This window comes from Amblyomma mixtum, chromosome 5 (genome assembly GCF_055824585.1).
Source record: "Amblyomma mixtum isolate Tamu chromosome 5, ASM5582458v1, whole genome shotgun sequence".
Classification (NCBI taxonomy): domain Eukaryota; kingdom Metazoa; phylum Arthropoda; class Arachnida; order Ixodida; family Ixodidae; genus Amblyomma; species Amblyomma mixtum.
The window spans coordinates 57521660-57578567 of record NC_143016.1 but is presented as its reverse complement, the minus strand read 5'-3'; the positions used below and the strand labels follow the sequence as shown (position 1 = coordinate 57578567).

The 56908-nt window shown below is 46.6% G+C and overlaps 3 protein-coding genes across 3 annotated transcripts; 2 read left to right on the top strand and 1 right to left on the bottom strand.

Moving 5' to 3' along the window:
• Positions 1–2243: 2243 nt before the first annotated feature.
• Positions 2244–15354, bottom strand: LOC149342287 (phospholipid scramblase 2-like). The gene is made up of 8 exons (XM_089546778.1): positions 15144–15354; positions 14685–14987; positions 11768–11875; positions 11068–11145; positions 8354–8493; positions 6253–6423; positions 5340–5498; positions 2244–2309 (listed from the first exon to the last, which is right to left on the bottom strand). Exons 1-8 carry the CDS (start codon positions 15352–15354, stop codon positions 2244–2246), a joined length of 1236 nt encoding a protein of 411 aa, XP_089402904.1.
• Positions 15355–29167: 13813 nt separating this feature from the next.
• On the top strand, positions 29168–41049 carry LOC149342286 (phospholipid scramblase 1-like). Its single transcript, XM_089542137.1, has 5 exons — positions 29168–29245; positions 32679–32818; positions 34020–34190; positions 36485–36643; positions 40986–41049. Exons 1-5 carry the CDS (start codon positions 29215–29217, stop codon positions 41028–41030), a joined length of 546 nt encoding a protein of 181 aa, XP_089398263.1. The 5' UTR covers positions 29168–29214; the 3' UTR covers positions 41031–41049.
• Positions 41050–43223: 2174 nt separating this feature from the next.
• On the top strand, positions 43224–56654 carry LOC149342285 (phospholipid scramblase 2-like). The gene is made up of 8 exons (XM_089546777.1): positions 43224–43314; positions 46252–46326; positions 48291–48398; positions 49751–49828; positions 52756–52895; positions 53478–53648; positions 55729–55887; positions 56589–56654. Exons 1-8 carry the CDS (start codon positions 43284–43286, stop codon positions 56652–56654), a joined length of 828 nt encoding a protein of 275 aa, XP_089402903.1. The 5' UTR covers positions 43224–43283.
• Positions 56655–56908: the final 254 nt, after the last annotated feature.

Sequence of the window (56908 nt, the reverse complement as noted above, 5' to 3'; positions counted from 1 at the left end):
AATGGAAATCTTAGTTTTTGAATTAGATGAATTGTAAATTGTTGGTATGATATTTTGCTCGCAGTCTGCACATGTCTACGGCGAGTAAACCACGTAAAATGATTACTAAAAAAACTTTTGGGAGGAGGAGGGTGATGAGGATGATGACGACCAGCACTTTATTCAATAACGGGCTTTGCTCCCCCTGAACTGGGAAGGGCCCTTAGAACTTTTTACAGTGAGAGCGTAGTGTCCTCAGTTCAGGACCTCATTGGTTCGTGCCGACCGTGGGGCCCTTTCCCCCGCGTCACCCTCGTTTTCCTCATGTCCGACACAATATCTTTGGCCGTCTGCTCAATGGTCGGGAAACCAAAGCGGCAAAGACATCAAGTAACAGAGCGATAACGACGGTTGATGCTATCAGGTTAACATAAAAAAAATGGCAGCCGCTTTTGTTCTTCAGATATTTTGTCAGCTCACATGCTCCTTGGAGCAATGTCTTAGTACAGCAGTGCACTTAGCCATCTGATGTCTCGGTTCTTTCTTTCATATTAGGGTATTCGGTTGGACCGGTTGGTTAAACATAATCGGTGGATAGCGTGGAACAATAGTGAGGCAAGACAGGAACGTAGGACAAAAGCTTTTTCTATGTCGCCTCTTGTGGTGCGTCGTTTCTTCCGCTATGTGGATTCCTCCTTACTGTTTTTCAGGCGTGATATGGAGTTCTCGAACTTCAGGTCTTACAGGGCTACGCGCACTTATTTTTGAATTTTCATAAAGCAATGCAACACCCTCGAGCGTAATCGTTCCAATTCCTTCAGCGTTTCCAATGTCCATAATCAGACATGTATTTTTTTTAATAATGAAATGATAATGCGAGACTATAGCTGGAAACGTTGGAGCTTTGGCCGAACAGTGCCTTCGTGAAGCACACCGACAACCTTCTGTACGCTACTCTGTTTTCGAGCGCTGCGTTCCTCCATTTATTCTAAGATGCATCTTCCGCACGTTCGAATTGCTTGGTGCACCGAAAGGAACGCGTTTAACCTACAGCATCCTGCATTTGCGGCCCGTGGTGTAGGCGAGTATCAATGCCATTGTATCAATGCCTTGGATCGATTCATCGATTTGAATAATTAGTCTGCAATTTGATTCAGGGGCACATTCGCGCAACTGTGCATTTTAAAATACCGATTATGCTGGTGAAACGCGTGGCGTATATTGAAGGCTGCAAAAAATTCTAGGTCTTCGGCCACTGAGAAAAGTGACTACGATGACGAAGAAAGCGTATATTACGATTTTCTAGCCATTCCACGCTTGGCTTGCGGCCATCGGGTAGGCTGAAATTATTTTGATTAATCGTTTTTTTTAAGAGCAGAAACTCGGTGTTCGTAATCGACGCAGGTGCTTCACCTATCAGCAGTTGAATGAAGTGCTGCATTTGCCATGAAGAGGAAGATAGCAGATAAATAAAAAGAGTGACGCTGAAATAATGACCCTCATGCCTATTAAATGAATCATGACTACTCCAACCGAACACTTCCGGCTGGTGTGGTTACCTAGCCATACATAGTAAAACTTTAACGTCGGCATCCGAAGAGAAAAAATCATGGGAAAAATTTGACGCATGGAATCATGGAATGCACCACTTGAGCAGGATAACTTTTACGGCCAGGTTATACGCGGGAAGGTCACGCTGTGTAGTTAAAAAAGAAAAGAAAAACTTATGGAACAAAGACGAACTGCGCTGTGGCGTTGACAAGTCGAGAGTGGTCGTCAAATCGCGTTTTATGCAAAACGAATACCCGGTAAAATTATATACGAAGTTTAAATGCTCTTCGTCAGTTCTCAAGAGTTACAAATACATTTGGTAGGTTGTTTGACACGGGGTTGTACATGAAAAAATCGACTTCATTACATTGTGATATATTATTAACTGGGAAAAAAAGAGGACGAATTTGTGTACAAGTCACAAGTAGATCGCAGCAGAACTGATGATTGGGCAAGTTTGAAAACGCTTGTTGCGAAGAATTTACCCCAAAGAAATGGATAACAAATACAGGAACAGAAACGAAGATTAATGTGCGCTGATTGTTCCCTCCTCAGTGTCCTGATTTTATTTTTGTACTTAATTGTCAACAATGCGCTATTTCAGTACCGTCTATAAAGACATACACGACGACCCTTACAAACGAAATTAGACGCGCACACGTTAATCTGTACGTCTTAAAATTGATGGCCAATTTTTAGCAATGTCATTCAGATCATCCGGCCATGCCTGGTCCTCTGTCTTCCTTCTGTTTGTATGCTGTTTCGAAAAACATGTAGTCCTGGAACAGAATGAGATGACAGTCAAGTGAAACGCGCTCAGTAATCGGCGTTTGCCGCACAAGAACAATTCCTCGCCTACTGCAAATGACTTTCCGTGATAGTTCGTAACACATACTGTTTCGAAAAATGATTTTACGCTTGGGTAAGACTTCGTCCTGACTAGAAGTGATATGATGCTCAGGCACAGGCATCAAATAGTATTATGCTAAAATATGTTACTTAAGCACACTATAACTGCACATGGAAATTGCTACGCGAGGAACAAGTGTTTTTTTTACTGTTATGCGGAAATTCGCCTACACGGCTTGTGCACAGCAGTTATCCCTTGTAAAAAAATCTTTACGATGTGGATGAAACTCCTCCCGTGAGATCAACTCATCACACTAAAACACAGCAAGGTTACAATGGTGTAGAAAAGTAACCTACTTTTGATGCGGCAATTAAACCCATATTCAGGCACCGCTTGTGCTAACGACTACATTATGCCGGCAGAACGACAGCAAAAGCTACGAAAATTGGCCAAAATCAAAAAAGAGAGGATGTACATATAACTGCTGTGATAGGACAAGATGACAGAAAAAAATTTCTACAGCAAACGTTTTGACTTTGTCACCACAAAAAAAAAAAAAACAATGAAATAAAAATCTTCTTTATCAGACACTTTACTGTCTCTGTCTCTTTGCTCGCATAAGTTAATTCTTATGCACTAAACAACGTCAAGTCTCTGAAGTCTAGCTGGCACCCGTATTATAAAAAGGACACCTTGAAATTCGAACTCGAGTGCAGAGAAAAGCTTTGAGATTTATACACGAAAAATATGCCAGGAAAATGTCCCCGTCCTCAGTAATGTTACAAAACAGACTACAGACTTTAGAAACAGACAAGAAAATTAGCTGTTAGGAGAAGGTAAGTGACGCCAACCAAGTAAAATACAGAAAAAACACGACGTTTCGGGACCGGCTCGGCCCCTTCTTCACGGTGTGACTACGGGCGAGCGCAGCTTGGCTTTTTAAGCCCCTGTGTGGAGGACCTGCGGGTCAATGGCCGCAGCCCATGGACGTAGGATGAGGGGAGAGTCCCCAGGGAACGATTAACATTCTCTCGTGTTTGCTGTATGTGCCACGACTCGAGTAGAAGCCTCCTGCGTGGGTTAGCTTCCGTTTCCAATACAATGGTGCTGTCGAAGTCAATTGGGTGGTCACACCCTTCACAGTGTTCGGCCACGGCGCTGCGTTGACGATTCATGTGACGGACGTCCGCTTTGTGTTGGTTCATCCTTTCCGCGAAGTTCTTCGTTTCCCCTATGTACGACGCCGGGCAGACGGAACACGGAATTTTGTACACGACGCCCTGGGCCTTTTCTCTGGGCTGCCGGTTTTTGGGCGGGGGAGAAGGCGACCGATAGTGCTGGTCGGTTTGTGCGTTGTCAGCACCCCTTCTTTTCCGAGAATGCGACCGAGCGTCTCGCTCACGCCTCTCACGTAGGGGACGCAAACACGTTTCCGCTTCTGGCATGCGTCTGAGGAAATAATAGACCGGATTTTGTTTTGCCTTTCTTGTTTCCTGATAATGCGCCGGATGAATGAGCTTGGGTAGCCGTGTTCCGTCTGCCCGGCGTCGTACATAGGGGAAACGAAGAACTTCGCGGAAAGGATGAACCAACACAAAGCGGACGTCCGTCACATGAATCGTCAACGCAGCGCCGTGGCCGAACACTGTGAAGGGTGTGACCACCCAATTGACTTCGACAGCACCATTGTATTGGAAACGGAAGCTAACCCACGCAGGAGGCTTCTACTCGAGTCGTGGCACATACAGCAAACACGAGAGAATGTTAATCGTTCCCTGGGGACTCTCCCCTCATCCTACGTCCATGGGCTGCGGCCATTGACCCGCAGGTCCTCCACACAGGGGCTTAAAAAGCCAAGCTGCGCTCGCCCGTAGTCACACCGTGAAGAAGGGGCCGAGCCGGTCCCGAAACGTCGTGTTTTTTCTGTATTTTACTTGGTTGGCGTCACTTACCTTCTCCTAACATTAAATTTCCCAACCAGACAGACTTCTGTCGAATGTTTTCTTTTAAGAAAATTAGCTGCCTTGTACTCCTACACAACACCTTTTCTGAAAAAAATAATATGGCGTTGCTTGCATATGTCGGCCGAATACGAAAAGAATGCGACGCAGTCATGGATATTTGCAACGTTTGCCTCAAATTTTCGCCAGAACAAACTCCTACAAGAAAGTTTTTTTTCCCTCGAACGGTGAGCGAGTGGTATTCGCTTACCAATGATGTATTTCAATCAAAGCATTTCATGATAGCGTTGTAAACATGAGCGGTGTGGAAGTAAGTGTGATCCGTGCTTTTTTGTGCCTCATGTTCGTTTCATGCATCATTATTTACGCTGGTCTGTAGTTCACGTCGAAATGTGATTCGTGATTCTTTTGTGCATTATGTTAATTTCATGTAACATTATTTACACAGGTCTGTAAGTTCATTTTTGTTTACTAAAAAGCCGCTCCTGCTTGGACCAATATAATGGCCTGCAGTATTAGTGAATAAAACGCACTCTTACGAAAAGAAGAAAAACATAAAATCAAAGATCAGCTTGATTAACACCCTGCATGTGTTTTGTGCGTCAGTCTGCTGCCTTCACTTTCGCGCTAAGTTCACAAAGCAGCGTAGAACTGGTCAAAAGACTCTATACAAACCTCACCCGAAGCAGCCCCAGTTGAAGTTTTTGCTGGATTTTATCAATGAAAATTGCCGAGCACTTGAAGTCTCTTTGAACACGGAATAAGATAACGGAGCTGAGCGAGCAAATATCTCTCCCTGGAGCAGCGCCTAGCAAGAGAATGTTATCTTTTTGCACCGCTAAACGCTTCTGCACGCTATCAGGGAGGAGCGCGACTTGTACCTCTCTCGTCTCAGCGGTTTTTTGCTTCCTCAAATCAGGACAGGTTCATCGCGTCACAAAGAAGTCTGCATAGAAGTTTACTGAACGAGCAGAATTGAGTGGAGAGAAGTAGCTTACGATGAGCATGGCGGAGGCGACGAGTGCGGCCTTCATGCGAACATCCAGGTCCAACGGGAAGCTTAGGTTGAAGGTGTCGGTGTCCGTGAAGTACTCCTTGACGAGTCCACCCCACTCCTTTGTGATTGCGCCTATGGTGACGCCATTCATTGTGTTCACCTGTAGATAAATGTAGATAAAGAACGGATAAAGGAAATTAATCGTAGATAGAGGACGCACGTAAGACGTTGTATTTGTTGCTCGCTTGCTATCGCGCATTGTTTTTTTTTTCGCTGACAGAGCAGAGAATATGTCAAAAATAGTGTTATAATGACAATCTATCTATTCTACGACGCGTGAAGTGACATATGGCTCTCAAGTCAGATTGAGGTACTGTACATTTAATTCAAAAAGTGCATCCTTGAATTGCTTTTAGTCAGGAAATCGCGAAGAATAAGGCGTTAAAGGAGAAGGTACGACAAAAAAGGGGTGGGAATAGACACAACCAGACATCTTGAACAGAAATGTGTTTTTCACATTCAACCTCAGGCGAGCAACATTTAACTATTTATTTTTGCCAGAAAAAAAATGCTATAAATTTTATTTCAAGCTCTCGCAAGTGGGTGGAACGTACAGGCAAAGAAGGTGGCAGAAATTGGACTGCATCTCTGTGCAGTTGAAACACCTCTGAACAGCCTAAAATAATAACATTCTAGAGCTCAGTTAGTGTTTGGCACGACCAATTCAAGTTCCAAGTGAGAGACGAACGCGGTGGCACTTGCTTTTAAGCGCTCAGAACTGCTTTTAAGCACTCAGAAATATAATGACCACTGAATAACTGAGTAATAGGCAAACGAATGCAAGTTGCTCCTACATGTGTTGCACTGCGTCATATTTTGCAAATGCCTATACAATGAGCGAAAGTTCCCCTCACCTCGAATTTCACGTCGCATTTACACGGGACACTCTCGGTGCAGATAGGTCCGACTATATGTAAAGCCGGCTCGTCCTCAGGGGTGTAAATTGTGAAGTACGGGTGGCATATGGACCATCGTTGGCGGATGAAAGCGATGGTAGTGCCGGGGGGAGCTTGAACTTCCATATTCTAGGTGAGACGAGCAAAAAGGTTTAGAATGAGACTATGCTTACTATCCCCGGTAAGAGTGCCGTATGCAGTTCGATAAGGAACTGAACACACGTTATTAATTTTTGTTGTTTTTCTCAAGTCGCGGTTCATAATTCACTAATTTTAATAGCTCATATTCAAGAAGCTGGATTAACCAGCTTACTGAGGCTTCAATTCGAACAAAGCAGCTACTTTTTGTCATTTTAACATTTCACTTTCCTTTCTTAAGTGCGTAGCAAAACATGTGACGCCTGTGACGTTTTAGAAGCTGGAGCAGTGACCTCCACTATCTTCGAGATCGCTTCAGGCTGCATGCAGTATGACGAATTCGGTGTTGTGGAGGGGTTTTATTTGAGAGAAACTAAAAAAAAAGCTCACTGTGCGAACAGAGAAGAGCTAGGTAATATGGAGAAGAAACACATCTTGACTGCGCTTCAGAAGAGGAAATCAAATCGCTACGCGAGCTGGACTTGCACCGTTATTCTGTGTACGCTTTACTTTGGAATCTTGCACATCCAAGTGCGCCTTAGTGGTGCCTGAAGTACTGAGCTCGCATGGTTTCAACTTAACTCTGCATTTCCTCGCTACATGAGTGGCAAGCAGCAAACAGGAATAATTTTGGTTTGAAATATATAGCTTGCCAGATCCATATCAAACTGCAGGGTTGAGAATAGGTAGTGTACAGAGCCCTTTTATTAAGAATGATTTGGGTCTGCCTCCTGAGACTGAAGAAATACGCACTGTTTTGTTGACACTCATGAAAACGTCTTTACTCGAAAAAAAAAAACAGTCAACCACAGGCCGCGATGCTACAGGCAACTCGATCAACATTACCAGTCAGCAGAAACAGGAACCCTTATGGCTATATACAGTGCGAAAGCTAAGGTGTGATCGGCTTCGACTATTTGCGAGGGACACTTAACTCATTCAATGTCACCCCTAGTCATATGGGCGAGAAATATAACTGCAGCCTTTTCACGGGTTTAATTTAAGTAGGTACGTTATATTACCTGGTATGAAAGAGAGCTTACTCCTTGTTTTTCCCACATGAAATACTGATAGTACGGCATAGTACTTTGGGATCGTCCTACTGAAGACGTAGGCTTGTGGTCCAATGCGGAGCTCTGTTTCTACCCGTCGTTTACACGGAGCGAACAAGCTGTATTCTTCTTTCGTCATTCTCATCTTTCCTCATCTTTCATCATCCATGCCCTTTTGTTCTCCGCGTGGCGAAAGCGTCCAGGTGTCCGGGCCTCTGATTGGGCGGCGCAAGCGCACTAGTGCGACTAGTGCCATCTGTTGGGAATCCCCAGGATGTGCAAGGCCCGTGGAGGGAAACGTAGTACCTACGGCATAATGAACAGGCCCCCGCCGAGATCCTATGAAAACCTCTGTTCCGATGACGACTCCACCCTCCCATTTGAGCTGCAGGCCTGTCGATTGCTAGCTACCTGCCAGCTGTCATGATCAGCCAGCACCTGTGAGCCAGCCTACCTCAGGTAGCTGTCACGCCAAGGGAAGTTTCGTGAGCCCGTCTCTATATTCACAGTCTGCTTGTAGAATCATCTGTGTGCTTGCGAGTACTTTGCGATCATAGGCCTCTGATAACCAATGACACAGTGATAATAAAGCTCGGTTCAACGACGGAGCTGCTTCACGCACAAAGGAAAACACAAAAAAAGCTGTGCGCCTCTGGCTCCAGTTTGCGAAGCTGTTCGCATGTCTTCGTTGATGAAACTGGTATGTGATTGACGGACGCCATGCGTTAGCCAGTGACGATGACCAAAGGATGGCAGTTACAGTTGGCTTTGTGCGTTATGTGTCGAAAGACCACATAGCCGACAAGGCAACGTCTAACCTATAGGCTAAGCTTGAATATTACGGAATAAAATTGAATATTAGACTCTACCTGCAAGCAGCAGAACCAGCAGCAATGAACGCATCGTAAGGGCCGCACTATATGCATGACGACGGTTTTATTGTAGTCAAAGACATCAATCTCCAGACACCGTCGCGGGCCACAACAGCACCTGGCGCAGCAGCTTGAATCTGTGCACGGGAAAAAAAGAAAGGAAATGTAAAATAATGCAAGTATTAAAACAAGGTGTGAAAGGAACGACTCTAACTACGCACAATGACGGCTTTCCTGCCATAATAAGTCATATTATTTTCCCCCAGGGTGTTTGCAGCGCACACGACGCTCCTGTTGCGGTCATTCTTCTCTTCCGACGACTCATCATTTACCGGCATGCCAAAGTTGTGGACCTCGACGGCCGAGGTCAAAGTTCGAGTCTGGATACGTATTCTCAGGGTTGCTTTAACGATTGGTGTCTGAAGGCGTACAGCCCACTACGAATCAACTTCTGCACCGGTGACCCGCTCCCGTATCTAAGTGGCTATGTGGCTATGGCATCCGGCTACTGAGCTATAGGTCACGAGATCGAATTGGGGCTCCGGTTACGACATTTAGATGGAAGCGAGATGGAAAAATTTCCATGTGCAATGCGACAGCAGCATGCGCTAAGCAACTCCAGGCTGCCGAAATTAAACCACAGCTCCCCACTACACTTTCTCTTATTGCAGATGTCCAGTTTCGGTATGACAATCTCTTTGTGCATGCTACGCTTCTACTTTACGTTAGTGGATCGTCAGAATTGGAACGTAATGCTAAGTGTTGTGACAACTCCCACAAATGCAGAACACATCCAGTTTCGCTTGCGTCCTGACCCATGCACAGATTCTCTTTATCGGTCATCTGACGTTGTGAAAAGTGCTATACCATATCGGACCCACGCGAAATACGAACAATTGAAATGAAGCGCCTGCACAACTTACGTGACTTTAATCTAGTTCATGGGGCGACCTCGACGCACAGCAACCATCACAACGACCACAATTGTCAACTCTGTTTACGCCGGACAGGACTCAAGCAAGTTGGCCGTATGAACGAGCGTAAAAATAAAAATGGGGTCGAATTGATCGATTGTGAGCGCTTAATTTCGGCTCGGCAGTACGTTGTTCATGCCCTAAAGTACTTCTGCAAAGCCAGGCGAGATAGCGCTGAACGCATTTGTTAACGGCGGATACAGTGTTGCGTCGTGGAGATTGTCATGAAACTGGTATGCCTGTCGCAGAACTTCAAGCTGGGCTTGTTGGTTCATAATCTCGGAAGCGTATTTCGTAGCTCAACGGGACGACGCAGAACAGACAAGAGGGCAGCGCTACACTCTTAACAATGCTTTATTTCGCGAAAACGCTCAGAATATATGCTTTTTGAGTAAGAAGTGTTACCTTGGCATGGGATACATTATTCCGTATCTTTAGAAAAAGGCGATTTCAATTTTTAAAAGCGGCTCGAAAGAGAAAAGATCGTAAAATTTTCACTTACTACCTTTTTACCATACGCACCTCTGGTTGCGTATTACAAATTTATTAGTAACCGTTAGCTTAACCCTTAAAAAAGTTACCGAAGGCAGATAACACAGACAGCTTTGGTAATAAAATGGTTTTGTAATTACACATATCTGTACCGTCATGCGTTTAGTTATATTTACTGTTTGTGAAATCGCAGGTTCGGCCGGTTTAAATGAGTAGTAGATGTTTCTAACCTGCACTTTACTACTTTAAGTGGCTGACAAGGTAGTAACATTGATCAGACAAGGGAAGTGAAATGAGAGGTTTGTTATTACATGCATAAAGTAGTAACCTATGTGACCAACTGCTACTACCTGTTTCGTTAGCAAGTGATACTACTTTATTTCTTTAGGAGTGTACACGTTGACGATGAACGGTGGGTGCCTGCTGGGACCATTTCGAAGGCGACAATTTTCGTGCGTGATTTGCATAATAGCATCTATATTGGCGTTCTCGTGAAGACGGCGATAGACACTGTTGCAGATCAAAGCTAGTTACGCCTGCGAGGCGCGAACATTGAGCGGCCGTTTAGATCACCAGTTCAATAGGAAACGCCAATATATCCCATTTTGCAGCGGAAACCGAAGAAGCCAGCGTATAAGCAATATAGCTTAATTTCGTCGCTTGTCTGAGTGGAAGCTCTCTTGGTAGTGGGAGCACTCCCTTTCCATTTCTTGATCCATTCCCTCACGACACTGTGAGTGTGTTGCAAACTGCAACAGCGTGCCGCCAAGTTTTTTTTTTCGTACTACGCTAAGAGAACCAAAGTCAGCTCGAGCTCTCATAGCGTCCTAGTTATATGCAGAAAATATTTTATTTTTTCTTGGTTACGACCTGTTAAAATGGAATTATGGCGCCTTTTAAACGGCTAAATGCACTGATAATAAGATTAGCACCCATTATAAGCTTTGTATGCCCACCTACAATTTTCAAACAACAATGGATTCCGTGGCTTTGTTCTCTTTATCGACAATTAACAGCATACTGATTTCTTCACTGAGTTAAGTTCAACTTTGAATATTAAAGTCACTGTTTATCTGCAGTTGCTTAAAGCTGTGGATGGAATTTACAGCTGCGATTGCATAAAACAACACTTTGATAAATTAATGTCACTGAGCAGATAATAAAAGGTTTTTTAAACATCTCAGAGTGCACACTACTGTATTTGGGATACACAGGCCTGTACAGACTGTTAGGAATCTCACTCACTTTCTTTGATGGTATATATAAGCTGACCCAAAGAATTCTTGGCTTCGTAGACGTTGCACGTTTCACAACCGAGGAAAGCTGAAAAGAAAAAGAAATGTGCACATCAGCAAGGCGTACATATTGCAACCATCCCTTCTCACGCGCAGAACACTGATGAGCAGTGTGCGCTCCAGCAGTTGCTGAGGTGCATCCACATGAGGTGCACAATGCCCGTCTTGCTGGACAGTCCAGCTCAAGAGACCGCACGGACGTACCTCTGAATGTTTTTATAAATAAATATGGCTAAATGATACCAAAACACCCTGCATATGCCTTAATGAAAGCTCTTCACTATGCGTTGCTTTGAAACAGTGGGATGTTGTAACGGAAGTACATACAGGAAAGCAGCGGTAAGTTCCATGGCTACTAGGAGCAGCCTTTGCGAACAGGCTTCCGGAGACAGGGAGTGCTTTTACGCTGTGTATTGGGACATTTTAAGGCACTCCTGAGGCCCAAACCCCCCATCCTGCATTTTGGAATTGACGTACCATGAGTGCGCAACTAGACGGTTCAAAAGCGAACCCTGCGGCGCGAGGACTTTCGATTAATGCTCTACATTACTATCGAAACCATTCCAGACATCCATCAATGACGTGATAAGGGTCGACACTACATAAAGCATAATCAATAAATAAAAAAAAATTTCGTGGGATTTGCGTACCTTCGGTGAGTTCCACTTGCTGTTGCACCACTACTTGTTCGATGAGCGTCAAGTACTCGAGGCCCGGAGGGCAGTTAGTTGTCCCCGGGGCTACCTGGTTCGCAGCTCCTGCGCATTAAGACGCCGGTATGCGTGAGACAGCAACAACTCTTAGCGCACCCTGAGCCATGCTCATTTCTCCAACATGTTTGCAGAAGAACTTGCTTTGGGGCTAGTTGGTTCATGATTGAAGTTCAGAATGGCGCAAAAGACACAACACAGGAAAAATAGGGGATGACACAAAGAGCGCCTACTACCAACTGAGTTTATTGCGGAAACACCCTCTTTTATAAGGCAAGACATATCAACCACGAACCGGAAGCAGAAAAAACACATATTCATGCTTTGAATTTACATTTCAAAACACCATCGGCAGAAAAGAAAAAGCTACAAGAAAAAAACAACAACAAAAAAAACAGAATCTAGAACTATACGTGGCCGTCTAAGAAACCCAGCTCCTGGCGGCACAGTTTAATCGATGAAGTGCTAATGCACGTGGACCCAGCTTTCTGTATATGATATGCCTCTATAATCTCTCTTTCAAATCGCTCCCTGCCTCTGCCGATAAACGTTGCCTGTTCCAGCATCGGTCCGCAATCTCTGCATTCCCTACAGTGATCCGGCAGGTTGCCCCTGTCATTGTTTTTAATTGTTATTCTGTGCTCGCTAGCTCTCTCGTTGAAACACCGGCCAGTCTGGCCAATGTAGGCGGATCCACAGCTGAGCGGTATGCGATATACGACTTCGGACTTGCATTCAGTGAACCGTATCTGATGTTTGATAGCGCATCTTCGGGGTCGTCTGTTCATCATGGAGCAAATTTTTGCAAGCTTGCATGGTGCTGAAAACAACACATTTACACCATATCGACCCCCTACCTTCTTGATATTGTGCGCTATCTTATGCATGTACGGTATTACCACCATAGGCCTCTTGTCTTCCTGCTTGCTTTGCGTATCACCGCTAGAAGTGGCCTTGATTCTTTGTAGCAGAGATTCACATATCGCTTTTATCATCAGATACGGGTAGCCAGCGCTACCCAGTCTCACTAGCTGCTTGTCAAAGCCGGCCTGAACACAATGATCGCAGGATTTCGAGAGAACTGCGTGTAGGCACATGATGGCAATGCTGCCTTTAACCAGTTTGGAGTGGTTTGGTTTGGTTTATGGGGTTTAACGTCCCAAAGCGACTGAGGATATGAGAGACGCCGTAGTGAAGGGCTCCGGAAATTTCGACCACCTGGGGTTCTTTAACGTGCACTGACATCGCACAGTACACGGCACTGCTGAACGGCATGAGCCTTTTCTTAGAACGGGGGTTGTACGCCGAACACACATGGTGGTAATACCGTACATGCATATGATAGCGCACAATATCAAGAAGGTAGGGGGTCGATATGGTGTAAATGTGTTGTTTTCAGCACCATGCAAGCTTGCAAAAATTTGCTCCATGATGAACAGACGACCCCGAAGATGCGCTATCAAACATCAGATACGGTTCACTGAATGCAAGTCCGAAGTCGTATATCGCATACCGCTCAGCTGTGGATCCGCCTACATTGGCCAGACTGGCCGGTGTTTCAACGAGAGAGCTAGCGAGCACAGAAGAACAATTAAAAACAATGACAGGGGCAACCTGCCGGATCACTGTAGGGAATGCAGAGATTGCGGACCGATGCTGGAACAGGCAACGTTTATCGGCAGAGGCAGGGAGCGATTTGAAAGAGAGATTATAGAAGCATATCATATACAGAAAGCTGGGTCCACGTGCATTAGCACTTCATCGATTAAACTGTGCCGCCAGGAGCTGGGTTTCTTAGACGGCCACGTATAGTTCTAGATTCTGTTTTTTTGTTGTTGTTTTTTTTTCTTGTAGCTTTTTCTTTTCTGCCGATGGTGTTTTGAAATGTAAATTCAAAGCATGAATATGTGTTTTTTCTGCTTCCGGTTCGTGGTTGATATGTCTTGCCTTATAAAAGAGGGTATTTCCGCAATAAACTCAGTTGGTAGTAGGCGCTCTTTGTGTCATCCCCTATTTTTCCTGTGTTGTGTCTTTTGCGCCATTCTGAACTTCTCCAACATTTTCAGAATTTGTTGCGGTCAGTACGATTTCGACCGTTTCTTGCACCTTAGTGACGCAGCGTCAACTGTTGTGTATTCTCTTACGTAAGTGGAGAAATCGTATGACGCAAAACATCCGACGAAACGTGGGGGACTATTATACGCAATAGGTGCAACACTGCAGTTCGCTTGGGATGCCTTATCAGGGATATTTTTCATTTTTTTTTAAAGACGAAAACGTTTCATCTGGCATGCAGCTAGGCCAGTTGGTTAGAGTGCTTTGTTGTTGGCAGAAACATGGTAGAAGCTATAGACGGGCGCAATGCACTGCTCGAGTAAAACGTTCCGTAAGAAAATTCTCATAATCCGTATGTTTTCTCTACGACAAGTACATAGCATACAGCATTTATACTGGCTATGCAGAGAACGCATACTGACTCTCTACGCCGTTATGGAAATGGAGCAGATGTCAGAAAGAAACTGCATGAAAATTATAGCGAAACAATATACAAAATATTCGCAGAGTGTGCGAATTTGGGAGGTAACATTGAAGACGGATGCAGTTGGTCATTACATGAGTGAAAACGCCAGTAAATGGCTAGCGAGCGCACAAAACTACGGCTGCCTGTTCGTTCCGTTCATAGTGACTCCCCAGCGATCTTTAAGGGCAAACTTTTAACTGCTCTTTTTCATGCGAATTGGCTTACAACTTGGTGTATTTTCTTAAACAAAAAGAATGACAACGAAGAGCAGCGCAAATTTACCGCGTGGACAAAATAGCCTAAAGCAGGAAACGAACTGGAAGCAAAAAAGGACACCTTTAAAGAGAATAACCAAAGAAACTGATAGCAGGAAGGCAGTGACCTGGATCACGAAATGGCACAGCGACACCAGGAGCCACGGGAACAGAAGCGGCGGAGCCAGGCGCGGCTGAATCAGGCGCAGGGTTGCTGCTTCCCGCAGGAGAATGAACGTTAGAACCATGTACAGATCCGCCAGGCAGTTGGCCACCAGACGAGGCAGAAGCAGGTGGGTAAGCACCAGGCGCGTAAGCACTTGGCGCGTAAGCACCAGGCGCATAAGCACCAGGCGAATAAGCACCAGGCGCGTAACCACCAGAGCTGTCAGCACCAGGAGCATAAGCACCAGCTGCGGAAGATATGGGCACACCGCGTTCTGTTGGAACAGGCGCAAAGAAATTAAAAAAGGAGGCGCTATTCGGGGATTCACCAAGCGCGTAGGATCATAAGGATCATAAGTACCAGCCGCTTACGTACCAGGCGCATACATGCCAGGACCATAAGCACCAGGAGCCGAAGATGTGGGCGCACCGTACCCCGTGGGAGCTGGACCGTAGGGATTATACGCAGGTGCGTTGGGGTTGCTGAATTCGGGAGCGGGTGCGCTGGGTGCACTTGCACCTGGCGATGCGTACCGGAGCGGAGGGGCACCGTACGCGGCACCTCCAGGCACAGCGGGATCAGCCATGGAGGAGTCAGACGGGGCAGATGAAAACGTGGAGGTCAGCAGTGAAGCAGCGCTTGTTGTGGGCGCTCAGCCAAAGGCTTGCGCTGGGTACCGACATGAAAGTAGAACAATGAACTCGGCTTCCTGTGAAGTGAACTAAACAAGGTACTATCAGCAACAAATGAAACGCGAACAAGACAATTGAACCACGAACAGCAAAATAACAATCTCTTAACCGGGGGAATCTAAGTGCTAACGGAGCGTAGTTTCATTTCGAAGGCACGAAAAGTGTCCTTGAGAAGTGTTGACCAACCTCGCATGTATTTGCTCTCCAGGAGTTAATATGTTGGCGTTGTTGTGTTCTGTTCTCTTGCTCAAGTTTCATTCGTTGCTGATAGTAGATCGTGAGCGCGCAGAACTTTCATGTTCCCAAAATGGTGTAATGGTATTATTGAAACAAGTTATAAGAATCTTTGAATTCTTCTGCCCTGTCACTGACAATGCGAAACCGCCGTTTGTTTTACTGAAAAGACGTCAATAGGGATCAGAAGCGGCCTATGCAAGGACGCTATTCAAGCCGGACGTCAGCTCCTGGTTATGAAGTCACCCAGTCACCTAGCTCGGACCTCTTTTCGGCCCCTACCACATTCCAATGTCCGTCCTGAGCGAGATAGTGGTGTGCAGCCCCCGGTACTGCACTCGAACACTTCTCTCTACAATAAGTTGAACTGTGTTGCTTATTCCTCTACTCCGAATGAGACTCTACAACGTACAATATGGGCGCAACACGTTATTTGAATCTATTAAAAGAATCTCAGTTGCCTAACTGCAACACTGGCCACATTTCTTAGCAATGCCTTCTGTGGATTGCACACCGTAACGTTAAGAAAAAGGTTTCTTATGGTAATCTCCACCCATCCGCTTTAATGCCATTCAGGTGAAGTGTAGGCGCCTAAATAACCAGAAGACAGTAAATAAATATTGACAGGCTACCTCCTGCTTCAGAAAGCGAATAACAGAAGGGTACATTTTATACCGCAATAAAATACAACGTTATTACTGTGCAGTCTTCTTTTTTGTGTAAAGTGATAGCAATGCAATTTTCTAGGGAAGTAATGAGATAAGATGCAATATATTTTAAAATGATGTCTCAGATCTGAGACATTGCGGGGATGATTATCAGTTGAACAGAAGGAAAGAATGATAACTATAGACATCTGCTTTGCGAACTGCGCATGCACTATCAGTCCCTGAACCCTAAGAACCTGAGAACCTGAATAAAGCTGGACTGCTAGCGCAGGTACAGTGAATCTGTTCAGTCGTATGAAGGCCGATAAAAGAGGCACTTGTGCCGCAAGATTGCGGGAGCGTGTTGAAATAATTACGGTGCTTTGGCCGTGTCAGCTCACTTGGCGAAGACCACGGTGTTATATTGTTGTTGATCCCAGATGGAGGGGCACAAAACTCATGGTGGGCACTGTGGCATACAGACACCACTTCTTTTCCCTCTTCCTTCCGTTATTTGTATGCGCATATATCTACTGATACAGGCTAGTAAATATCATAAGGTAAGAAACTTGCCACAAACTCTGAGATTATTTACCACGGTTGCTTTCTTTGTGAGAAAGCCGAGCACATTATGTGGGATAGAAAAAAAACAAACATCAGAAACGAGACTGGCACTATTCAGACGTGGCCGTTATCTCTACAGCTGCAGAGTCGTCGCCGTGGCTTATGGCATCAGCTGCTTCGGGGAAGATGCATAGGTGCGCATTGTTTGTGTGATGTAAGGGCATGTTTAGGAATCCCGGGTGTTCGCAACAGTTCCAGAGCACTCCACTACAGCATCTATTTCTCTCCACGGTGGCTCAGTGGTTACGGCGCTCGGTTGCTGACCCGAAAGACGCGGGTTCTATCCCTGCCGCGGCGGTAGAATTTCGATTAGGCGAAATTCTAGAGGCTCGTGTACTCTGCGATGTCAGTGCACGCTAAAGAACCCGAGGGGGTCGAAATTTCTGGAGTCCTTCACTACGGCGTCCCTCATAGCCTGAGTCGCTTCGGGACGTTAAATCCCAATAAACCAAAACCAAACCAATCTTTCTTCTTTTGCTCCTTATTTCATCCCTTCCTTCCCGACGAGGTTCAGATCCCCGCCGAGAGTGCGACAATCACTTACACGCCACGGTGGCATAGTGGTTAGAGCGCTTGGCTACTGAGCCGGAATAGCCGGGTTCGAACCCGACCACTGCAGCCACGTTTGGATGGAGGCGAAAGGCGGCCGTGTGCTGTGCGATGTCAGTGCACGTTTAAGATACTCAGGCGGTCTACGGCGTCCCTCATAGCCTGAGTCGCTTTGGGACGTTAAACCCCACAAAACCAAACCAACCAAAATTATTCCGGAGCATTCTTCTTCTTCTTCTTCACCTCTTTATAATGGCACATACCCACGTGGGGGGATTGGCCAAGGTATAGTGGTATACATAAGGAAATTTTCATAGGATTGCGAGAAAATATCGGAGCCAAACGTGTATTTTGAAAAATGTATTCATGGAAAACTACAGAAGAATATTTGAAGTGAAATAACAAAGAACATTTTGGTGGGAATAATAATTAAAAAAAAGAAAAAAAACTCGGAGACTTTTAAAGGAGTTAGAAAATCAACCTACCAGTTGCAATTATGTAATCATGGAGATTCCCACAAATTGAACTCAATGCAAAACCTTTGGCGCTCGCTCCGAACGATAACAACACTGGCAGAGATAACGGGAGCCCTAACCTGGAGAGAGGGACCTCCACGTAATTCTTTCTCTGAAGTGCGAACTTTGGACAGTATGCTTTTTTATGCTTATATGCCTTTGTATGACCGTTTCACATCACTGTCTTCCCCCCCTTATGTAATGTCCCAGACGGGATCTTTAAGGGTTCAATAAATGATGATGATGATGATGAAATGGTCCACAGATTCAACGTCCCCGCATGAGTCACATAGGTTCGTCGGAGACCACCCACATCTGCATAGGTATAAATTTAAACTGGGAAGCCTGCACCGCAGTCGCGTCATTGCTACCTCACACTGCCTGGTTTTACACGAACGGACGTTCCATTTATACGCTAAGTGCTGGTAATCAGTAGTATTTAGTAAGGGATCGCGTAACCTGGCTGATATGTGTTGGAACCGCTGAAATCTGGAGATCGCCAGCAGACTGAAATCCGGAGCATTCCACTGCGGCACTTCTTTTTCTTTTTCACTCCCATCTCCCTTTTACGGTGCGGTGCGGGTTTCCATCTAGATGTGAGACAATTACTACGCAATTTTTTGTTGTTGTTAGCCTTGCAAAAGATGGCGCATACCCACACTGGAGGATCGGCCAAGATTCGGTAGGCAGAGGTTGCTATTCATCTGTACATAATGAAGGCAAAAGAAAAGAACATGGAAGAGCAACGGTGGATTTTACCTCAAGTAGATTTGGTTTATTGGTTTATATCGGGTTTAACGTCCCAAAGCGACTCAGGCTATGAGAGACGCCGTATGAAGGGCTCCGGAAATTTCGACCACCCGGGGTTCTTTAACGTGCACTCACATTGCACGGTACACGGGTCTCTAGAAATTCGCCTCTACCGAAATTCGACGGCCGCGGCCTTGATCGAACCCGCGTCTTTTGGGTCAGCAGCCGAGCGACATGACCACTGAGCCAACGCGACGGCTACCTCAAGGATATGGACTGCAAAGAAATGAAAGTTTGGATGAAAAAGAGAGAGAGACATGAAAACAAAATAATTAAGTCAAAATTTAATATCGCATAGAAAAGAAAATAAAACGTTTAGCAAGACAGTAGAGATTCCAGTAAGAAATTTTATATAGCGGCATAAACAGACCTGTGGCTGTGGTGGCGCCAAATGATAGAAAGAGCGGTCTGCGCTATTTTTTTTTCCCTCAAAAACCAATTTATTTTTTAATAGGCCGTCGGCGTTCATAGGGTGGTGGCGGTGGTGAAAAACTTTTTAGTACTCAAAGAGAGTTTGGAGGTCAGAAGACCCCGCTACATGGTCGGTATCCGTAGTCCGGGACACCGAACGACGAGGCCCCGTCTCACGCCCGCTTTACTAGAGCCCTTTGGGACTCCAGTGTGGAGCAGTTGAGGAGGGCAGTCTCCCATGCCTCTCGGGGGGGGGGGGGGGGGGGGGAGGAGAGAAGGGAAGTGAGGATTCTGAGTACATGCCCACACCATGTGAAAGATATCGCAGATCTCTCCACAGTGCGGGCAGCGCCCAGTTGTGTTCGGATCGAAGTGTTTTGCTATGGCAGGACAGAGAAGAGTTCGTCTGCAGGCGCCGCAGAGTTCGCTCCTCCGCCTTAAGGCCCGTTCACATTTGCCCGAAAATCCGGCGAGCGAAGCGGATTCGCTCGCCGCAAAAACAAGGACCTGTTCTAACTTGTTCACGTGCGAGCGAGGCGGATCCGCCGCGCCGCTGCTGTTTCTCGTTTTTCCACACCACGTCGCTGCTAGCGGCATACAGAGATGTAGTGAGAAAAGAGCATAAATTTAGCGTGCTTACGTACGTTAAACGCAGGCACATTCTCACTTTTAGTTCAGCGTATGCTAGCACAGACGCAAAAATAAACTCAGCGTGTAGTAGCGCCATCTGGTTGTCAGGGCGGGAACTATTGCTGATAAACAAACCGACTCTGCTGTTAAGCCTAGAAGCGGCAAAATCCTCACTCTGAATAAAACAAGAAAGCAAATTTATCACTTATACGTTTTCTTGAAGGCGAGGTGGGAGGAAGCGAAAGACCTGAGCCACATTTCTGGCCAGTGAACGCACTGAAAAAGGTAGCAACAACGAGAATTCAATCCGTAGCGGGAGGTCCGAAGCGGGAGGTCCGCCATGTTTGTCGCCGCGCGGCGGAAATGGGTCCAGCCCGATCACCCTCGCCGCGCCGCTTTCCGCGTCGCTCGCCGTCAAAAGCGGCCGAATCCGCTCCGCTCGCCGGATTTTTGGGCAAGTGTGAACGCGCCTTTACTCAGCCCCTTGGCAGATGCCGGGTAGTGGCGGTGGCTGTAACAGTAACGAATTAAGATTTCGCGGAATCGCAGAAGTGGTTTATGAGCTTCTGAGTCAGGAGAGCTAGGATGAGGAGCCCGCTGTGTGAGCGCTCGGGCAGCCGGATCAGCGGCCTCATTGCCTCGTAGACCCTGGTGACCAGAATCACAGATTACGTTTGTACGAGCTCTTATCCAACACGCGTTTATTGGGAGCTCACTGGCGTTTGCGTTGACAGTGTTGAAGACCGTTCATTTTGAGGAAAGGAGAGGCGCATGACTGGCTCCCTGGGTCAGTGGACACCCCAATCATGCTTTCAGGCATGTGGCGCTGGTGTCCCCCTGCAAAAAAAAAAACTGCTTTCGCATAATATTTAATGCCTAGCAATACTAAACCGCCAGTAATATTTTTTTACTGTATTTCCTTCTGAGCAGCAAATATTTCATTTCATCTGACGCTGTTGCTAGATGGGTTTCCCTATCTGTTGCATTTGTCTGTATGAATGAATGAGGTCTATTGGATGCGTAGACCATGAAAGGATGAAGAAGGAGAAGCTTCTGTTAATATAGAACCAGAAAGGAGCAAGAACGACAACGACAAAAGGGACGACCAGCCAGCCATGGCGCGACCCGTAGCTCTGCGGGCTCAGGGTGAGTGTTGCACGGGGAAATGCGAATAGAGAGAGGGAGGGAGAAAAACTTTATTGCCATAGAATGTCGAGATTTATGGCAGGTAAGCCTGGTGTGGGCCCCAGGTGGGGCGACTTCCTGAGCCCACGAAACGAGTGCCAGTTGGGTCGTCTTGTCTGGACCTCTGAGGAGTTAACTGGCTCCATCCCTCCTCGGAGAGAGCTGGCAGTAAGGTTCGTGGGGGCGGATTTCCCGCGCCATCCCAGACGATGTGCGCCTAGGTGGCTGTTTCTGCCTGCCTACAATTTTGGCAGGCGGGGACGTATTCCCCATCCTTGATGAGGTATAGTCTAGAATGGCCAAGGATCGAGTGTGCCTGCAATCGGTGGTGGTGGTGAAAAACTTTAATGAAAGAGAGCTTGAGGGTAAAAAACCCTGCTGCATGGTCGGTATCCTTAGTCCGGGACACCGCATGTCGAGGCCCCGTCTCGCGCCCGCTTGACCAGAGCCCTTTGGGACTCCAGTGTGGAGCAGTTGAGGAGGGCAGTCTCCCATGCCTCTCGGGTGGGGGTGGGGCAGGGGGGAAGGTGAGGATTCTGAGTACATGCCCACACCATGTGAAAGATATCGCAGATCTCTCCACAGTGCGGACAGCGCCCATCTGTGTTCGGATCGAAGTGTTTTGCTATTGCAGGACAGAGAAGGGTTCCTGTCTGCAGGCGCCGCAGAGTTCGCTCCTCCGCCTTACTCAGCCCCTTGGCAGGTGCCGGGTAGAGACGGTGGCTGTCGCAATAATAAATTAGGATTTCGCGGAACCGCAGAAGCGGTTTATGAGCTTGTGAGCCATGAGAGCTGGGATGAGGAGCCCGGTGTGTGAGCGCTCGGGCGGCCGCATCAGCGGCCTCATTGCCTCGTAGACCCTGGTGGCCAGGAGCCCAGATCACTTTTGTGCGAGTTGGATCGGCGAGAGCGCGTCTTAGAATTTGCGAGGCAAGAGGTGATATTTCGCCTGCAAGATAATGTTCACAGGCCCGGCGAGAGTCTGTGATAACCGTTTTCGATTTTGGATCGGCGGCAGCGAGAGCTATTGCGACTTCCTCCGCTCGTGTTGAATTTGGGGCCCGAAAAGATAGTCCATCGACATTCATTCTCCGGTGGACTACGGCAGCCGTGAAGAATCCCGCGGGCGACGGCCCTGTGATGTCCACGTAATAGACGCCCTCTTTATAGCCATATTGCCTCTCAAGCGTGCGAACCCGGGCTTGTCGTCTGCCTTCATGTGAAGCCATGTCTATGTTACGCGGGAGCGGAGCGACCAAGAGCATGTGGCGCCACAGCACCGGGATGTTCTCCGTCCCCTCTGGTATGCATGTGTGTTGGATGTGTAAGCGGTTTAGCAGGCGGCGCCCAGGCACCGTCTGCGATAGCCGCGTATATTGGTTCACGAGGTGGGCCTCCCGCAACTCCTGATAGGAGTTTACCACTCCCAACGCCTTCAGTTTGGCGTTGGATGTAGCCACCGGGAGGTCCAGTGCTCGCTTTGTTGCCTTCCTGATGATGGCGTCAATGCGCTCGTCTTGTTGTTTGGTGGTGCGTAGGTACGGCACGGCGTAGAGGATCCGGCTGGTCACGAAGGCATAGGCGAGCCGTAGCGCGTCCCTGCCCCGCAGACCACCCCGCTTGTTGGAAAAACGGCGGATCATGCGCCCTACCTGTTCACCTATGCTCTTGAGTTTCGCTATAGTAGAGTCCGTCCTAAGTTTGTTATTGATGAACAGACCCAGGATCCGGAGCTCCGCCACTTCTCTGATGGGACCGCCCGACAGAGATATGTGTAGAGACGTGTTGTCCTTGTGGTTTGTCCTGACGTGTAGAAGCTCTGATTTGGCGGGAGCACATTGGAGACCACAGTCGGCAGCATATGCTTCGACTATGGAGGCGGTCTTCCATGTCCCCAAGGCTCCCCTCGGTGGTCCAGATTGTAATGTCATCTGCGTAGAGTGCGTGTTTTACGCCATCCACCTGAGCCAGTCGGCCGGGCAGGTGCATCATGGCGATGTTGAAAAGGAGCGGTGATAATACCGCCCCCTGTGGTGTACCTCGTGTACCCATAGAGTACGGGCCGTATTCCTCGTCCTCGATCCGGAGGAGTGCCTGACGCGCAGAGAGGAAGTCTCTGACATAGGCGAAGACCTTCGCCCCGCAGTTAATGGTGTTCAAGTCAGAGAGTATGGTGCCATGTTTAACATTGTCAAACGCCCCTTAAGATCGAGGGCGAGAATGGCCTTGTGGTTTTGTTGCATGGCTGTGGGTCGTATTATGTCCCTGTGTAGTTGGAGTAGGATATCCTGTGCAGACATGTGCGGGCGGAACCCGAACATAGTGTCTGCAAAGAGGCCCTTACCCTCCATGTATGGAGAGAGGCGATCCCGAACCATCGTCTCCATGAGCTTTCCCACACACGAGGTTAATGAGATGGGTCTCAAGTTGTCCGTAGTCACGGCTTTACCTGCTTTGGGGATGAACGTTGCAATCGGAGGAGCATGATGACTTCCGCTCGATTTAAGTTGGGGTGGAGAGGCGGGAATTTGCGTCTCGTCTCTCTGTGGAGATTAGTGATTTCGGCAAAGCTCTGGGAAGCCTTGACAAGGGTGTCTAGATCCGTGGGGCCGGCCGCCCCGCTAGTTAGTTTGACCGGCCGCCCGTTTGGTTAGGCTAGCCTGAGAAATGAGAATACATTGCATTTGCTTGAAATTTCACAGTCTAACGTACCTATAGAGCCTTTTTTGTACCCATAATTCTCCCACTCGCTCTCGCAATATTTCTGCTTGCCACGTAATTGTTCGTAAAGGCTGCTGAGTGCCATTCGCGAAACGAGCAATTTCCTCTGGAGTTAAAAAAAAAGTTACACTGTAGGTTTTCGCATTGCGTGTTTGAAGTGAGATAAATTGAAAGAGTGAATTTCTCTTCACAAAACTTTCGTGACAGGTCGTGTTTAGGTCGCATACTTACATGGAATCAGGACGCGAATCGTAGACTGAGGTCGAAACAAACAACATAATTTATTAGACGCGGAACCAGCATCTCGGATCTTTGAGCTGTCGGTGGTAAATAATTGCTGTCGAGAGCGAAAAGAGGCACCGAGAGATTTGTAGTTTTGTGTGACCTTGTAGACGGAGACCGACCAAAGGTCGTGAATGGCAGTTGGCTTTTCGAGGCGCTGTAGTTCAGTGGCTAACCTCCAAGTAGTCGTATCACCTACTCAATTTTGCCTTCTGTAGACTACGCGCCCAACTCTGTCGGGCCTGGCCACACACTTCTGATAAGAAGTTTCAGCGGTACAGTAAACATAGAGGGACATTAGCCTGCCTGTAGATGTTTGTATCGAGAACTCCATGGTGAACTACTATCCCCCACTCCCTTTCGCAAAATGTTCCCGTGAATGTCGAACGCTGTTTTGCTGCAGACGTCGACACGGTCCCCGTTTACCCGAAATCTCTCACTGGTGGCTTACAGCTCTAGGCCCTTCCATATGGCATGAAGCAGCGCATCAGGACAACAGCGTCGATTTAGATCCTCTTAGGTTCTTTAACGTGCTTGACTCAGCGCACGTTAAAGAACCCAGAAAGGATCCAAATTAATCCGTCCGGAGCCCTTCAATACGGCATGCCTCATAGCCGATGCGTCGCTTCGGGACGTTAGGCCCCGCATACCGTACCATACCATACCATACCATACCATACCATACCATACCATACCATACCATACCATACCATACCATACCATACCATACCATACCATACCATACCATACCATACCATACCATAAAATATTGTACCGCACCATGCCGAACAGTACTGCACCTGGCCCTACTATAAGTACGCTACCAGACCCTACCGTACCATACCATCCCGCAAGAACAGTTCTACGTTTCTGAGCTATACATAGTAGGTATTTGAAAACATGGCCCCTATTTTAACCGGACTTTTTGTTTCCTTGTGTCACATCCAGCGCCATCCAGTGGCGGACATCCTGGTTCGGGGCCGAGAGCCGCGGCTGCTGCCGGCGCACATGGTCCACGACCAGGCAAGTTGCTTTAACTTCGCTTCATAACATTTGTTTAATGGCCTTTTCAACCTCTTGCAGGAAGTGTCAGAATGGAAGCTGTCGCTGAGTGTCGAATAAAAGAAGGGGGTGTTCAGTTACCTTTTAAACAAAGGTCGGCATAAAATGAAAGAGATCTGTCACTCTCGCAGTCATCTCAAAGCTTCGGCCTCTTGTTTCCATGAATTATGCATAGTGAACAAAGGATCGCCACAGCAGTGAATTGATGATGGAAAGATAGGTCGCGAAATAGAGACATTCACAAATGAGGACTAGACGGTACTTGCACTCCTCCCGTCACGTTTTGTGCTCACTTGTGATCGTCTCTTTTTTTTTTTTGCGCCACATGTTTTTCAATCATCAGGAACAAACTTACCCGACAACGTATCCTGATGAATCGATGGTCCTGCGCACCGTGTTTTTGTTGACAGCACAAATCGCTTCAAACCATTTGTTGATTTCTTCGGCTTTCGACCTCAGGGTTTAGGGAAAGCCCTTTTGGTGACTTGAGGTTTTCTATTTATGAACGATAAGTTTGCAGCGGATAGGTTGTGAGCTACAGAGGATGATATGCACGTGATTTGAGTGATTTGTCGGCAGTACTGTGGAAACTAAAGTTCAGCAGCACTAGCGGTTTCCCGAGGAAACCTGGAGCTCATTTTGTTTGATTCTAATCGAATCCGTTAGTCGCGGTAAGTTCATTTATGTTCTAACTAGTTTCAAAGTTGGACGAATATCAAAGATAGAGCACAAAATGAAGAGACTGAAGTGAAATCTACGCATTTATTCTGAAGGCATTTTCCACTCTTTGAGGAGAATTCTAAGCCTTATTGAAGAACGTCATGATAACGTAACCATTCACTTTTAATCATATTCCATTCTTATTTCAATTGTCTTAGCAAGTTATACCAGGGACCGATAAGATAAGGCATTTATTAACAAGTGAACTGTAAACTGATTATTTACGTATTTTTTATTATTACTGTCAATCCCCATTTGAGGGTCATAATAAACATCACGCACTTTCAGTGCGTTGTACAGGATAACAAAAAAGAAAGACCTCTCCAGTGTTCAGCTACCCGATATATAAAAGAAATTTCCGACATTCAATTGCAGGCACACCCACAGGGCTCTTATTTCTAAATATAGTCATCAATGGCATTAACAAATGCTGTACTATAGCCGCAGCGGTGGCTCAGTGGTTACGGCACTCAGCTGCTGAACCCAAAGACACGGGTTAATCCCGGCCGCGGTGGTCGAATTTCGATGCAGGCTAAATTCTAGATGCTCCTATATTCTGCCATGTCAGCGCACGTTAAAGAACCCCAGGTGGTCGAAATTTCCGGTGCCCTCCACTACGGCATCCCTCATAGCCTCAGTTGCTTTGGGGTGTTAAGCCCCGATAACTCTTAAACTGTGTCGTATTCATGAGAGACAACGGTATTATGTACTGCAGCGTTAGACGCATCTGGCAAAAGTAAGTCTTCGGGCTGCTACCACTGTCTCTGAGGTGTGGTACAGTAAGGGATCTCCGCGGAAAGCCACTGTTTGCGCAATCTTTGACAAAAGCTGCGGCTTGATTTTCCGTTCTGAAAACAAAGCGGGCAACGAAGGTCCTTCAGGCATAACTCTTTCGTGGACTATAGAACACTGCATCACTAGAGAGCGCGAGGGCTGCAGAAGGGCAGGTTGCGCTTGCAGAACTGTGTGCTGCCGACAGCTTGGGGTATCTCGGCAAGGGCCAGGACTTAAGCTCTGTGGCTAAGTAACATGTGACCTCAGGGCGTCGCATTCCCTGCCGCAGCGTTCACTGTGTAACCGCTACAGAGTTCTACATTTCGGATATGCGAAGTTTTCAGTATAGCCTTACAATGTGATTTGTTGTGGATATACTTTCTCACAATTTTTCTGCCTCATTGCCGTCGTTGCGCAGCTGAGCTCTTCTCATGGCATGAGTTGTTGAAATGGATACCTCTCAGTGAATCTGTGTGTGAACTAGAAAGTTTAGCTTCATGCTTAAGGCAGCGATATGTAACCACCCTGGTCTCGCCCAATGAGCGAGGTGGGATTGTTGCCAGCCAGTTTGTTTTCTGCGCGCAAAGTCGCTTAAGAAGGAGTTTGCGGTCGAGGTGACCTTTGTTGCTGCTTGCCGCGTGCCACCGCCACGAAACTAGCAGGTTTTTGGTAGCCTGAAAACAAGGTGCGCTTTCTTATGCCACGAAAGTTCTTTGACAGCGTTCATTATTTGTTAACTGAAATCTGACTGAGGAAAAAAGGCATATTGCAAGAGCGCCTTTAACTGTACCACTTAGCAGGGTCGCAATCAGTATATAGCCAATTCTCCTTACGATTAAGGTAACCTGTTCGTATTGTGAAAATCAAATATTTCATTAAGTGCGAGTTCACAAAAATCGCATGATGTTAGCTATGTTTTTCATCAAGCAGGTGTACTTGAAGAGGTATGGCTACTTCTCTTCATAGCAACCGAGCAGATGTTTGCGTGTAGGGATTATTAAAACACACTGATTCACTCGCCATTTCTGCCTGCAGTGAGACCAGCGGTCCCAGGTGTCCACACCGTTTGTCCTCCTGGTCTTGAGTACCTGGCAGTCATAGACCAAATAATTATTGCACAAAATGTGGAACTACTCGAAGGTGAGGGGAAAGCAACATCGCATAACAGTCAATTGTCTCGTTGTTATAAAGAAATGGGAATCTCTTTCTGCGTGCTGTATACACAGCAGAAAGACCTGAGAGTTACACCGAATCGTCGCTGCTTTAGTTGATGTGCGTATTTATATTTTGATGGGTAGTGCAGTTGTGGGCGAAGTCGAGATTCTTAACAGTAGTCGTGCGTCCTGAGTTTAAAAATTCACGGCGACAACTAATTTCATTGTGCTGGCAGTGTGATAGCGTTAGCAGGTGTCGATGCCTTTACAGGAAGTAGCGTCACTTCTGGTCTGGTGACGTCACCACCTTTCAGCCAATGTGAATGCTTCATTCTGGCGACGTCACTTCCTTCTAGCCTTCCAACTTCCGGCTGGCGATGCCGTGTATGTTATGGCGGCGACTGCTGAAGTTGCATGAAAGCAGATTGAAATGAATGAAACCTGTTCATTTTTCTTGGTCTGCGTACGTGACCATGAACCCTATAGTAAAGTGCACGCACGAGTTCGAACCCATCCAGAAAAACTAACAATTCGGCACGCTGGTTGGAATCCTGCGCAAAGGAGCTGATGCGAGAGCACCATGAATGTACGTCTCGGATAATGTGCTCGGCATCCTGATTGCCTATTTTCGCTATCCCGAGAAATTGTTCGTAACCTTTGCTAAAATCAGTGTGAGGAATAGTCTGATAATGCATTGGCGGAATGCTACCAAGTGAAATGGAGCGTATACGTAGTTTTCGGAGAGAGTATCGCAGGCCGTGCCCAAGGGCAACGCGTTGGTACATGTATTTATTTATGACATACTGCAGGCCGTGAGGCCCAAGCAGGAGTGGTTACAGAAACAGATCACAAATTGAGCAATAATAGCAAAGTGCAAACAGAACACGATTAGCGCGAAATAACATGGAAGAAAAAAAGAAACTAACAAAACAAACTAACAATTGTCACTTATCAGGTCAAGAGACCGTACACACGAAGCTGGTAAGCTGTTCCAGTCATTGATGGTTTGCGGAAAGAAAGAGTGCTGAAATAAGTTAGTCTTTGCAAAGTACGGGCTCAGAGAAAGGGGGTGGGAGTATCGGGTTTGTCTGGTGTTCTGTAGAATAAGATACGGCGAAGATTTCACCGCGATTACTTGAGAATTATTCAACTTTCTGGTCGAAATATATTTTGTTATGTTTGACCGTTTCTATTAGTCACACCGAACTAAAGCACGCGCGTGATCATGTGAATCGCAAATAGGTATTTTGTTTATGTTGCGCGTTTATGGCGCACGTTTATGCATCCAAATAAATTCTGAGACTAGCGCGTGCATCGCTAACGCCAACACATGGGCCTTGCTTTTTGGTATCATGTGATAAAATAGGCTCCCTATTTACTACTGTGCAGCATTGTGCAGCTGCGAAACCGCCAACAGCTACGTAGCGAAGAACTCAATGGGGCAATTCATATACAACATACAAGAAGGTGAGTGCAAAGTTTTCATATTCGAATTGCGAGCTTTAGCAATCATATGAGCATTATTTTCCTGTGCATGAGACCTCCTTCTGGATAAAATCAAAACCAGTGGGGAGATGAAATATGAACAGTACAGCTTGCTTTGATTAGTTTGTTTTTTTCTGGGTAAAGATTTGTGGGTTGAGGTAAAATAGTTCTTTTTTTAACTGTGTTGCATGCTAAAATAAAAGAGAGAATGCGGAACGAGAAGCAGGACTCTTCAAGCACCGCGGTGTTTGTTTCTCGGGCAGGTGGCAGCTAAGAAAATAGTAACTTTGTCGCCGTTCTTGAGGGAAATTAGTGAACGCCTGTGCATCACATCAGCCGGAGGTGGCATCCTGACAGCAGACTGCGGATTCCACATCATTCTTTCGCCGAAGCAGTCAAGAGATGACTCCGAGGGCTCGGAAAAAACCGAGACTTCTGCGAAAAGAAACTTCCCCCGAGGGTTGAAAACAGGAATAAAACCGGAGAGGTTTCAGAACGATTATTCCAATGTATATTCAAACTGCAAAGGACGGACGCGGAAAACAATAAATAATGAACCCATAAAAGTGCGCTTCAGTTAATGTTTTTCTTCAGTTATAAAATACATCGGGGTATAGCCATTACATAATGCTTACCTTTCTGCTGGTAAGGGACAGCGACAGATAAGCGACAGATATTGCACGTTTCTGGTATACCTGAGAATGCGGGTACGGATGGTGAAATTAAGAAGACGATATTTTTGCAATGAGCTGCTGTTTACTTGGTACCGCATGCCAATTCCAAAAAGTTGTTTCCTCCAGAAAGAAAACAAAAGCCAGTAGCCCTTTTTGGTCTTGGCACATCACTTAATATTTCTTATATCTGGTAAATATTTAGAGCCGCTAAGGGATGATAGAGAAACGAAGTGCGATTAGAATGGAATGCTCTCCTGAATTGCAACATGGGCAGACGCCACGTGAGAGGCCTTTATAGTCTGCTGCCATTTCTTCCACTCCGTGCCGTGTCTCCCTCTCGTATTCTACCACCGAGATTCGCCCGCTTAGCGAGTGCAATTGACGGCAGCTCGAATTGAGCCTTCGAAGTTCGAAGCCCTCAAGTCAGTATTGGCTCTTTGTCAGCAAATGTTTTCAAAGGTGCACATCGTTTCAGTCAGCACTTCATCAACTATCTTCTGGCACTCTAACGCTATTCACTCAACAGGCATTTCTAAAAGGTACGCTGTCGGCTTGGCTCTCAGCTTCCTTTTTTTTTTCTTGGCGCAGTCAGCTTTGGACATCATACTCGCAGATCTCATGACATCACTAGATTGACTTCTGAAGAAAATGCAACCATTTATCTTTGAAACACCGTCGTGTAGAGACTGAACAGATAACTCTTCGGTAGCCACTTCTTGCCCCTTTGAGTGGTGCTTTCAGTGGTGCTTCTTATAGTGCTGCTCCTTTCAGTGCTGCAGCTTTGCCTCAGCATGGCTGTGAGTAGAGACAGAAGTATCCTCCTTTGATATCACACGCCAGAAAGTGGCAGACTTAGACAAGACAAGGCACCACGCAACCATGCACATATGTGAACAGCTATCCATTCAAAAGTGTTTTTAGCGTCAAAATTGGGGCGTATGTAGCAATATTTTATTTGGATATCCTTGTTTTTAGTGCCTTCCCAATGTTTTTGACTTCCGAAAAAAAAAAACCTAATTTTTTTCTAGTACTCAAATTTTTCTGACATTTTACATCTCTACTCCGGTGTATTCGTTCTGTCCGCGACGTGTTGTAAATAAAGACCACCTTCCCTCTGTGCAACACTGGTCAGGTAGAATCGACCACTATCTGAAGTTATTCGCCCATACTCTCGAGGGTCAATTTTTGGGGAAAGTTCTTTGAAGCGATACCTTCATTGCGCCAGGTTTCAAGCCGTCAGCGTGGCTGCACCTCAGCCGTGTCGGTGCCGGAGAGCATAGCTGTTGTCATGGCAACCGCCGCAGCTGGGATGGGGCCTCGCCTTGCCTGGTACTTCGTGCGGTTAGCGTGGCTGCGGCGGCCGCGTCGGGTGCCGGCGCTCGGCCAGCTGCGCATGCGAAATAGAGCGGAGAGCAGGCGAGGCGGTTGTAGTATAAAAGAGGCGTTTGACGGTGCAGCCCCTGCTAGAGATGGACGAGTCGGCTCGGCTGAAGGAAGCCAAAGACCGCCGTTGGAATGAAACCATGCGGCGGCGACGTGAAGAGACCGAAGATGAAGCTATCGCTTTTTACCAGGTTTAGCCATGCTAAACCATAAGGCAATTTTTTTTTGCTCTCAAAAACTGAAAAGGAAACTGGCCTTCCAGCGCCGTTTGTTAAATGCGTTAATGTGAATTCCTAACAGAATTTATTGTTGCCGCGCCTGGTATATTTATAACCCCGTACTGTCTGGGCAGCACTACTGCCTGCGGTATTTGTAAATAGCAAAATTTCCTAGGCGCGTTCTAACCGAATGCCTTTAGGGGTCGTAAATGAAAGCTCTTTTTTTGGAATATCGCTTGCGCTGGGAGGAGCACATAGTAATAGGAAAGAGAAAAGTGACCTTGATGCACGAAATACTGTTCGCAATGTCTCCGGTGGAAATGATCGCGCATAGTGCGGAAATCGCTACTTGGGTACAACAGTGTTCATGTAGTACGCACCCATCCCACGATCTTCCGCTGGCCATAGCCTTGGCGATGGTCGCCACCTCTGCAGAAACCATCTTCAGCGACTCTAAATCTGCGATTCGTAATTTCGCCAAAGGTCGGGTCTCCCCTGTCACCCTCTCTCTCCTCCACTCCACCAAACTCCATCTCCGCCCGATCCAATTGATCTGGGTCCCTGCGCACTCATCCCATCCAGGGAACGAGGAGGCCCACAATTATGCCCAAGGATTCGTCGACTGTGATGTGGTGTCGCCTGTTCTACGGACGGCGAGAGATCGTGTAGTTACATTTCATGAAATAACCATGCACTACCTATGAGTTATGAGTTAGTGCTATGAGTTAGTGCTATGAGTTAGTGCTATGAGTTAGTGCTATGAGTTAGTTGTCGCTCATTTGCCTAGTGTTTCTGATGAATTGCTATACTTGCAGGGTAGCGGTGATGTTGTGGAACAAACGTTTTGAAGCGCCCAGTGTTACACACCTTTACAGGCCCATAACGTGATGGTCGTTTACAGTTATTATGACCACTGATTGAGAACAGCAACGAAGAAAAACCATTAGTGTATTTGTCATAATAGAGATTTCAACGAGAGAGCTGCTATTGCTCGAATTTGCGCTGGTCTTCGAAATGAGTCTCCAACTTTTTCCTCAGGAATAAAAAAAGAAATGTCATCACAAGAGCACGCTTAGACACTTGAGAAAAACAAAATGAACTTTTTTTGACGCACTTTATTTTTCATCGGTTCCCGCCTAGAATCCAGCTGTCCTGCCCGGTTCTGCTGTGGCTCGGTGCGCTGCTTTGAGATGGACGTCCAGGACTACAGGGGTGTTGCCGTCATGCACTTTGTGCGGCCCCTGAGGTGCAACTGTTTTTGCTGGTGCTGCTGTTTGCAGGTGAGGCATGCGTTTTTATTTTACCTGAGGGGCTGAAAACACGAAATATTCGAAATGGGAAGGAGTTCGCGTTTTGTTCGCTGGTTTTTTGTAGGAACAAAAAAAGATCCTTGATTTACCTGGTGAAGCTAATTTCGACTTCGGTGCTTTAGCAAGTTTACCCTTGTTTAGCTTTGTTTATCTTTTGTTATAAATTTGCGAATTCCAGTTGCTCCCAAATGTTCTTGCAGTCGTTCCTCGGCTTTATTCTTCCGATAAGCCACTAGCCCTGCTTTTTGCGATTTGAGTCGCCGTTTCATTGTTTTCGGCTTTCTCTTAAGACACTTGTACACGCCTCTCAACAGCATGTTTCTCCGGTGATTTGATCATTATCCTCCTGCTTCGCTCTTCATCTGTTTCCGCATCTCATTTTGCAACCGCCCCGCCGCGGTGGCTCAGTGGTTATGGTGCTCGGCTGCTGACCCGAAAGACGCGGGTTCGATCCCGGCTGCGGCGGTTGAATTTTTTCTGGAGGAGAAAGTGTAGATGCCCGTGTACTGTGCGATGTCAGTGCACGTTAAAGAACCCCAGGTGGTCGAGATTTCCGGAGCCCTCCACTACGGCGTCTCTCATAGCCTGAGTCGCTTTGGGAAGTTAAACCCCATAAACCAAACCAAACTATTTAGCAACCTTACGCTGCCTTCACCGCTTAGCTTCGGCTTGCCGCTTCGCTATATTCACTTAATCGGTTGATTCACGTTGGCGCTTTCTTCTTCTGCGTCGCATTTAAACTGGCCACGCATGTCATTCGGCTTAGGTACCTGTCGAAGAGCCGGCTTCGTCCATGATTTACCGTTTGCTGCACTCCATGTTCCACCGGTGACTTCATCCTTCGCCTCTCCTTTCTGGCGTCTGCATGTGGACGCAACCTGGAGAGCGCCGCCGAACCACGCAGTGCGCAGGCGGCGCATCCGCGCTTGTGCCCCCCCCCCCCCCCCCCCCCCCCCCGTGCGTTGCTTGCACTCAGATACATCCGTTCGCACCCCAAAGACGCTGGATAACGTGTGCTCGGCATGCGCAGCCCGTTGAGCCGAACTACTGTATGAGATCGTGATATTGGATCTTGGTATATGGGACCACAAGGTACTGTGTAATAATATTTACGGATCATCTCACCCTCACTCAGGAAAATTTTTTGTCGTTTTCTCTTCCGCCTTTCCAGGAGATGGAAGTCCAAGCTCCTCCAGGAACGCCCATCGCCTACGTGTATCAAAACTGCTCCATCTGCATACCCTACTTCAGCATCTACGACAGGAGAAAGCAACAAGTGCTGAACATCGTTGGCCCCTTTTGCACCACCAGCCTGCCCTGCAAATGCGACGTCGAGTTCGAAGTAAGCGAACAACAAATGGTTTTAAAGAAGCAACATAAATGGCCAATGGTCCTGTTAGGCTATGGCTCTCAAGTATGTTGGGAGCGGGAGGTTGCCTGAAAACATCCCCCAGGAGGAAGATTTGTGAGCGTGCAATAACGCCTGAGTTGCCGTCGTTGTAAGTTCAACCCAGCTACCTATGTGCTTACCTTCGTTCCATCCACGCGCCGCGTGTGTCGGTGCATTTCACGACGCTTTGCTGCTGTATGTGTACTGTTACTGTGAACTGCTACAGCACATTCGTTTTCTCATGAAAATCACTCAACCAGAACATAGATCACTAGACAGACATATACAGAAGAAAACCTTACACTCACCAGCCAGCCACCACAAAGTGTATTGTTCTCTGCAGAGACAACTCTCAACAAGTAAATATTGCACTAAGTTATCCTCGTCCTTGATGTATGTCGTGGAAGTACCCAGACTCTAAACACTAATTGCTAAAATCGGGAATATCAAATATTTTACCGGTCTTCAGATGTATGGCTACAAACTATAACCTCGGCTTTATCAGACTAGCTAATCTTAGTTGAACCCTTAAAATTAGCATTACAACTCCAACAAGACTGAAAACCACGATCGTGAGATGAGACCTTGGAAGCAGGATCTCTGGTAGGACCAGCTATTAAGTAAAGTTTTCTTCGTTTTCTGTGCTGAATCTGTCCTTTCAAAATTAGCAAGAAGTATTGAATAAAACCAGTGTTTAAACTATTCGCGAATGTTTGGAAGGAATGAAAAAATATATATCCAGTCGACGAATGATTTTTCGGACTCTCTAGGAAACGCGAAACCATCCGAAATATCAGAGATTCCTAAAAATCAAATTCCACCTAAGAAATTTCTTTAGCTAAATTCCTTTAACTTTTTGCCATTACGCCGGAAGAAGGGGTCAGTAGTTTTGTGCACATTGTGAAGCTCCTCATTACTAAATCTTTACGCGCGTCGTGTACATAGAAGACGAGCGCTTTCAGAAGCTCGACGTGCGATGGGTGTACAGCCTTCAGCGTGTCGCCGGCGAACGTAGGGTTGTGCAAAATTTAGACGCGAAAGCGAACCCGCCGCTGCGGGAACTGCGCTACGCCCGCAATACGAAAGCCCGGAATGAGATGAAGATGATGGCGAAACGATAAGAACACAAACACAAACGGCCGAAGCAAGCGCTTCGTCGGTGTTGGTCTTCGTAATTAGGCCTAGCGACTAAAGCCAAGATCGATGTCGTAACCGGCGGTATGCATTTAGTGGTGCTTTACATCGTTTTGTCTGTAATCAAAACTCCAGTTGGCGGTCTCACGATATAAAAGTCAGGGTTACGGTGAGCTTTGCTGCGGATACGCCCGTCTCGCTTTGAAATGTATGCTTTTCTTACGCGCTCGCCGTCTCCGTGAAGCCGCACGCCACCTACGCGCGTCGCTACTACCTCCTCCCGTATTCGGGACGAAAATATGTATAGAAGAGCTTCACGAACTTTTATTAGTATTCATGTTTGCGCGATGGACGTCGTCCCAGAACGGTTCTAATTCGAAACCACGGGGGTGAAATGTACCGACTCGCGGACACTATCAGTCTCGCCATTTCAGAGCCTCCTTTTTAACTTGTATTTTGTATTGTTTAATCAAGGTTTCTATGTCCGCTGCAGTTGAGATGGACAATCTTACACTGTACACATTATATGGCGGCTTGGGTATTGGCCGAGAGTGTGAACGAGGTCTGAAAAATCTAGCAGTCAGTTGAGATGCGTCCGACACTTCAGGCGCTGTTATACATTGGCTCTATGGGCCTTGTTGCGATGCCGCGAAAAAGTCCGAATAAGCACACACGTACGAAAAATCAGGGGTCTGAATTTTCGGTCGTGGACTTCCAGAGGTGCTTCTGGAGTCCGCTATTGGACGCGAGGGGTTGACTAGCAGTTAATGTTTTCGTATGTATATCATTTACTTTACAAACTTCCTACCTGTGTTGAACTTTGTATTCCTGATGTTTTCTCAATAATTGTGCATTTAATAGCCCACCCTAACGATGGTCTGCTGCCCCAGCGCGTTCTGCCATTGGCGGTGCGGGCAGGGCGCACTTTCTCTTATTGGTTTTTATTGTCCGCCATAACGAAAGTCTGTCCAATTGCATTTACTTCTACGTATCACCCACTCTAGACAATGTCTGTTCAGCTAAACTCGTTGTGCCCTAAGCGATGCGGGCTGGGCGACATATTTTTAGTTCTATTAAACCTCCCAAACTAACGAATGCCTGTTGAATTCAAGGTGAAGTCCTTAAATGGCGTCGTCGTAGGGAAAATCACCAAGCAGTTCAGCGGGATCGTGAAGGAGTTGTTCACGGACGCTGACGTTTTCGGCGTTTCTTTCCCCCTGGACATGGACGTGCATATGAAGGCGGCACTCATCGCAGCAGCCATGCTCATTGTAAGTACTCGGCTTGCTTGCTTTGTTCTAAAAAAAAAATTAAGTCACGCGATTCCAGCAACCCCCGCTACACTTTTCGAGCCAGCCGTTCCAAGCAGGGCACTCGAAAGGAAGGGAAGATAAGAAAACAAAGCAGGGTCAAAGCAGCTATTATGTTGGAGATGATAATGTTGTTAATGTTAAGGATAAGCGATAGTGATAATGATAATGTTAAGGTAAGCGAGATGAATTAACACAGGAGGTAAGCTAATGTAAGTATGTGGAATATAGGCGGACAATATTTCATTTGAAAAACAAAACTATAGGATAACGCACCTGGAGGCGGTTAGCGGAAGTCAATGTGTACCAAGATAGAAAAAAAAAATGCTGAGGTTGCCGATGCCGGCGCCTGCAAAGGGGATCTTAAAGGTCTGTAATATGCGCTAAAAAGCAGATTAGCATTTGACGCAACTCTCGCCGTCAAATGCTAACTCCTCGCTTGGCAAGGAAGCCCTGGAATTCAACGAAAAAATGACGCTCTTCTACGGAAATGTGTTACAAAGTAGCAGCAGTGCTCCAGAGATTACCGCTAAGGAGACAACGGAACAAGGTTAAACTACTGTGAGCTAATCTGGGAGTATACAACAAAGGAATATATACAAAAGCTCTGCATACTGCAAAAAAGGTTTCCTCGCGCAGTAGGAAATGTACATAGTCGTTTTCACTCACGTGAAGTATTTTTAAAATGTGGCGTGATGCCTATTATGACTATATATGACTACCGATTAAGTAAGTTTTACAGAGGAAATAAAGGGTGGTGGTTCATTCTTAAGACAGACAGCTAACCTACGAAACAACGCTCACCCATGCCACGCGCTGCGACGAACCGTGGAATTTAAGAACATACCGCGCAACTAATGGTCCACAAACACTGCAAAATCAGTGGCCGAGGATATTAAATAAACTGAACAGAAAATACATATAGCAAGAATTATGCACATTTAAAGTATCAAACTATACTACAGGTTCGAATGATTGTCTTCGATTTTCTTACTGCCAATCCGCAATTGTACTAGTTTTTCTGCTTGTTACTGCTTGATTTTGCTCTCAACGTATTTTCTTTCCGTTATGTCCTTTCGCCTTGAGTCTGTTGAGGAATTTTGCGGGGTCGCAGCGGAGCACCACAGAGAGACGACCAGCGTGGCAGGCTTCTAGTTCCGGACTGCCCGTGCCGGGCGTGCGCACCCAGCACGCGCTGTTCATCTTTATTTTCCTCTAGCGCGGGAACGCCGATCTCAGCGCCGGCGCTTTATAGCGTCGCCGGGCGCCACAGGGCCCCCCGCCTAGACGGAACGTCGAAATGTGGACTCGGTGGAAGAGAGGAGGGAATGAGTGTCCAGTAAGTTCATGTCAGGGTCCGGGAAGAGCCGTCGGGTGGAGGACGCGGGCTCAGGTGGACGAGCCTGGCTGCTGCGCAACGGGCGAATGATGCAGGGTAGCGAGCTGACAATGGACATGGGGGCAGGGGAGGCCATGGTCAGGCCGTCACCGGCTGTAGTGCTGCCCGCTGACACAAGTGTCAGCGATGTTGGAGTGTTGCGGCTGATGTCCATGGGGATCTGACGCACCGTGTACGCGATCACAAGCACAGGAGCGGCCGAAACGGCTCCATGGACTGACAGCAGATGTGGTGGGACCGTCGACACAACGGTGACAGCTGGGACGATGCCGGAGCAAGTTGCTGGGCTCAATCCAAGGTGCTTGGATGAAACGGGAGTGACAGTCCGGAGCACCTCGCCACTGTCGATGCGCGTGTGGGCATGAGAAGCTGTGGATGTCTGCACGAAGGTTGTGGCAGTGACAGGCCGTGTAGTTGAGACTGCTACATCAGATGGCTGGCGGACAGCAAGAGACACAGCTGGTGGATGGACAGTTGCCGCACTACTCGGTGTGGGTAACTTGATCATTCGGTGCTGAAGATTGCTCAAGTCAGGCACCAAAACAGGCGCTTGCTGCGACAGTGTCGAGTTGCCAGGGTCAGACGCCGAGAAGTGGGTGACAGTACCGAGGGTTTGGAGCGTGGCCCCTTGGGCAGGCGGTGTGTCTGCCTGGGTAGTGGAATTGGTATCTGACAGATGCTGTGGTGGCGGCCTCAACCTCACAGCAGAGGCCTGCAGAGCTGTTGACGGTAGTGACGAGGTAGGTGGGGATGCCGGAAGCCTCGGCACGGCTGCTGCCGCAGAGTTGTCCTTGGCTGCAGGAGGCTCTGGCGACAATGCCACTGAAGCGCAAGGAGGCAGAGCTAGAGACGCGGGTCGGATAGTAGTGGGAGCAGGGCGCGAGGCGGAGCTCGTGCGGATCCCACCTGGTGTGGCGTCGAGAGAGACAACCGGGCTGGAGACGCTGGACGGGAGTGGCGGCGATGCGGCGAGGGGCTGCTGAGGCGGGCCGGGTTCTGATGAAGGCTGCGTGGGCGCGAGCGAGGCCGGTGCAGGGCCAGAGGCTGGCGGCGGCGAAAACGGGTCCGCTGCGTCGTAGAGCGGCGGCGAAACGTAGTAGGCGCCGAAGTACGCCAAGACGGCCGCACGAAGCTCATCGTATGGCCGGCCGCCGAAAGCAGAGTAGGTGAGCCGACGCAGGAGGTCGGCCGGGAGGATGTCGCAAAGGACTTCGTGTTTGAACGGCTGGATGGTGATGCCGTTCAGGTACATCGCAGCCTCCAGTTGGGCGAACCACCCGCCGACGCCTGCAGGCCGGAACGCCGGGAGCGGCGGGTCGAAACTTGGGTGCTGCCAGTACGCCATGCTGGAACGCCGCTGGGATAGAAGGCACGGTTCGCCGGGTCACCACTGTTGAGGAATTTTGCGGGGTCGCAGCGGAGCACCACAGAGAGACGACCAGCGTGGCAGGCTTCTAGTTCCGGACTGCCCGTGCCGGGCGTGCGCGCCCAGCACGCGCTGTTCATCTTTATTTTCCTCTAGCGCGGGAACGCCGATCTCAGCGCCGGCGCTTTATAGCGTCGCCGGGCGCTACAAGTCCATGCATTACGCCTTGGGTTTGCTTTACCCGCTTTTAATGTATATGTGCTGATGTTATTTCCATCGGACGAGTGAATAGTATTTGATTGTTCTCTCTCGCCTGCCTCGACAGCAACTGTGTATGCATATTTGTACCATTTATTGTTTCCGTGAAATTGTATTGTCATTTTTTTTCTGCCTTATAACATGCCAAATCTACGTACTAACCACTCTGGAAGATCATCAGGGTGTATCTTGTACTGTTTTCTATGCCGCATAAACCAAGGGAACACAGCGGATTTTTTTATCTACTTTGTGGTGTTAATCAATGAAGATTATTACTGAATATGTTATAGTTTTAAATATAATTGATTAGAAAAGCAGAAGAAGAAAAACCACATGCCGCCGTTGGGTTCGGTAATCAATTATATTAATTATATTGAAAACGATAACATATTCAGTAATATTCTCCATTGATTAACACCACAAAGTAGCTAAAAAAATTTTTTGTGTTCCCTTGATTTCTGTCGCTGTTGACTTCTCTCATAAGTATAACGAGCCCCTCATTCCCATTCCCTCGTCTGCTTAATGGCTTAACGAGGGCTTCGGTTCTGGCAGCCGTGATACCTTAGGAAGCATAAGAGGGTTGTCACACAGCTACCACCTTCGCCGTTCGCTGACGTTCCACGTCACACAGCGGTAACTCAGGACGTACTACGTCTGCCGCTTATGAGCGTGGGTGGCGCTGATGAACACTCGCAAGGTTAGGTTACTTGTAAACATAAATACCCCCGAAAGCAGAAGATCATACATCCGTCGCCGTAGCTCAGTTGTTAGAGCACCGGATGCGTAATTCGGAGGTCGTGGGTTCGCTTCCCATCGGCGGCATGTAGTTGTTTTTTCTTCTGCTTTTCTAATAAATTATATTTAAAACGATAACATATTCAGTAATATTCTCCATTGATTAACACCACAAAGTAGACAAAAAAGATCCCCAGGGTTCCCTTGGTTTCTGTGGCTGTTGGCTTCTCTCATGAGTATAACGAGCCCCTCAATCCCTTTCCCTCTTATATGTATATATATATAAGTAAGTAATATAAGTAATGTAACTGTACAGCTGTCATCTGCATGGGGGTGTGCGGCTCTTTCAAGCTGTCATTTATGACAGCTTTTACTTCCGGTCTCCAGCGTCATGTACGGCATATACATGACTAAAAGCATAATTATTATTATTATTATTGAAGACGTTTTTGTTTCTTTTAAAGTAGTCTCACAGGCTTCCTAAAAGTTAATATTTTTTATAGGAATTAATAGGCTCTTTTGTTCATCTTGATCTTATACTGCAGGACTTCCTGTTCTTCGAGGAAGCGAAAAACCCGACCACCGAGTAGCTGCAATGCGGCGATGAAGAGGCCCGCAGCGCTAAGACTATCGCTGTCTGCAGGCTGGGCTTAGACATCGCATTTCGCAATTTTCGCCAAAAAATATTGCAACGAAATGTTGTTCGACAATCATGATGTCCTATAATAAAATCGGCTTAATGTAAACTACTATAAATAGGTAGAAAAGCAGATAGGTGTACCTTCGGAACCATTTTTTTTTTGTGTTTAGCAGACACAGTTTGCAGACCAAATACTCTCTTAAAAAAAATAACGGCTGAAGTAGCACCCTTTAGAAGCTTCCGTTTTTGCATTGTGAAAAATAGAAACGTTTCCTTGGTGTCGTCTGCTATTGTGGGTTCACGCCCTGTGTTCGCGCCATCAGAAACTTACCCCGAACATTTTTATGAGAAAGTCGTTGGCGCGTGCAAACGGCTGGATCTCACCGTGTCCTGGCGTAGCGCTCACGTATTTTGCGCGAAGAAATACAAACTATGAAGCGGAAAGCTGTTCTACCACAAGTAAGTGACTGCAGTGTTCATGCTTACGTGCGGCAAACGGACAAGACGACGAGAGAAAGCGTGGTCCATGATGTGTTTTCTACCGTCGTCTCACCCCTGTAAACACTTTTTTGGACCTTTACTGACCCAAGCTGAAATGAACCACGCCAATAGCAGTTCACAAATCAATCACACACTTGCGTTTATCATCCAGAGGAGCTCAAAAATTCACTCTTCCCTGAAACGGCGTGTCGGTACAAACACAGGGTGTTTCACCTAAGACTTTACACAGTTTTTAAGACTAGGCTTTTTGAGTTGCAACACTTTCTCCGGCATAGCACTGTCAGCGGTGTAATACATAAGAATACATAAAAAGTGATGACCTGCAGGCGGTTAACAAACATTGAATAGTTAACTTTATAACTATCACTATTCGGTTCCTTAATTATTGAGAGGTCTGTAGCCCAGCGTAATATTCATATCAGTTTTTAGAATTTCAAAAACGTGGTTACCCCCGGCGCTGTAGCCCAACAAATTTTGGTTTCTTCGCGCCAAAATACACGCGCTTTCGAGAAGATTGCAGGCAAAGCTCTTCGATATAGCCAAAATTTGTTGAGCCACAGCTTCGAAGGTAACCGCCTTTTCGAAATTCTAAAAATTAATATGGATATTACTTACGGTGAGCTGCTCGCCTGTCAGTATTTAATGAGCCTAAAGGTGACAGTTAAAAAAGTTATCTATTCAATATTGTTTACCAGCAAGGCTGCTTCCACTGTTTTGAGCTCAGTACTGGCGGCAGCTTGCATGGTACTATACTCCGTTTCATACATAGCAGTCAACGCGGCCAAGGCTGCGGCGCCTGTTCGCGCTCCTCGTCCGCATCGCAATGTAGTGCGTCAAAAGTAAAAGCAGTAATGATCTTAAAATTAAAGCAACTGTTAGTCTATATTGTAGTACGATGATAAAAGTGTTTGATTTTGCAAAAAAGATTGCTTTTTCTTTTATGTTCTTCAAAAGAGAGTGCCTTAGTTTTTTGGGTTTTTTTTCCGGCCCCTCCTGCATCAGGTTATCGCAGCTAGGCCGGCCGGTCATATCGTCTGCTTTCGTCAACCTCTTCGTGCGCCCTCTTAATGCACCATAGAACCTCGTCGTCGGCTTCTCACAATAACAATGCCAACTGCAGCGGCAAGGGCGCTAACATACGGCATCACTTCTTGCGTTCGAAGCCACTACACCTTGGCCGATCCCCCCCAAGTGGGCATGTGCCATCGTTTAAGAGGAGGAAGAAGAAGAAGAAGAAGAAGAAGAAGAAGAAGAAGAAGAAGAAGAGGAAGAAGAAGAAGAAGAAGAAGAAGAAGAAGAAGAAGAAGGAGAAGAAGGAGAAGAAGAAGAAGAAGAAGAAGTAAGGTGCCGTCTTAAGCAACGTTAATGGAACTAAAAACTCTGCTCTTTCTCATGATCAATATTTCTCTGGAACGAAAGCTTTCCGAAACATGGAATATTTAGCCCCGTTCTCTATTTCAGTCACCGATCTCACAGTATTTGTTTAGCTTATTTCAATTGCACATCTAAGTTTCTTTTTTTTTCCTAATTGATATTATTATCATTATTATTTTATTTTTCCCCATCATTATTTTCTTGTTTAACATTTTGTGCACTTATCAGTTGCCGCCTGTGTCTTGGCCGATCCCCCGCAGTGGGTACGCGCCATTATCTAGAGGAAAACAACAACAACAACGACGACAACAGGGACGACCACTGAACCATGACGCGCGCCGTAACTCCGCGGGCTCAGTGTGAGTATTGAATATGAAAATACAAAGATTCATTGCATTTCTTGGACTTTACAGCGTCTAACGTGCCTCTAAAACCTTTCTTTGTGCCTCTAATCTGATTCACCTGGTGACTATCGCAGTATTTCTGCTTGCCATGTAGTTGTTCTCGGGGGGATGGTCAATGCCATTGGCAAGCACGAGTAGCTTTCTGTGGATTTAAAAAAAAAAGGTCATACACTGTGTGTTTCCGCATTACGCTTTCGAAGACAATTAAATAACGAATTTTTCTTCACAAAGTTTTCGCGACTGGGGGTTTTTAGGTCACCGGCTGGCTTATGTGGCATCAGGGCAGGAATGCTCACTGAAGTCGAAACACTCAAATTGGAGGGAACCGCCAGTACCCGCCGCGTTGGCTCAGTGGTTAGGGCGGGGGCTACTAAGCCGGAGTACCCGGGTTTCGAACCCGGCCGCGGCGGCAGCGTTTCGATGGAGGCGTAACACACAAGGCGCCCGTGTGCTTTGCGGTGCCAGTGCAGGTTAAAGATCCTGAAGTGGTCGAAATTATTCAGGAGCCCTCCACTACGGCATATCTTTCTCTCTTTCTTCGTTCACCCCCTCCTTCCTCCCTTCCCTTACGGCGCGGTTCGGGTGTCCACCGAGATATGTGAGACAGTTACTGCGCCATTTCCTTTCCTAAAAAAAATAATAATAGGCAATCAAACTTAGACGCAATAGCGTCAGCGGGTTCAATAGCGTCAACAGTGGCTCAGCGGCTAGCGATGAGTCACTGCCCTCCAATCACAGGTGCTGCCACTGGTGGGGCCTGGGTGCCCAAGTTGCTCTCCCCGAGCAACCTCTCGCGACCAATTATTACTTTAACTGTCACCTTCTAGGTGGTCAGTTTGATCACAGTCAAGTGGTTATGACGCCGCACCGTCACGTGACCTAGGTGCCCCACCTATAGCCTGCTTCTCGGGGGATCTTTCGCTCACAACGCCGCCTCCGACGTCGACGTCGGGTTTTCTCCATAATGCGAGTCTTAAATTCACCGCGTTAAAACAGAATTTCTGAAGCGTGGAACAAGCGTGTCGGATATTTGATTTGTGCTTGGTAAATCATTCTGTCACCTGGCGAAAATAGGAGCCAAGGCGCCGATGTCTGGAGAAGTTCTGGCATCATAGACGGGGACCCACGAACAGTCGCCAATCGCCGTGGGCTTTTCGAGGCGCAGTAGTTCAGTCTGTCCTCCATGTAGTCGCATCACCTACGCAACTTTCCCTTCTTTGGACTACGCAGCCAACTCTATCCAGCCTGGCAGAACCTTTTTGATAAATAATCCGGCGGCACATTAAACATATATAAAAATTAGCCTGCCTCTAAGATTGCTCCTATTAAACGCCGAATCAGAAAAAGGTGAGGTCCCACGTCTAGATTCTGGAAGATCGCATCACCTATTAGCATTGAAATATGAAATGGACTGCCCAGTTCCAGTAATTGGTTGTCCAAGTTTAATCTATGAGCCCCTGCAGAGTTCTCCTGCCCCCTTTTCTACCTGTTTCTAAACAGTCGCCGCCATCGGGGCCGTTATCGAAAGCGGTGAGCAAACGACAATTCCTAAACGTGTCTATAAATGACCTGTGAAGTCAGTATTACTAAAAAATTTGGAGGAGACATTAAGCTTCGCCTTAAGGGTATGACGTGATAGCTTTAGTGGGTTAATGTGCACATATGCGGAATTGGTCATTCTCGACTTTGCATTCATGGATCCCTGAGACCCTCATACCACTTCTGGCGCAGTGGTGCAGCGGTTCAGCGATGGCCTTGCGATGGAAGGGGCTCGCGGCGGTGGGCCTTGTGTGGCCCAGTTTGTTCTTCCCGAGTGAACAATCATTAACTGACACCTGCCACGGTAGGCGGCTTGCTCACTATCCGGTGGGAAGGTCGTGAGGACACCGCAAGGTCACGTAGTCTAGGTTGCCCACCTGCCTCCTAAGTTGCTCTCTGGGGGAGCACATGTCAGAGCCATGCCCGTGATTTTTCGCTCACAACGCCCACACCGGATTTTCTGCGTAACGGGGTCTTTAGCGCTATAGCGCTATCGCGTTGAAACGAGTGTCTAGCGGCACAGCTAAGTTGTGAGGGATGTGCAGAAATGCTTGTATGCTGTGCGATGTCAGCCCACGTTAACAGAACCCAACGTGATCTGAATAATCCGGAGCCCTTACGGCATCCCTCATAGCCGATGTGTCGCTTCGGTACGTTGAGCCCGACATGCCATACCATACCATACCATACCATACCATACCATACCATACCATACCATACCATACCATACCATACCATACCATACCATACCATACCATAGCACATCAAGTCATACCAAAGCATAACCATGCTGCACTACACCATACCGTACCGTAGCATACCATAACATAACCTACCATACCACTGCAGACAATACTATACCGTACTGCTGCATACCATACCATAACATACCATACTGCATCACACCATTTACCATACCATACCATACCATACCATTCCATACCATACCATACCATACCATACCATACCATACCATACCATACCATACCATACCATACCATACCATACCATGCCATGCCATGCCATGCCATGCCATACCATACCATACCACACGATACCATTGCACATCAAGTCATACCATAGCATAACCATGCTACACCACGTCATACCATATATACCATACCATAACATACCACTGCAGACCATACCATACGGGTACCATTGCGTAACATACCATGCCATAACATCACCCCGTACCGTACCATAGTCATACCATAGCATGACCGTAGCGTAGCATAGCATACCATTCCATACCATACCGCTTGAGAAGTGCTAAGGTTTTGCACTATAAATGATAGGCATTTGAAAGCATGGTTGCTATATTAAGCAGTTTTTTGTTTGCATCACACCCAGCGCCAGTCGTTGGCGGACAGCCTGGTTTGCGGCCGAGAGCCGCGGTTGCTGCCGGCGCACGGGTTCCTCGACCAGGCAAGTTACTCCAACTTCACTTAATAGCATTCGTTAAACGGCCTTTTCAGGGAACAAACGTCTTACAGGCAGCATCAAAACAGAAGCTGTCGCATTAGGTCGAACTGAGGGAGACGTTGTTCAGTTATCAGGTAAAAAAGATCTTCGTGAAAATAAAAAGAAATCCGTCACTGCTCGCACTCTTGTCAAAGCTTCGGCCTGTCGCTTCCGGCTCCTATGCGTGGTGAACAGAGGACTTTTACAGAGAGCACTTACTGCCTCTGAGCACTTAATGATTTCTTCTGCTTGCAACCATGGGGCTTAGGCGATATCCCTTGGGTGGCTTGGCCTTTTCAACTTATGAACGAGATGTTCGCAAGGGGGAGGTTGTGAGCTATATAGTTGATACTACATCTAGTCGTCTAACTTGTTGCATTGTGGGAACAATGTAATAGTTAGAGGTCAAAAAGAAAAGATTGAAGCGAAATTTGCGCATTTATTAAGAACTGATAGAAAGTCGGAGCACCATTGACGAACAAGGCTGGAATTACATGATGATCGGCTTTTAATTCTAGTTCATTTTCATTTCAATTGTTGCAGTCAAGTTACGGCAAAGACACAGAGCAGAATTCAAATGAAACAAAAGATAAACCGATAACTTAGGGCATTATTTAGCAAGCGCATAGTGAACTATTATTCCATAACAATTATTCGATGCAAATGCGTGATCAATTGCCTTTGCGAGCCCCTCCCACAACAGCAGCAATGCTTCCAGCACCATTAACTGGAAAGAACGCGATGCTTAAGAGAATGACGCTCTCTAAGGACTTATACATGCGAAAGAACGGTATTGTATACTGCAGCGTCGTACGACCTCTGTCTCCTGTGGGTGCTGAGGTAAGGCATTTTTGCGGGAAGTGATTTGCTTGCATGGCGTTTGACAAAAGGTGCGGCTTGGTTTTGAGCTGTGAAAACAAAGCGGGCAGCTTAGGCCGTTCGTTCTTCAGGCCTAACACTTTCGGGAACTAGAGCACTGCATGACTAGAGAGCATATGGGTTGCACGAGGACAGGTTACGCTCGTAGAACTGCGTGCTGCGGAGAGCTTGGGATACCTCCGCAAGGGCCACGACTGAAGCTCTGCTTCTAAGCAAGACGTTGTTTCAGGACGTCGCATACGCCGCCGTAACGTTAATTGTGTAATCGCTACCGATATCTTGTAATTCGCGCATGCGCGATGTTGTCAGAGTGGCCTTATAGTTATATTTGTTGTACTTATACTTTCCCACATTATTTCTGCTTTATTGTCGTCGGTGTACAGCTTAGTTCTTCTCACGGCATGAGTTGCATGCTGGAAAGAAATACCTCTCAGTGAGGCTGTGGGCGGACTAGAATGCTTGGATTCGTGCTTAAAGGAGCGTGGCCTTGACATGCAACCACACTGGTTTCGCCCAGTGACTGAGAGAGGATCGTTACAACCGAGTTTGCTTTCTGCACTCAAGGTCGCCCAAGAAGGAGCTTGTTGCCACGGTGTTCTCTGCTGCTGCCTGCCTCATGCCACCGCTCTGAAACTACGCTTGTTTTTGATAGCGTGGAAAGAAGGGCGCCTTTTTTTGTCGCACTGCTTCAAGAGCTTTCACAAGAGCTTGTTAACGGAAGTGTTAACTTTTCTTTCCAAACTAACTTACAACACTGACTGACAAGAAAAGAAGACAGAAGAATGAATGAGCGCCTTTAATTACACCAATTAGCAAGGTCGCAGTCAAAATATGGTGATTTCTCATTGCGACGAAATTAACTTGTTCGTAATATGAAAATCAAATATTTCATTAAATAAGTGCGAGTGATAGGAATCGTATGACGTTAGCTAGGTTTTTTAATAAATCAAGTGCGCCTGAAGTGACAAATTAATTGCAGCTGCGCAAGTTGTTTGCGTGTACGGATTATTAAAACTCACACTGATTGACATCGTCATTTCTGTCCGCAGTGCTGAGACCTCCGGTACCAACTGCCGCCATCGTTTGTCCACCTGGTCTTGAGTACCTGGCAGTCATAGACCAAATAATAATTCAGCAAAATGTGGAACTCGTCGAAGGTGAGGGGAAAGCAAAAGCTCAGAATATTGAATTGTGTCGACCTTCTAAAAAGATAGGATTCACTTACTACCTGCTGTATACGCATAAGAAACACACTACTTCAGTTGGTGTTCGTATTTACATTTTGCTGCCCTCTGTAGTTGTGGATGATGTTTGGACCCTTACTTACAGTCCTGCATGCTGAGTTGAAAAAATTCACACGGACACCTGTTTCCATTATGTGTCGCTAATGCGACAACATTAGACGTTGATGCCTTTACACAAAGTGCCATCACTTCCGGTTTGGTGACGCATTTCCTCCTGCCAATGTAATTGCTCCGGTCTGGTGACGTCACTTCATTCTAGCCAATCAGCGAACATAGGTTCCGACGAGGCGCTTTCTTCCCGATGCGGCTTCTAATGTTACCGCATTAAAACAAATGTTAGGAACAGCGCACTGACATACCAGTGCTGTGAAGAACTTGAGCGCGGACCTCACCAAGGTCTGCCCGGGACGCACAGCCTTCCAATCCCCGAGTGGCGACGGCGGCGTCGGTGGTGTCAGCGCGACTGCTGCTTAACGTGCTTAAACCCAGAATGTACATAATGAAGCATGTTCAAAGCGCCTTTATTTGTTTTCGGTCTCCGTAAGTAAACCTGAACCACATGCTAGAGTGTACGCACGAGTTCGAACAGAACCACGACAATTTTCGATTCGGTGCTTTAGTTGCAATCATACGCGAAGGAACAGACGCGAGAGCGCTGTGTAGGTTTCAAATATCATGCGTGGCACAGTTATTTCATATTTGCGCTGTACCGAAAATTGGTGCATACCTCCTGCTGAAAGCAGACTGAGGAACAGCGTGCTAATGCATTGGCGGAGTCCTACCAAGGGAACTGGAGCGTAGATATCGTTTTCAGATAGAGTAGCGCTGGTCTAGGATTGGGATTCAATCCCCAGTGACGCCGGGTACCCGCCATTTTTCTAATGGGTTGAAGATTTGCCCGACCTGGTGCTCGGCATTTCTTAGGTGAAATGCTTTGGAAAGGGGTCTCTGACCAAACCGTTGCCTTGGGCAGGCCGTGTCCAAGGGCAACACGTCACTGCGTATTACTTTGATTACAGACTAATTGTCCCATTATTTCATCAAAATACATTTTGTTGTGTTTGACAGCTTCTATAACTTATACCGAAGAAAAATATGCGCGTGGTCACTTAAATCGCAACTATTTTCTTATGTTGCGTGTTTGTGGCGCACGTTTGTGCATCCTAATAATGTCAGACTAGCACGTGCTTAGCTAATGCGAACACATGTGCCTTTCCTTTTTTGTACCGTGTGATAAACTAAAGTTTCTCCTTGCTGTTTTGCAGCCATCCTCGGCTGTGAAACCGCCAACAGCTACGTAGCAAGTAACTCAATGGGGCAGTTCATATACAACATCCAAGAAGGTGAGTGGAAAGTTTGAAATTCGAATTGCGAGGTTCAGCAATGATATAAAATGAGCTTTATTTTCCAGTGCATGAGACCTCCATCCGAATAAAATCAAATGCAGTGGAAAGATAAAATGTGAACACTGCATGCTTGGATTTATTTCTTTTCTGAGTGAAGTTTTGTAGATTTGAATAGGAGACTAATTTTTTTTAACTGCGTTATATGCTAAAATAAGAGAGAGAGAATGCGGGACGAAAAACAGGCAAGACAGCCGGCGACGTTTGTAATTAGCTGTAGGCGCGTCGTAAACAAATACTTTGAGCAGCCGGAAGTGAGACATCTTTTTTCCGCTTATGCGTTTGCAGGGAGTCGAACCCTGCAAAAAGCTAGGTGAGGGAAAAGTGACTGTGATGCACGAGAGGTTGTCCGCCTTGTCTCCGTTGGAAATGTCCACTCGTACTGGGGAAATCTCAACCTGAGGGAAAGGGTGCCCATGCTGTATTGTCTCTAGAATAGCAATTCTGCGCTATTTATTTCAGACGAGCAGACACGCACACCTGACAGGTCGGAGGCTGATTCCAAATACGTTAATTGAAACACAAACGCGTACATTTGTTTAGAAAGAAGGCAAGGAACACATGCGCATTTATCTTCGTCAAAAGAAAAGAACATTGTAGTTTACGGAGGCTAGACAGCATTTTATCGTTTATGTTTTCATTATCTGACTTCAATCTCTTGCAGAGGGGCGGAAGTGGTGCTGAGCCACGTGTCGCATCTCTCCTTTATAAAAAGTACTTCAGACAGTTGACGCGCTAATCTATGTTCACTTCTGATAAGAATTCTGATCTCCTCGAGTCGTGGCTCACAGTTTCCAACCTTGTCTTCAGTGGAAGCGCGGCAGTAGGCGGGTAGATTCTGAAGCAAGTTCGATGTGTTTTGTATCCACTTTTCATATTCCCTGGCATGTTCGCTGGCACAACTACCGGTTTGTCCTACATATACTTTGCCACATGAAAGGGATATCTCGTAGACCACGCCCGTGGGACATCAGACGTATGGCTTTGCCTGTTTCGTACTACAGCCGGAAGTCGCAGGGCCACTACTGAGGACCTTAGGGCACATCATTGCGAATTTACACGGTGCAGAGAATACCATTGGTACGCCGTGCTTGTTGCCACTTCTTTTGAGGTTGTGGGACGCTCTGTGAATGTACGAGATCAACATTTTTTTGGCGTTGCCAAGTTCGTTTTGTCCTCACTTTTTTTGCCATTCCCTTGATTTTCAGCAAGTGCCTCTGGGTAACAGATGTCAACACGTGGTCAGGGAACACTTTTTTGCGCAGTCTGGCAACTTCAGCCTGATAGCTCACCTGTATCACTTGAGGGAATAACTTTAGGAGTGCAAATTTTAGAGAGAGGGTCGCAATAGCCATCTTTGAAGTTTTTCATTGGTGCAATCAAAGGGAAAAAACCTTGCTTAGTTCTAGGCAGGTACCTCCAGCAAGCATGATTTTCTACAAGCTGTATGTTGAGGTGCAGAAATTGCTTTTGTTCGGGTAACTCGGGCGGGAAAGAGAGTCCCCTTATCTTGTTTTCCGAACTGCTGTAAAATTTTGTTCGCGGTTTCCTCAGAAGAACCTGTGTTACGATTCTTCAAAGCCACAAAAAATCACCCAAATACCTAAAGAAGTTTAGGACTGCTCCATCGTCAGTTTGTGAAGCCTAAGTGTCGTAAATTGATGCAAGAAAAGTGTTACACAAAACTGAAACGACACGTGGTCCGATGCAAATGCCCTGGCGCTGTAGAAACCAACGGTTGTGAAATTGGATAAAAGTCGAATTGACGTACTCTTAAGGTGGCATTAAATATTCGACACTCAACCCAACCGTATTCTGGGAGGCAATTGTTCGATCCCGGCCGCGGCGGTTGAATTTCTTTGGAGGAGAAATTCGAGGCCCGTGTACTGTGCGATGTCAGTGCACGTTAAAGAACCCCAGGTGGTCGAAATTTCCGGAGCCCTCCACTACGGCGTCTCTCATAGCCTCAGTCGCTTTGGGACGTTAAACCCCATAAACCAACCAACCAACCAATTGTGCCGTTTCTCTCTGTAAATTCTCTCATAGCACTTAACAGGTCGTTAAGGGTTGCTGAATAAAACAGATCCTCAACATTTATCGAGAACAAATATACAATATGATGCTGTCCGTCCAATAGGCTGGCAACATCCAAGGAATAGTTCTTAGCTAAAGGGTCAAACATTGCCAAATTATTCAAGTGCTTAAGCGGAAAACGAATGAGGTGCTATTGTCACTTATCTCTCTCGCTAACAGTTGTTCTTGGCAGGGCACCGTGCTTGTTCTATTGTAGGTAGAATGCATCACCAACCAGCACCTCAACGTGTTTTATTAAGCGCACTCATGTTGTACGCAGGAATGCGATGATCTTCCAGCTGAGAGCCATTTTGCTGCATTCGCAAACATTTTGATCAAACTCGCCCTTTGAAGCAGATCTCTTTCAAGGACTATGAAACGCCGTCCTGGGGTGGTAGCAATGCTCTGAATTGATTCTCGAGCCGTCTTTTTGTGTTTCGGGTGTGTTGCTACACCAGGGTAGCGGTGAAGTTCTGGATGAGGTAAACCTATCACAGCACCTGGTTTTTCACACCTTTGCACACCGACAACGTAGGGGTCGCATACAGTTACTATGAGCACTTATTAAGGACACCAGCGTGCAAAAATACAAGAGTATTTGTCACAGCCGAGACTTGAGTGAAACAGCCGTTAATTTTTTACTACGCGCTCGTCTCCCAAAACACCTGCAAGCTTTCGTTCAGCGAAAGAAAAGTAATAAAAGACTTCGAAAGAACACGCCGAAACACTTGAAATAAAACAGAATGAACCTTTGTTCTTTTTAACGCATTTTTTTTCTGCCTGTTCCCGCATAGATTCCGGCTGTTGTGCCCGGTGCTGCTGTGGCCCGAGGCGGTGCTTCGAGATGGACGTCACGGACTACAGGGGCATTGCCGTCATGCACTTTGTGCGCCCCCTGAGATGTATAAATTGCACCTATTTCTGCTGTTTGCAGGTAAGGGACACTTTTAGTCTAAACTTTCTGGCTGAAAACGCGGATATCTTCAAAATGGGAAGGAGTTCACGTTTTGTTTGCAGGTTCTTGTAGGGATATAACGAGCCACAATTTCCCTGGTTAAGCTAAAATCGACTTACGTGCACTAGCACGTTTTCCCTTGTTTAGATTTTTATAAGCTTTGAAGGCCTCGCCTCCTAGGGAACGGGGTTCGCGAGCCATGGACTCGCTCGACAAGTGACGCAGCCACTTTTTATTACTATGAACTTTTACATAAACTGTACACGTGTATAACTGGCTGATGCCAATTCAAAGAACGTAGCTTGTTCTACAGTGTGCTGCAATGTGCTTCGCGTCGTACAAAGTGCTACGCCCGGTCCGGAAAGCACTCGCCCAGAATCATAGCGACACGCACTTCCGTAGAGAGCACGCGCCATTATATTAACCCCCTTGAGACAGTGTGAGGTGATGACATTGGATCGTAAGATATGGGACCATAAGGTGATACATAATGATAGTGTGGGATCACCTTATCCTCACTGCGGGACAAACTTTTTGTCCTTTTCTCTGCCGTCTTTCCAGGAGATGGAAGTCCAAGCTCCTCCAGGAACAACCATCGCGTACGTGTATCAAGAGTGCTCCATCTGCTATCCCACCTTCAGCATCTGCGACAGAAGAAGGCAAAAAGTGCTGAGCATCGTGGGACCCATTTGCACACACAGCATACCCTGCAAATGCGACGTCGAGTTCGACGTAAGTGCCTAGAAAGACATATGCTAGACAAAGAGGGTCTAGAAAGACATATACATAGATCACTCTACATTCCAACTATTACGAACAGGGATTCGAAAAATAATCACTTCTTTATTGTACTACAGACTCTAATCCCAACTGTAACTGACCAGCTAATCTTAGTAGAACACTTAACATTCAGAGGTGATGGATTTAAATCCCACCTGTGGAATGTGGTTGTTTTTTCTTCTGCTTTTTAATCACCTTTCAGTAATTACTCCATTAATCCCCAACTGATGAAAACCACATATTTAAAAAAAAGAACATCTCCAGTGCTGCTTGGTTTCTGTGACTGTTGGCTTCCGTCATGTATCTCATAATGAACTCCTCTTTTTCCTTCCCTTATATGCTCAATAGCTAATTGGGCCTCGATTCTGGCAGTTTTGATGCCTTTTGTAGCATAGCAGTGCTATCGCATAGCTCTCGCCCCCACCATTCGATCACGCCCCTACGTGGCCATCGCAGTAATACATAACGTACTACGTTCGCCGATATGGACGAGGATGGTGCTGGTGAAACTCTTAATGTTAAGTTACAGTACACATAAATACCCTCGAAAAAGATGATTGGACATCCGTCGCCACAGCTTAGTTGGTAGAGTACCGGGCGCGAAATTCGGAGCTCGTGGGTTCAGATCCCACCGGCGGCATGTGGTTTTTTTTTTCCTCGGCTTTGTAATCAGTTAGGTTTCAATAATTACCCTATTAACCTTCCGTCTGATGAATACCACAAATTAAAAAAAAAAATCTCCTATGCTGCTTGGTTTCGGTGACTGTTGGCTTCCGTCATGCATCACTGCACCAAGACTAAAAACAGCGATACTGGGTTCTTGACGGTAGGGTATCAGGTAAAGCCAACTATTCGGTAAAGCTTTCTTTGTTTTCAGTGCTGAATTTGTCTGTTCCAGCAATCACAGATCACAGCATCACAGATATTAAATCATCTCTAAATTTAAGCTCTCTTGGAAAGCGAAGACTTGTAACCCTGTTATGTCACTTTCACAAGATGTATCACAATCACTCGCCATTCACAGATTCTCATATCAAACCAGCACATCGCATTTTCCCCCGATTAGACCACTGCTTCAAAGTGCAACCCCAGATAGCTCACACTGAACTTATGCGTCATTCGCCATTGTTCCTTGCCATCTATCACTGGAATAAACTACCTGCAGAAATTGTTCTCGAAAACAATTACGACACATTTCTTAACAAACTGAAGAGCTTACTCTTTGCTGGCCCTTAATGAAATATTATCAGAAGTGTATTCTTTTTTAGATTGTCTTGAACAATGTGGTCCACGTGTGTGCGTGTTTTAAAATACTTTACTTATCCTGTTGTCTTCCCTATTTATCTGAGCTCATGTTTGTTTATGCTTTGTGATATTTTTCACTGTGTTATGTAATACGATTGCTTTATTGTTTTTCTTTAACCCCCTATGTAATGCCTGTAAAGGGCCTGTAGGGTATTTGAATAAAAAAAAAAAAACAGCAGCGCGAAGTATAGAGAAAATTCGGCGATTAAACTAATCGCGAATGTTTGGAACTGGGCGAAAAAAGTATCTATTGTTCTTCCGAAGATGCTTCTGGAGCCCCGCTAATGAACCTGATGGACTGACTAGCAGTTAATGTTCGCGTATCGCGTCATTTACCTAACAATCCGCCTGCCCGTACTGAAATTCGCCATGAAAATAACCCGCACTAACGGCCCGTTGTACAATACCTGCATATTGCACTAAAGGCGGCACAGGCAGGTCATAATATTTCCTATTTATTTTTATTACCCACGGCAATGAAAGTCTAGTAAATTATGGTCGTTTCTATCTCTCCCTTCCCCTAAATAATGTATGTTCAGTTAAGACATTTGTGGCATGGGCGACGCGGGCTGGGCGCGGTTATTTTGGTGCGCTGGCATAAAAAATGCCAAACAATGGCCACACAAGGCATTCGTATCTAAGTAGCATTTCACCTAACTACGCAAATCGACCGTGATTTCTATTTCTTTTTAACCTCCCAAACTAACGAATTCCTGTTGAATTCAAGGTAAATTCCACAAATGGCTTCGTCATTGGGAAAATAACCAAGCAGTTCGCTGGGATACTGAAGGAGTTTTTCACGGACGCTGACGTTTTCGGCGTTACTTTTCCCCTGGACATGGACGTGCATCTGAAGGCGGCACTCATCGCAGCAACCATGCTCATCGTAAGCACCACGCTTGCTTGCTTTGTTAGAAACAAAAAAATAATCACCCGCGCACCGCACTTGCAACAGCACTTTTTGCACCAGGCGTTCCCAGCCGAGCTCTTCATGGGGAAGGAAGGGGGGGGGGGGGGGGGTGTTACAGAAAGCAAAATAAGGTCAAAACAACTAAGAGCTTGAGAGATGATAATGTTGTGACGATACGCCAGAGTAATAAAAAACTGAGGAAGCAAACTAACGTAAGTTTAGGGAATAGAGGCAGACAATAAATTAATTGGATAACAGAAGTAGAATAATACGCCCGCGCACTGAAAGCGAAACTCAGGGTGTACAGAGATAAAAAATCGTAGATTGTCGACGCCTACACAGGCGCAGTTTAAAGCCTGTTATGTGCTAAAAATCACCCATGAAAATTAAAGGCATAGTCTGCAAACTCCCCAGGATTATAAAAACTGTCCCCATCGAATACGAACTCTTCTCTATGCAAGGAAGCCGTAGAGCTGAACAGAAAAATGACGCCTTTCTAGGCAATTGTTTTTACAAAGTAGTAGCACTGCTTCAGAGCTTGTCGTAAGGTACACTGCCGAGCATTGGGCTTCTGTGTTTATCGTGTGCCGTTCTCATAGGCTGCCTAATGTTGTTCTCTTTTTTTTGTATAGGAAGTAATTTGCTCTTTTGGTCGTTTTGATTTCATTGTACTGCAGGATTTTATGTTCTTCGAAGAAGCGTACGGCAAAAGCGATGACAGGGCACCTGGAATGCTGGAATGATCTGGCCAGCAGTGCTAAGATTATCACTGTCTGCGGGCCGGGCTTCGGCACCACATTAAACGCCTGTCAACGCATCGCGAAGTGAGAACCAGCTGTTTTTTTAATAAAACTTCGTCCAGCTGCCCAAATGAACACTATATGCTCGTTACTCTGTTTTATTTTTGGTAGTTTTTCGACGGAGAGTTTCTTTTAACACTTCGATGGATGCCTTGAAATTGTGGTTACGAAAACTCATATTCTGAATTGCCTTGAAT

Excerpts from the sequence above, each read along its gene's own strand:
- LOC149342287 (XM_089546778.1), bottom strand. The coding sequence starts at position 15,354 with ATGGCTGATCCCGCTGTGCCTGGAGGTGCCGCGTACGGTGCCCCTCCG. Across the intron at positions 14,988-15,143 it reads TCCTGGCATGTATGCGCCTG|CTCTGGTGGTTACGCGCCTG; the intron begins GTACGTAAGCGG and ends TGGTGCTGACAG. Across the intron at positions 6,424-8,353 it reads GCTGGTTCTGCTGCTTGCAG|AATATGGAAGTTCAAGCTCC; the intron begins GTAGAGTCTAAT and ends CGTCTCACCTAG.
- LOC149342286 (XM_089542137.1), top strand. The coding sequence starts at position 29,215 with ATGGGGCAATTCATATACAACATACAAGAAG. Across the intron at positions 34,191-36,484 it reads AATGCGACGTCGAGTTCGAA|GTGAAGTCCTTAAATGGCGT; the intron begins GTAAGCGAACAA and ends GTTGAATTCAAG. Across the intron at positions 36,644-40,985 it reads TCGCAGCAGCCATGCTCATT|GACTTCCTGTTCTTCGAGGA; the intron begins GTAAGTACTCGG and ends CTTATACTGCAG.
- LOC149342285 (XM_089546777.1), top strand. The coding sequence starts at position 43,284 with ATGACGCGCGCCGTAACTCCGCGGGCTCAGT. Across the intron at positions 43,315-46,251 it reads CGTAACTCCGCGGGCTCAGT|CGCCAGTCGTTGGCGGACAG; the intron begins GTGAGTATTGAA and ends CATCACACCCAG. Across the intron at positions 52,896-53,477 it reads CCTATTTCTGCTGTTTGCAG|GAGATGGAAGTCCAAGCTCC; the intron begins GTAAGGGACACT and ends CCGTCTTTCCAG.